Genomic DNA, 71354 nt, shown 5'->3' on the forward strand with positions numbered 1-71354 from the left:
ATAGAAATGTCAGCGTGGGTACCTCATTTTGGGATAAGATTTTGGAAGCCAGAATCAATAATTATGTAAATATACAAGGTAAATATCTCAATTATATATTAATTTAGAGGAGGTCGGGCCGTTTTCCCCGGAGGTCGGTCGTTTTTAGCGGCGGTTCAGTTTTTACGGAGAGCGCTCTACTAGAAATCCTCTCATTATTTACAACAACAAATCTCTCGATTTTTTCTGGCATTCTAAGGCATATTATCCATTTTATTAGCATTCTGCATTAAAATAATGATGAGAATTTGCGAGATTAACAGTTTTTTCATTTGTCGTGGATGGGACCCCTAAAATAAACGTAAAAACCGTCTAAAAACGACGCGTGACGTTTCAGGGTCAGAGGTCAATCCAGCCATCTAAGCAACGCGCCAGACTATTACTAGATTCTAGATCTAGATCAGGCTAGATCTAGAACTAGGTAAAACCTTAGTTTAGCGTCGGTTATTATTCCGGAATCGTATAGCAGTAAAAAACAGTAAAACAATGCCAAAGTCTGTCACACACTTCCGGAATTCACCGAAAGTACTGTAAACCATACTTTATTTCAAAATATTTGGCTTCATCTTTTATTTTTATACAGAATGTTTAAAATTTGGATAGATTTATTTTTGTAATCATTTTTACATTTTGTAATCATTTTTAGTATTTTCGTAAACTAGATTTTTTTAACTTGGCCTAGCAGCTAGATATCTAGCTAGATCTAGATCTAATTAATTAATGGTCACAAATCCGCTGCAAGCCAAAAACATTAAATTATTACATTTGACTACTACATTATTTATATTTATATTAATATATGTTTTCTTTTTATTTTTAGATCTACCAATTTAAATTAACTATTATATATATTCTTGTTTCCTTTTGTCGATTAAACTTAAAAAATTAAAACATAATTTACTACAATCGACTTTCAATTTATTTATATTTCAATGGTCAAATAAACCATGGTTTACCGTAACTCTAGTTACCGAAACTCAACAAACATTACCCGATAATTTCCGACGCTAAACTAAGGTTTTACCTAGAACTAGATCTACACGTCGGTTAAAAAATTGAAATTAGCGATATTTTTTATTTAGGCATATAGATATTTAATATTTGGTAAAACCTTAGTTTAGCGTAGGAAATTATCGGGTAATGTTTGTTGAGTTTGTTGTTTGTTGACAATTATTTCAAAATATAGCGTACCAGTTTATAGGCCTAATAAAGCTTTTTTCAATAGGCCCTGATTATTCTTGAAAAACAATTATAGCTATTCCCTTTAAAAAATGTTCTAAATTTAGGCTTTTAGAAACCTTTTGGAGCCAAAGATATAACAGTTGAATATATATAGAAAACATTAATAGTAAATAATGTCTATACTCCCATTTTGACTACGGTTGCAACATTTACATGGCTCATTATAACTGTTTAGAACTGTAAACATGAATTGAAAGTTACCACCCTGTCTGCAACCTAGTTTAAATAGAAGAGGTGAACCGGGTGAACATAAAATTAAATAATACAATTTTATTTCAATTGGTCTTGAACAGAAAGTATAACTAGAACTGTTCAAGGACTGTTCCATAAACCACTTTAAATTATTATGCAGTTGTTATAATGCTACCTAAAATAAATAAGATGGATTAGACAGAATTAAAACATAAGAATTCTTAAGATCTGGAATCTTGTAGTGGTGAGCGAATATTACTGATTGTTTGATTTACGCAGTTATCAAATAGACATTTTAAAAAGCAAGCTAAAAAGTCTAGAACGAAATACAAAAATCCCTTAAAAAATGTTGTAAAATTGAAGTGTATGCTTATATCTTTATTTCAATTGAAATTCACCCCTAATTTCTAAATATATTATTACACACTATACAAAAAATATTCTTCGACATACTAATATAAAAAGTGTCACTCACATTGCTTGCATGGTCAGCCACTCAACTCTCTTTTGCAAAAAGTTGAATTATAAACATATTTAAGGGGTCAGCGTGATCGAGTCAGTAAAGCTCATGGTTGCTAAACTGAAAAAAGTCAAGTTCAAACCCTCTGGGGAAGATGCGGCTCATTGGCTCTTTTTCTATCCCTAATTGTGTTTGAGGCGTGGTCAAGTCGGCAAAGCTCATGGTTGTTAAATTTGAATAAGTCTCGAGTTCAAACCCTCTGGCAGATAAGGCTCGATCCCTTCCAACACTAATTATTAAGAACAAAGAAGAAGAAACATATTTAATGAAAGTAGGTAATCCTAAATAAAAAAAGTAAAACGACTCACATTTCAACAACAGCAGGCACTTAATTCAAAACTTTACAGAGTTAAAAGATTTTATTTTCTTTTTAGCTTTAAAGAAATATTTATTTGTTATTTCTCATGCGTTCCAACAATTGTACCACTTTTATCTAACAATAAATATTAGATAAGTAAAGACTCAATTATTGTAAGAATTAGCCTTTGACACTGTTTCTAAGAAACACACTCGCCCAAAGGTTATTATCAAATTTTAGGCAATAAATCTTTTTAAGTTTGATTTAAAATAAATAGCTTAAAGTTAAAAGTAAATTTTAATTTTAAAATACTTAACCCTTTTTAAACTAGAGAAAATTATATGTTGCGTCCTATTAAACTAATTTCATCAATTTAAAAAAAATGATGAAGGGTAAAAAAATAATAACTTGATTGAGACAACAGCCAACTAAGCCCGCCCATTTAATAAAGCATTTGGGTTTGGGTTTTTGTTTGCATTGTGTTTGGGTTTTGGTTTAAGTTTGCGTTTGTTTTCTATTGTGTTTGTGTCTTCCGTTTTGTGTTTGCGTTAGTGTTTCTTTTGTATTTGTGTTTAGTTCTGTTCCCAAGTTGGTACATTTAAAAAAAAGATTCACTGTGGCAAAGCACGAGTATGCAGCTAGTATTACTATACTGCTACATGTTATTTTGCTCTTGAACAGTTTATTACTAGATATATATCGTGCAGTCGCTCTGTTACATTTTAACTGTCTTCACCAGCAGCTGCTAATTCTATTGTTTCCACTGACTAAATGTGATTGAAAATCATATGAGTCTGTCGTGTGTCTTGACCTCCACTGAACCCCTAAGACTGACTCACATAATCAAATCCAGGTTAAGAACCATTGCTCTAGCATTATCACACACTAATATAATTAAAAAAGCTTATTGGTGGGCTTAACCTGGTATGTTTACACGAGGAATGATCATTTCAAGTAGAATTGTCACCATTACAAGCTGTCACCATTACAAGCTGTCACCAATACAAACTGTTACCAATACAAACTGTCACCAATACAAACTGTCACCAATACAAACACCAATACAATACAAACTGTCACCAATTCAAACTGTCACCAATACAAACTGTCACCAATACAAGCTGTCACCAATACAAACTGTCACCAATACAAACACCAATACAATACAAACTGTCACCAATTCAAACTGTCACCAATACAAACTGTCACCAATACAAGCTGTCACCAATACAAACTGTCACCAATTCAAACTGTCACCAATACAAACTGTCACCAATACAGACACCAATACAAACTGTCACCAATACAAACTGTCACCAATACAAACTGTCACCAATACAAGCTGTCACCAATACAAACTGTCACCAATACAAACTGTCACCAATACAAGCTGTCACCAATACAATACAAACTGTCACCAATACAAACTGTCACCAATACAAACTGTCACCAATACAAACTGTCACCAATACAAACTGTCACCAATACAAGCTGTCACCAATACAAACTGTCACCAATACAAACTGTCACCAATTCAAACTGTCACCAATACAAACTGTCACCAATACAGGCACCAATACAAGCTGTCACCAATGCAAACTGTCACCAATACAATACAAACTGTCACCAATTCAAACTGTCACCAATACAAACTGTCACCAATACAAACTGTCACCAATACAAGCTGAAATTGTATTTTTGTACTTTAAAGGCTGCTTGGCATTTGAAGACGAGAGCTCTGACTGGCCAGGTGTATGTAGATGAGGTGGACGTAGATGAAGAAGGCATCGCTGAGATATTAATGGACGACAACATCATAGCCAGTGTCTCGCGGCCGGGTACATCACTCAGAGGGCCAACAGCTAATCATGGTGGGCCTAGTCAAGGAGTTAGGTAGGTCATCTTAGTGGGCCAACAGCTAATCTTAGGAGCAAACAGCTAATCTTAGTGGGCCAACAGGTAATCTTAGTGGGCCAATAGCTAATCATGGTGGGCCTAGTCAAGGAGTTAGGTAGGTCATCTTAGTGGGCCAACAGCTAATCTTAGTGGGCCAACAACTAATCTTAGTGGGCTTATAGCTAATCTTGATGGGCCAACAGATAATCTTAGTGGGCCAACAGATAATCTTAGTGGGCCAACAGATAATCTTAGTGGGCCAACATCTAATCATGGTGGGCCAGCAGATAATCTTAGTGGGCCAACATCTAATTTTGGTGGACCTAGTCAAGGAGTTAGGTAGGTCATCTTAGTGGGCCAACCGCTAATCTTAGTGGGCCACCAACAAATCATGGTGGGCCACCAACAAATCATGGTGGGTCAAGTCAAGGACATAAGTAATGAATTGGTTAGTGGCTAATATTGTTGGGTGTTGTCTGTTAATGATGTCTGCAAAAAGTTAATCATTTAAAAAAAGATGTAACAAGTGATGTCTGCAAAAAGTTAATTATTTAAAAAAAGATGTAACAAGTGATTATATAAACACTGTTGTTATTGCTTTAGACCAACAAGCCAAAGTGGTCGACCTCTGTCAGGATTTGTACGACCTGGAACTCAGTCAGGTCGACCTGGCACCATGGAGCAGGCCATGAGGACACCACGCACAGCACACACAGCCAGACCAGTCACCAGCGCCTCGGGCAGATTTGTTCGTCTTGGAACTGTGAGGGGGCACTCATGCTCATCTTTGTTTCTCTCTCTCTCATGCTCATCTTTGTTTCTCTCTCTCTCGTGCTCATCTTTGTTTCTCTCTCTCTCATGTTCATCTTTGTTTCTCTCTCTCTCATGTTCATCTTTGTTTCTCTCTCTCTCATGCTCATCTTTGTTTCTCTCTCATGCTCATCTTTGTTTCTCTCTCTCTCTCATGCTCATCTTTGTTTCTCTCTCTCATGCTCATCTTTGTTTCTCTCTCATGCTCATCTTTGTTTCTCTCTCTCATGCTCATCTTTGTTTCTCTCTCTCTCATGCTCATCTTTGTTTCTCTCTCATGCTCATCTTTGTTTCTCTCTCTCTCTCATGCTCATCTTTGTTTCTCTCTCATGCTCATCTTTGTTTCTCTCTCTCTCATGTTCATCTTTGTTTCTCTCATGCTCATCTTTGTTTCTCTCTCTCTCATGTTCATCTTTGTTTCTCTCTCTCATGCTCATCTTTGTTTCTCTCTCTCCCATGCTTATCTTTGTTTCTCTTGTCAAGGCTAACTTGTATTTCCATCCCTAAGGCTAATGTTTCTGTCACTAAGGCTAATGTTTCTGTCACTAAGGCTAATGTTTCTGTCACTAAGGCTAATGTTTCTGTCACTAAGGCTAATGTTTCTGTCACTAAGGCTAATGTTTATGTCACTAAGGCTAATGTTTATGTCACTAAGGCTAATGTTTATGTCACTAAGGCTAATGTTTCTGTCACTAAGGCTAATTTTTCTGTCACTAAGGCCAATGTTTATGTCACTATGGCTAATTTTAATGCCACTAAGGCTAATGTTTCTGTCACTAAGGCTAAAGTTTCTGTCACTAAGGCTAATGTTTCTGTCACTAAGGCTAATGTTTATGTCACTAAGGCTAATTTTAATGTCACTAAGGCTAATGTTTCTGTCACTAAGGCTAATGTTTCTGTCACTAAGGCTAATTTTAATGTCACTAAGGCTAATGTTTATATCACTAAGGCTAATGTTTCTGTCACTAAGGCTAATGTTTCTGTCACTAAGGCTAATGTTTCTGTCACTAAGGCTAATGTTTATGTCACTAAGGCTAATGTTTCTGTCACTAAGGCTAATGTTTCTGTCACTAAGGCTAATGTTTATGTCACTAAGGCTAATGTTTATGTCACTAAGGCTAATGTTTCTGTCACTAAGGCTAATGCTTCTGTCACTAAGGCTAATGTTTATGTCACTAAGGCTAATGTTTATGTCACTAAGGCTAATGTTTATGTCACTAAGGCTAATGTTTCTGTCACTAAGGCTAATGTTTATGTCACTAAGGCTAATGTTTCTGTCACTAAGGCTAATGTTTATGTCACTAAGGCTAATGCTTCTGTCACTAAGGCTAATGTTTATGTCACTAAGGCTAATGTTTATGTCACTAAGGCTAACATGTGTTTCTAGGCCTCTATGCTGTCCTCACCTGAGGGTCCTTTCATCAACTTGGCCCGACTGAACATGACAAAATATGCTGCACGGCCTAGCCTGGCTAAAGGTTTATTTGAGTACATTTTTCATCACGAGAATGATGTGAGGAATGTAAGTTCACTGTTATGTGTTGGTCAGTTTATAAGTCTGTCTACTGCCATGTCTGTCTGTACTTGTCTGTCTTTACTTGTCTGTCTGTACTTGTCTGTCTAATGCCATGTCTGTCTGTACTTGTCTGTCAATACTTGTCTGTCTGTACTTGTCTGTCTAATGCCATGTCTGTCTGTACTAGTCTGTCTGTCTGTCTACTGCCATGTCTGTCTGTACTTGTCTGTCTGTCTGTCTACTGCCATGTCTGTCTGTACTTGTCTGTCTGTCTGTCTTAGTGTCTACTGCCATGTCTGTCTGTACTTATCTGTCTGTACTTGTCTGTCTACTGCCATGTCTGTCTGTACTTGTCCGTCTGTCTGTCTACTGCCATGTCTGTCTGTACTTGTCTGTCTACTGCCATGTCTGTCTGTACTTGTCTGTCTACTGCCATGTTTGTCTGTACTTGTCTGTATTTCTGCAGGCACTTGAGCTTGCAGCACTGGCTACAGAGGCCTCACAGTTCAGTGACTGGTGGTGGAAAGTTGCTTTGGCTAAGTGCTACTACAGGTAGGTGGCTGGTGCTAAGTGCTACTACAGGTAGGTGGCTGGTGCTAAGTGCCACTACAGGTAGGTGGTTGGTGCTAAGTGCTACTACAGGTAGGTGGCTGGTGCTAAGTGCTACTACAGGTAGGTGGCTGGTGCTAAGTGCTACTACAGGTAGGTGGCTGGTGCTAAGTGTTACTACAGGTAGGTGGCTGGTGCTAAGTGCTACTACAGGTAGGTGGCTGGTGCTAAGTGCTACTACAGGTAGGTGGCTGGTGATGTATGACTAAAGTTGACTGCTGGTGTATGGCTGACTGCAGTTGTGTGGCTGGTGATGTATGACTAAAGTTGACTGCTGGTGTATGGCTGACTGCAGTTGACTTTGTGTGGCTGGTGATGTATGACTAAAGTTGACTGCTGGTGTATGGCTGACTAAAGTTGACTTTGTGTGGCTGGTGATGTATGACTAAAGTTGACTGCTGGTGTATGGCTGTTGACTTGTCTTGTAAAGGCTTGGCATGTACCGTGAAGCTGAGAAGCAGCTGAGGTCGGCCCTTAAAACAGATGAAGTGATAGATAGCTACCTGCACCTGGCCAGGGTCTACTGCAGACTGGACCAGCCCCTGGCTGCTCTAGAGGTTTACCAGCTGGCCCTCAAGCAGTTTCCCTGTGAGACCACCCTGCTGACGGGCATGGCTAGGATATATGAGGTAGGCAACCACTTTCAGTCCTCAGCAACTCTGTCATCTCAATGTATTTGAAGTCACTGTGATGACCTTTAACCCCAGGGTCTGACCAAGATGGAGGAGGCAGTCAAACTGTACAAGCAGGTCCTGACACATGACAGCATGCATGTGGAGGCCATCGCTTGTATCGCCACCCACCATTTCTACTCAGACCAGCCTGAACTGGCCCTCAAATTCTACAGGTTTGTGCATTCAAAATGGTTGAAACTGTCCATAGCTAACTTTTTATATAACTTTTTATCCTAAGATCAAAGGCATCAATTTTGTTAAGACAATGCTTTGTTAAGGCACCAGTTTAGTTAAGACAATGCTTTGTTAAGGCACCAGTTTAGTTAAGACAATGCTTTGTTAAGACACCAGTTTAGTTAAGATGCCAATTTTAAGACACCAATTTTATAAGACAACTCTTTTGTTAAGATACCAACAAAAAATTATCAGGGTCACTGAATAGTGGGGCATTTAAATATAAAAATATGGCGGGGCATTTAAAGATAAAAAATATGGTGGGGCATTTAAAGATAAAAAATATGGTGGGGCATTTAAATATAAAAATATGGCGGGGCATTTAAAGATAAAAAATATGGTGAGGCATTTAAATATAAAAATATGGCGGGGCATTTAAATATAAAAATATGGCGGGGCATTTAAAGATTAAAATATGGTCGTTCATTTAAAGGTAAAAATATGGTGAGGCATTTAAATATAAAAATATGGTGGGGCATTTAAAGATTAAAATATGGTCGTTCATTTAAAGGTAAAAATATGGTGGGGCATTTAAAGATTAAAAAAATATGGTGGGGCATTTAAAGATAAAAATTGAAAATATCTTTGTGTTAAATTGACTGTTAACATGTGGTGATGATTGATAAAAGATCAGCATGGCCAAGTGACTGTTAACATGTGGTGATGATTTGTTTCTTCCAGACGTCTGCTCCAGATGGGAGTGTACAATGGGGAACTGTTCAACAACCTTGGCCTTTGTTGCTACTTTTCCCAGCAGTATGATATGACCTTGACCTGCTTTGAGAGAGCCTTGGCGCTTGCAGAGAATGATATTGTTTTAGCAGACGTCTGGTTCAACATTGGCCATGTAGCAGTCGTAAGTATCAACACAATATTTGCCACACATCATTGGCCACACTACATTGGCCTCACAACATTTGCCGCACAACATTGGCCACACAACATTGGCCGCACAACATTGGCTGCACAACATTGGCCGCACTACATTGGCCACACAACATTGGCCGCACAACATTGGCCGCACAACATTGGCCACACAACATTGGCCGCACAACATTGGCAGCACAACATTGGCCACACAACATTGGCCACACTACATTGGCCACACAATATTATCCATATATTAAGTGTGCACACAACCAGGGCTTCTCAAATCATTGAATTGCGGCCATTGGATCTTTTCATCCCCATCAGATTGTGAGCAGAATGTGAGAAACCAAACTTCAAGAGATAACTTTTTCTTACTTTTGAGCCATCTAAAAAAGGGAGAACACTCCTACATAGGAAAATGTGCATGTTTAGCTCCCTTGCTAGTTAAGCTTTCCAGTCTGTATAAAGTAGCTAGTTGCACAAGTAAATAAAATTTGACGTCACAGGCTCTAAACCTTTCGTGCACAATAAAATCTAATTCAAATGTAGTCGTTCGCATTGCTATGTTAACCATTTAAAAAATGATAGAACGCGATTATGATTCCAGTCATATATGCACTCCTTATTAGCAGCGGTTATTGACCGTTACCGCCATATAATTTTTATTTCAACTTTTTACCTGTTTTTGTTAATCTCATATTGAGTTTAAAAGGTGAGTTTAAAAAAAATTTACATAAAATAGTAAAACATTGAGACTAACTCTGTTTTTAGTGGAATTATCTTCAATTTTTTTTTAATCTTTCTAAATAGCATATTTATTTTAGGTTTATCCATTTAGCAGACTATGCAAAATGTCTCACAAACTAGGTACCCTATTAGTGGTATCGATACCGCATTTTAATGTTCAATCATTTTATAGCAATTATGTCACCAATTTTTATACATTATTTTCTTAAAGAATTTTAATAATTAAACTAGTAAATTAGAGGATTCAAAGATAATAAATTAACCTTTTTAAAATAGTAAAAATTGTATGTTGCGGCCTGTACTATGTGCTACTAATGATTGTATTAGGTATATGATAACTCAACACAAAGTTGAAATTAAGTTATACATAGAATGATTTAAAACTAAAAATAATGATCCTAGGTTCGATTTGAGTAAGACTATACGATTTTTAATTTATTTTTTTGACTACGAAAATCATCTTTTTCGTAATGCATTATAGTAGAGGCTTAAATCTAAAAATCGAGAAAAACTGTATCGTAATGTTTTGTCGCTATATCCATTGGTATTTTGATCGATTAAAATAAGAAAACATTTAGACTTAATTTGAATTTAGTGTGAGTCGGTACATTTTTAATGTTATATTCACAAGTGTTTTTACTTTCTTCTTCAGACGTTCACAAGCTGTAAAACTCGACTAAGTATTAGCAATATCGATTTTACCTTTCTCCGCTTTTGTATTCCGTTATATTTGTTTTATATTATTAGGCCATAAGATCTATTTAAAATGTAAAATAGATCTATTTAAAATGTAAAATAAAGATGTATCTAAGCTGTCTTAAATATTATAAACCAAAGGTCGAAATTATTAATTGAATAGTGGTTCAATTTACCAAGTAGACTGTGTGGGATCCAAATCTTATTAATCTAAGAAATATTAGTTAAAACACAACATTTTATGAGTGTGTTCATTCTAAATTCTATTGTAACAAGCTGAATGTGTATACTGGTAGTCATCATTTACTTCATAACCCATTAGTTTATCTTGCTAAAGAATAAAACATACCCTTGTAAACAAATGCCTATATTTATTTGCTTGATACCCACTCACACTCAAATAACGATTGTATGAGGAGTGGGGTGGGGGGGGGGGAGACTTTCTGAGTTAAAGACCTTTGAGTCGGGTGCTAATTGAGTTAAGTTAGTGTGATTGATGTTTTCGAATACTACATCTAAAAATGAAGTTGAAAGTATCTAAAGTACTGTTGATAAGTTAGCTAGGTAGTAATGGGGTACCTTTTGCTTTTCTAAACGTGGTACGGTATTGAATCTGCCCTTCATCGTCCACAAATAAAGTCACTCTTTTTTACACACATTCCCCTCCCCATCCATAGCTTATCCTCATGGTTGCCAGACGTTTTTCCAGACCCCGTATTCCCAAGATTTTGTTAAATGTTATCACAACTGGACAGCGTGGTCTAGTATGTAGTAAGCCCGCTAACTAAACTGATAGTTCGGTACCCGACCTGGAGACCGTAGGTCATCCGACGACCAAGCTGTCCCTCACGTTCAAAACCAGGTGGCAAGATGTCATATTTAAAACTGGAGGCAAAGTCAGACAGAAACCCTCGTGTCTAGCGTCAGTCTATGTAGCTCTGTGAAATGCTCGATTCTTGATAACGTTGCTGCTTGTTTCGCGCCAGCTATGTTCAGTTATCTAACGACACCCAAAGATTATCTCTTAACTGACATGCTTCCAATAAGTCAAAAACACTCATATATGTTGCACTGTACTGAATGGTTTTTTTTTTTACTCAGCCAGTTTCTTTTATTTTTACTATTACTGTGACGTTTGAGTTAAAGTATTGAGTCTATCCAGTGGTATTATTTTATTTAAATGATTTTTAATAAACCACTTTTAAATTAAATAATACTTATTTGAAAATTTTATAATTGTGCGCCTACCCAGAGTTATTACCCATTTGCCTTTTTTCTCTACTTTCGGCATGACCAATTTTTGTTTTGATTTTCCATAGTCTTAGTTGTCCCCGTAATTTTTACACTAAAACCGTCATATCTAGAGAACCATTTATCCTATAAACATAAATTTGGTATCATTTTGCAACATTTAGTCCCCTTAATACAACCCGGTCATTATTTTGTCATTTTAATTATTTTAAAAAATGTGTGCAACTAGCTAAAAAAGTATAAAGTTTAATTCTGTATTTGGCGGACGGGCGGGTAGAAGGACCAATGGTAACAAAGAAAGTTTGCAAAAAAATTTGACTTAATCGCCATAGTTTAATATATCTAAAATTATCTAAATTAATGATTAAAAAAATTAATATTGAAGGCTTTTTAAAACAAAGTTCATTTCCCAAACTTATAGTGTTAATTGACGGCATGTGCATTAAACAAAATTAAAGAAAATATATCACCCTTCACAAAAATTCTAATTACCGGTAGGGTTCTGTTTGATGCCCTGGGCTATTCTGTGAGCGCTTTGGTGCATAATTTTGTTTTTAAACAGTGCGATAGACTATGGATAAGAAAGGTTACTATAGTCTTTAACTGAATTGAATTCAGACATCCCCTGGAGCTTCGACATGGGTGCTATTTGGCTTCCCGGGCCTTCCCGTGTTCACTATTGCGCCTACGTTTGTTTGAGTGCAAAAGACTATGAATAAGTTGGGGTACTATAGTCGTTTACTAAGTTGAATCAGGCGATGCAGCCGGTGCCCCAGCATGGTGCGATTTGGCACCCCCGGCTAGACTGTGAGCACTTTGCGTTTATGTTTGCGTTTGTGTTTTCTTTGTGTTTGGGTTGGGTTTGTGTTTGTTGTTGGGTTTGTGTTTAGATTTGGTTTGTTTTCATTTGCTTTTTTGCTTGCATTTGTGTTTATTTTCTTTGTGTTTAAATTTTGGTTGTGTTTATGTTTTTGTTTGTCATTGTTCAGTTTTTTTGTGTTTTGGTTTGTCATTGTTTAGTTTTTTTGTGTTTTGGTTTTGGTTGGTTGTGGTTAGGGTGGGCAATGCCAGGTATATGCTGATTACTAAACACACATGTCATGGTTCTTTACAGATAGGTTACAGATAGGTTTTTCACAGAGGCCAATGCAGGGCCTGGCCGGGACAGCTAGTATATGTATACATCTTAATTTTAAAATGTTAACAGCAATACGACAAATTTATGCGGCAAACATTTCTTACAATTATTACATAAGCCTATAAACAACATTAAATATAGTATACAAAACCAAATGACAGTCAGTAAAAATGTTCAAATGAACTAAAAACATCAATATACTATACAAATTTTGCTGTGAGATATTTTGTCTGGGATATTTTGTCTGAGATCATTTGTCCTGGTATATTTTGACCGTGAGATATTTTCTCTGGGATATTTTGTCTGAGATCATATGTCCTGAGAGCATTTGTCATGGAACCTTTTTTATATATAAATGTATATGTATATATATATATATATATATATATATATATATATATATATATATATATATATATATATATATATATATATATATATATATATATATATATATATATATATATATATATATATATATATATACACATACATACATACATATATATATATACATACATACATACATATATATATATATATATATATATATATATATATATATATATATATATATATATATATATATATATATATATATATATATATATACACATATATGGTTACTGAGAGTGAGTCCCTCCCGACCTGGTTGGCCCTAGGCCCCGATAGGATGATTGGCCCAAGGCCCCGCTAGGATGGTTGGCCCTAGGCCCCGATAGGATGGTTGGCCCTAGGCCCCGCTAGGATGTTGGCCCTAGGCCCCGCTAAGATGTTGGCCTTAGGCCCCGCTAGGATGTTGGCCCTAGGCCCCGATAGGATGGTTGGCCCTAGGCCTGCTAGGATGGTGTGCCATAGGGCCAGCATATTCCTAATGTTGGCTCTGTATATGATTGTGTGTATGTGTTTTAAACCTGAGGCTCAATAGCTGAGGATTGGAGTGGCACTTAAACCTGAGTATATAGCACTTAAGTAGATACTTTGAGTGCTTTATATTGCATATTATAAATAGGGTTGCGTCATGTGATAGTGTGAGGGTTGCGTCATGTGATAGTGTGAGGGTTGCCTCATGTGATAGTGTGAGGGTTGCCTCATGTGATAGTGTGAGGGTTGCCTCATGTGATAGTGTGAGGGCTGCCACATGTGATAGTGTGAGGGTTGCCTCATGTGGTAGTGTGAGGGTTGCCTCATGTGGTAGTGTGAGGGTTGCCTCATGTGATAGTGTGAGGGCTGCCACATGTGGTAGTGTGAGGGTTGCTGCATGTGGTAGTGTGAGGACCTACATGTGGTAGTGTGAGGACCTACATGTGGTAGTGTGAGGGTTGCCTCATGTGGTAGTGTGAGGGTTGCCTCATGTGGTAGTGTGAGGGTTGCCTCATGTGGTAGTGTGAGGGATGCCTCATGTGATAGTGTGAGGGCTGCCACATGTGGTAGTGTGAGGGTTGCCACATGTGGTAGTGTGAGGGTTGCCTCATGTGGTAGAGTGAGGGTTGCCTCATGTGGTAGTGTGAGGGTTGCCTCATGTGGTAGAGTGAGGGTTGCCACATGTGGTAGAGTGAGGGTTGCCACATGTGGTAGTGTGAGGGTTGCCTCATGTGGTAGTGTGAGGGTTGCCTCATGTGGTAGTGTGAGGGATGCCTCATGTGGTAGTGTGAGGGTTGCCGCATGTGGTAGTGTGAGGACCTACATGTGGTAGTGTGAGGGTTGCCTCATGTGGTAGTGTGAGGGTTGCCACATGTGGTAGTGTGAGGGTTGCCTCATGTGGTAGTGTGAGGGTTGCCTCATGTGGTAGTGTGAGGGTTGCCTCATGTGGTAGTGTGAGGGTTGCGTAATGTGATAGTGTGAGGGTTGCCTCATGTGGTAGTGTGAGGGTTGCCTCATGTGGTAGTGTGAGGGTTGCCGCATGTGGTAGTGTGAGGACCTACATGTGGTAGTGTGAGGGTTGCCTCATGTGGTAGTGTGAGGGTTGCCTCATGTGGTAGTGTGAGGGTTGCCTCATGTGGTAGTGTGAGGGTTGCCACATGTGGTAGTGTGAGGGTTGCTGCATGTGGTAGTGTGAGGACCTACATGTGGTAGTGTGAGGGTTGCCTCATGTGGTAGTGTGAGGGTTGCCTCATGTGGTAGTGTGAGGGTTGCCTCATGTGGTAGTGTGAGGGTTGCCACATGTGGTAGTGTGAGGGTTGCCACATGTGGTAGAGTGAGGGTTGCGTAATGTGATAGTTTGAGGGTTGCCTCATGTGGTAGTGTGAGGGTTGCCTCATGTGGTAGTGTGAGGGTTGCCACATGTGGTAGTGTGAGGGTTGCCTCATGTGGTAGAGTGAGGGTTGCGTAATGTGATAGTGTGAGGGTTGCCACATGTGGTTGCCTGGTGTGGTACTGTGAGGGTCTCCACATGTGGTTGCCACATGTGGTAGAGTGAGGGTTGCCACATGTGGTAGTGTGAGGGTTGCCTCATGTAGTAGTGTGAGGGTTGCCTCATGTGGTAGTGTGAGGGTTGCCACATGTGGTAGTGTGAGGGTTGCCACATGTGGTAGAGTGAGGGTTGCGTAATGTGATAGTGTGAGGGTTGCCTCATGTGGTAGTGTGAGGGTTGCCTCATGTGGTAGTGTGAGGGTTGCCACATGTGGTAGTGTGAGGGTTGCCACATGTGGTAGAGTGAGGGTTGCCACATGTGGTAGTGTGAGGGTCTCCACATGTGGTTGCCACATGTGGTAGAGTGAGGGTTGCCACATGTGGTAGTGTGAGGGTTGCCTCATGTAGTAGTGTGAGGGTTGCCTCATGTGGTAGTGTGAGGGTTGCCACATGTGGTAGTGTGAGGGTTGCCACATGTGGTAGAGTGAGGGTTGCGTAATGTGATAGTGTGAGGGTTGCCTCATGTGGTAGTGTGAGGGTTGCCTCATGTGGTAGTGTGAGGGTTGCCACATGTGGTAGTGTGAGGGTTGCCTCATGTGGTAGTGTGAGGGTTGCCACATGTGGTTGCCTGGTGTGGTACTGTGAGGGTCTCCACATGTGGTTGCCACATGTGGTAGAGTGAGGGTTGCCACATGTGGTAGTGTGAGGGTTGCCACATGTGGTAGTGTGAGGGTTGCCACATGTGGTAGTGTGAGGGTTGCCTCATGTGGTAGTGTGAGGGTTGCCACATGTGGTAGTGTGAGGGTTGCCACATGTGGTAGTGTGAGGGTTGCCTCATGTGGTAGTGTGAGGGTTGCCGCATGTGGTAGTGTGAGGGTTGCCTCATGTGGTCGTGTGAGGGTCTCATCATGTGGTAGTGTGAGGGTTACCTCATGTGGTAGTGTGAGGGTTGCCTCATGTGGTAGTGTGAGGGTTACCTCATGTGGTAGTGTGAGGGTCTCCTCATGTGGTAGTGTGAGGGTTGCCACATGTGGTAGTGTGAGGGTTGCCTCATGTGGTAGTGTGAGGTTTGCCTCATGTGGTAGTGTGAGGGTTTCCACATGTGGTAGTGTGAGGGCTGCCACATGTGGTAGTGTGAGGGTCTCCTCATGTGGTAGTGTGAGGGTTGCCACATGTGGTAGTGTGAGGGTTGCCTCATGTGGTAGTGTGAGGGCTGCCACATGTGGTAGTGTGAGGGTCTCCTCATGTGGTAGTGTGAGGGTTGCCACATGTGGTAGTGTGAGGGCCTCCTCATGTGGTAGTGTGAGGGCTGCCACATGTGGTAGTGTGAGGGTTGCCTCATGTGGTAGTGTGAGGGTTGCCACATGTGGTAGTGTGAGGGTCTCCTCATGTGGTAGTGTGAGGGTTGCCTCATGTGGAAGAGTGAGGGTCTCCACATGTGGTGGTGTGAGGGTTGCCACATGTGGTAGTGTGAGGGTTGCCGCATGTGGTAGAGTGAGGGTCTCCACATGTGGTAGTGTGAGGGTTGCCTCATGTGGTAGAGTGAGGGTTGCGTCATGTGATAGTGTGAGGGTTGCCTCATGTGATAGTGTGAGGGTTGCCACATGTGGTAGTGTGAGGGTTGCCGCATGTGGTAGAGTGAGGGTCTCCACATGTGGTAGCATGAGGGTTGCCTCATGTGGTAGCGTGAGGGTTGCCGCATGTGGTAGTGTGAGGACCTACATGTGGTAGTGTGAGGGTTGCCACATGTGGTAGTGTGAGGGTTGCCTCATGTGGTAGTGTGAGGGTTGCCTCATGTGGTAGCGTGAGGGTTGCCACATGTGGTAGTGTGAGGGTTGCCGCATGTGGTAGTGTGAGGACCTACATGTGGTAGTGTGAGGGTTGCCACATGTGGTAGTGTGAGGGTTGCCTCATGTGGTAGTGTGAGGGTTGCCTCATGTGGAAGCGTGAGGGTTGCCTCATGTAGTTGCCTGGTGTGGTACTGAGAGGGTCTCCACATGTGGTTGCCTCATGTGGTAGTGTGAGGGTTGCCATGTGTGGTAATGTGAGGGCTGCTGTGTGTGGCTGTTGTTTAAGGAGCACACATGTTAGTACATGTTTTAAGGTTGAGGATGGGAACACTCTAGGCCAGGAAGTTGAGCAGGAAATTTGCGGTCTGTGGATAGGAGGAACAAGAGTTGGGTAAAGCCTGACCCGGATGTTGAACAACTAGCCAAGTGTCACCACTATAGCAATATCACAAAAGACATGTGTCTCCATTCAAATAACAGACATGTGTCTCCATTAAAACAACAGACACGTGTCTCCATTAAAACAACAGACATGTGTCTCCATTAAAACAACAGACATGTGTCTCCATTAAAACAAAAGACATGTGTCTCCATTAAAACAAAAGACATGTGTCTCCATTAAAATAACAGACATGTGTCTCCATTAAAACAACAGACATGTGTCTCCATTAAAACAAGAGACATGTGTCTCCATTAAAACAACAGACATGTGTCTCCATTAAAACAACAGACATGTGTCTCCATTCAAACAAAAGACATGTGTCTCCATTAAAACAAGAGACATGTATCACTGTTGAAAACATGTCACCATTAGAACATAGACATGTATCACCATTAGAGTAACAAACATGTGTTACCATTAGAACAACAGACATGTGTCACCATGAGAGCATGTAATTGTTGAGTAGGGCTAACATGTCTGAATGTTCTGTGTGCAGTGACATCCATTTGCACAACTCATGTCTTGACATTCATTTAGGACCACCAGCTGTAACATTGCATTGTCCATGTTTCAGGGCATCTGTGATATTCTAATGTCCATGTTTCAGGGCATCTGTGATATTCTAATGTCCATGTTTCAGGGCATCTGTGATATTTTAATGTCCATGTTTCAGGGCATCTGTGATATTCTAATGTCCATGTTTCAGGACATCTGTGATATTCTAATGTCCATGTTTCAGGGCATCTGTGATATTCTAATGTCCATGTTTCAGGGCATCTGTGATATTCTAATGTCCATGTTTCAGGGCATCTGTGATATTCTAATGTCCATGTTTCAGGGCATCTGTGATATGAAGCTGGCCTTCCAGTGCTTCAGACTGGCACTGTCACACAACAACGACCATGCTGAGGCCTACAACAACCTGGGCGTGCTGGAGCTCAGGAGGAATCACCTGGATGCTGTAAGTCATCAGCTGGCTGACTTAAGTCATCCAGTGCACCTCACACCATCCTAAGTCATCAGCTGGCTGACTTAAGTCATCCAGTGCACCTCACACCATCCTAAGTCATCAGCTGGCTGACTTAAGTCATCCAGTGCACCTCACACCATCCTAAGTCAGCAGCTGGCTGACTTAAGTCATCCAGTGCACCTCACACCATCCTAAGTCATCAGCTGGCTGACTTAAGTCATCCAGTGCACCTCACACCATCCTAAGTCATCATCTGGCTGACTTAAGTCATCAATTGGCTGACTTAAGTCGTTTAGTTTACTACTATTTTGTGACTCAATCTACTGACTCTTGCATACATGACTGCTGACTGTTAGTTACCTGACTGCTGACTGTTAGCTACATGACTGCTGACTGTTAGCTACATGACTGCTGACTGTTAGCTACATGACTGCTGACTGTTAGCTACCTGACTGTTAGCTACATGACTGCTGACTGTTAGCTACATGACTGCTGACTGTTAGCTACCTGACTGTTGACTGTTAGCTACATGACTGCAGACTGTTAGTTGCCTGACTGCTGACTGTTAGCTACCTGACTGCTGCCACCTTGTTGTTAGGACTTGCTAGTGTACCATGAAATGTAGTGGGACATTGTTTACCACTTGGGTCTCTATAGTAGACAAATCTATTTTTAGCTTTGTTGGTAACATGAGAGGCTCTAGGCTGGCTGTACTTTAGTGCCCCCCCCCCCCCATCACCCTCACTCCCCCCCCCCATCACCCTCACTCCCCCCCCCATCACCCTCACTCCAAACCCCCATCACCCTCACTCCCCCCCCCATCACCCTCACTCCCCCCCCCCCCCTGTACCAACAGTATGTAGATGACAGCAGAGAGCTCATTTATTTCCCCATCTGTAAACTAGCTGACCTACATACTTGGACTGACACTGTCCCCAAAACCATCTGACATATCTGCCCGAATTCTTTCAAAGTGTAGACCATGTTTGTCACCCGTTTGGTGTGATGGCAGAGAGGGGCATCTGTGTTTGGTGGCAGAGAGGGGCATCTGTGTTTGGTGGCAGAGAGGGGCATCTGTGTTTGGTGGCAGAGAGGGACATCTGTGTTTGGTGGCAGAGAGGGGCATCTGTGTTCTCTAAAGCATTAAGCACTGCTAACTGTGCATGAACCTTGTGCTAAAGCCTTGAACCTTGTGCTAAAGCCTTGAACCTGGTGCTAAAGCCTTGAACCTGGTGCTAAAGCCTTGAACCTTGTGCTAAAGCCTTGAGCCTTGTGCTAAAGCCTTGAACTTTGTGCTAAAGCCTTGAACCTTGTGCTAAAGCCTTGAACCTTGTGCTAAAGCCTTGAACCTTGTGCTAAAGCCTTGAGCCTTGTGCTAAAGCCTTGAACTTTGTGCTAAAGCCTTGAACCTTGTGCTAAAGCCTTGAACTTTGTGCTAAAGCCTTGAACCTTGTGCTAAAGCCTTGAACCTTGTGCTAAAGCCTTGAACCTTGTGCTAAAGCCTTGAACCTTGTGCTAAAGCCTTGAACCTTGTGCTAAAGCCTTGAACCTTGTGCTAAAGCCTTGAACCTTGTGCTAAAGCCTGGAACCTTGTGCTAAAGCCTTGAACTTTGTGCTAAAGCCTTGAACCTTGTGCTAAAGCCTTGTACCTTGTGCTAAAGCCTTGAACCTTGTGCTAAAGCCTTGAACCTTGTGCTAAAGCCTTGAACCTTGTGCTAAAGCCATGAACCTTGTGCTAAACCTTGAACCTTGTGCTAAAGCCTTGAACCTTGTGCTAAAGTCTTGAACCTTGTGCTAAAGCCTTGAACCTTGTGCTAAAGCTTTGAACCTTGTGCTAAAGCCTTGAACCTTGTGCTAAAGCCTTGAACCTTGTGCTAAAGCCTTGAACCTTGTGCTAAAGCCTTGAACCTTGAGCTAAAGCCTTGAACCTTGTGCTAAAGCCTTGAACCTGGTGCTAAAGCCTTGAACCTTGTACTAAAGCCTTGAACCTTGTGCTAAAGCCTTGAACCTGGTGCTAAAGCCTTGAACCTTGTACTAAAGCCTTGAACCTTGTGCTAAAGCCTTGAACCTTGTGCTAAAGCCTTGAACCTTGTGCTAAAGCCTTGAACCTTGTGCTAAAGCCTTGAACCTTGTGCTAAAGCCTTGAACCTTGTGCTAAAGCCTTGAACCTTGTGCTAAAGCCTTGAGCCTTGTGCTAAAGCCTTGAACTTTGTGCTAAAGCCTTGAACCTTGTGCTAAAGCCTTGAACCTTGTGCTAAATCCTTGAACCTTGTGCTAAAGCCTTGAACCTTGTGCTAAAGCCTTGAACCTTGTGCTAAAACCTTGAACCTTGTGCTAAAGCCTTGAACCTTGTGATAAAGCCTTGAAACTTGTGCTAAAGCCTTGAACCTTGTGCTAAAGCCTTGAACTTTGTGCTAAAGCCTTGAACCTTGTGCTAAAGCCTTGAACCTTGTGCTAAAGCCTTGAACCTTGTGCTAAAGCCTTGAACCTTGTGCTAAAGCCTTGAACCTTGTGCTAAAGCCATGAACATTGTGCTAAAGCCTTGAACCTTGTGCTAAAGTCTTGAACCTTGTGCTAAAGCCTTGAACCTTGTGCTAAAGCTTTGAACCTTGTACTAAAGCCTTGAACCTTGTGCTAAAGCCTTGAACCTGGTGCTAAAGCATTGAACCTGGTGCTAAAGCCTTGAACCTTGTACTAAAGCCTTGAACCTGGTGCTAAAGCCTTGAACCTGGTGCTAAAGCCTTGAACCTTGTACTAAAGCCTTGAACCTTGTACTAAAGCCTTGAACCTTGTGCTAAAGCCTTGAACCTTGTGCTAAGGCCTTGAACCTGGTGCTAAAGCCTCGAACCTTGTGCTAAAGCCTTGAACCTGGTGCTAAAGCCTTGAACCTTGTACTAAAGCCTTGAACCTGGTGCTAAAGCCTTGAACCTGGTGCTAAAGCCTTGAACCTGGTGCTTAAGCCTTGAACCTGGTGCTAAAGCCTTGAACCTTGTACTAAAGCCTTGAACCTGGTGCTAAAGGCTTGAACCTGGTGCTAAAGTCTTGAACCTTGTACTAAAGCCTTGAACCTTGTGCTAAAGCCTTGAACCTTGTGCTAAAGCCTTGAACCTTGTGCTAAAGCCTTGAACCTTGTGCTAAAGCCTTGAACCTTGTGCTAAAGCCTTGAACCTTGTGCTAAAGCCTTGAACCTTGTGCTAAAGCCTTGAACCTGGTGCTAAAGCCTTGAACCTTGTACTAAAGCCTTGAACCTTGTGCTAAAGCCTTGAACCTGGTGCTAAAGCCTTGAACCTTGTACTAAAGCCTTCAACCTTGTGCTAAAGCCTTGAACCTGGTGCTAAAGCCTTGAACCTTGTACTAAAGCCTTGAACCTTGTGCTAAAGCCTTGAACCTTGTGCTAAAGCCTTGAACCTTGTGCTAAAGCCTTGAACCTTGTGCTAAAGCCTTGAACCTGTTGCTAAAGCCTTGAACCTGGTGCTAAAGCCTTGTACCTTGTACTAAAGCCTTGAACCTTGTGCTAAAGCCTTGAACCTGGTGCTAAAGCCTTGAACCTGGTGCTAAAGCCTTGAACCTTGTACTAAAGCCTTGAACCTTGTGCTAAAGCCTTGAACCTGGTGCTAAAGCCTTGAACCTTGTGCTAAAGCCTTGAACCTTGTGCTAAAGCCTTGAACCTTGTGCTAAAGCCTTGAACCTGGTGCTAAAGCCTTGAACCTTGTACTAAAGCCTTGAACCTGGTGCTAAAGGCTTGAACCTGGTGCTAAAGTCTTGAACCTTGTACTAAAGCCTTGAACCTTGTGCTAAAGCCTTGAACCTTGTGCTAAAGCCTTGAACCTTGTGCTAAAGCCTTGAACCTTGTGCTAAAGCCTTGAACCTTGAGCTAAAGCCTTGAACCTGGTGCTAAAGCCTTGAACCTTGTGCTAAAGCCTTGAACCTTGTGCTAAAGCCTTGAACCTGGTGCTAAAGCCTTGAACCTTGTACTAAAGCCTTGAACCTTGTGCTAAAGCCTTGAACCTTGTGCTAAAGCCTTGAACCTTGTGCTAAAGCCTTGAACCTTGTGCTAAAGCCTTGAACCTGTTGCTAAAGCCTTGAACCTGGTGCTAAAGCCTTGAACCTTGTACTAAAGCCTTCAACCTTGTGCTAAAGCCTAGAATCTGGTGCTAAAGCCTTGAACCTTGTACTAAAGCCTTGAACCTTGTGCTAAAGCCTTGAACCTTGTGCTAAAGCCTTGACCCTTGTGCTAAAGCCTTGAACCTTGTGCTAAAGCCTTGAACCTGTTGCTAAAGCCTTGAACCTGGTGCTAAAGCCTTGTACCTTGTACTAAAGCCTTGAACCTTGTGCTAAAGCCTTGAACCTGGTGCTAAAGCCTTGAACCTTGTACTAAAGCCTTGAACCTTGTGCTAAAGCCTTGAACCTTGTACTAAAGCCTTGAACCTTGTACTAAAGCCTTGAACATTGTGCTAAAGCCTTGTTGTGTTTTCAGGCCAGATCATTCTTCCAGGCGTCTTTTGTCATAGCTCCCCATCTGTATGAACCCCATTACAACTTTGCTGCGCTAGCCGATCAGGTGGGTAACACATCATTGGGTAACTAATTGGGTCACAAATCATTGGGTCACACATCATTGGGTCACACATCACTGGGTCACACATCATTAGGTCACACATCATAGGGTCACACATCATTGGGTCACATCACTGGGTAACACATCATAGGGTCACAAATCATTAGGTCACACATCACTAAGTCACACATCATTGGGTCACACATCACTGGGTCACACATCACTGGGTCACACATCATTAGGTCACACATCACTGGGTCACACATCATTGGGTCACACATCATAGGATCACACATCACTGGGTCACACATCATTGGGTCACACATCATTGGGTCACATATTTTATTGAATTACATATTACTGAGTAACATCACTATGTAAGACATCACTGTGTAAGACATCACTGTGTAACACATCACTGTGTAACACATCACTGGGTAACACATCACTGGGTAACACATCACTGGGTCACACATCACTGGGTAACACATCACTGGGTAAGACATCACTGGGTAAGACATCATTGAGGAACATATAATTGAATAACATATTACTAAATAAGCCATCACTGGGTAACATAAGTAGAAAATAAAACTAAAAAACAACTTTATAATAATAAGCTTCTAACTGCACTGAAAACAATAAATCATTAGAAGTATAATAAAAGCTGTGGCAGCATAAGGTAGCCTTTATCAAAGTAAGCTGTATTATTTTATAACTTTGAACATTCTCACTGCATATAACATTTTGTTATTATAAATGTTTTTTTTATATTTGTTTTACTTTCTCTATTTTTGCTTCAGTTGGTGACCTCTCTATTTTTGTTTCAGTTGGTGACCTCTCTATTTTTGTTTCAGTTGGTGATCTCTATATTTTTGTTTCAGTTGGTGACCTCTCTATTTTTGTTTCAGTCAACTTTGTGACCTCTCTATTTTTGTTTCAGTTGGTGACCTATTTTTGTTTCAATTGGTGACCTCTCTATTTTTGTTTCAGTTGGTGACCTCTCTATTTTTGTTTCAGTTGGTGACCTCTCTATTTTTGTTTCAGTTGGTGACCTCTCTATTTTTGTTTCAGTTGGTGACCTCTCTATTTTTGTTTCAGTTGGTGACCTCTCTATTTTTGTTTCAGTTGGTGACCTCTCTATTTTTGTTTCAGTTGGTGACCTCTCTATTTTTGTTTCAATTGGTGACCTATTTTTGTTTCAGTTGGTGACCTATTTTTGTTTCAGCTGGTGACCTCTCTATTTTTGTTTCAGTCAACTTTGTGACCTCTCTATTTTTGTTTCAGTTGGTGACCTATTTTTGTTTCAGTTGGTGACCTATTTTTGTTTCAGTTGGTGACCTATTTTTGTTTCAGTTGGTGACCTCTCTATTTTTGTTTCAGTCAACTTTGTGACCTCTCTATTTTTGTTTCAGTTGGTGACCTCTCTATTTTTGTTTCAGTTGGTGACCTCTCTATTTTTGTTTCAGTTGGTGACCTCTCTATTTTTGTTTCAGTTGGTGACCTCTTTATTTTTGTTTCAGTCAACTTTGTGACCTCTCTATTTTTGTTTCAGTTGGTGACCTCTCTATTTTTGTTTCAGTTGGTGATCTCTCTATTTTTGTTTCAATTGGTGACCTCTCTATTTTTGTTTCAGTCAACTTTGTGACCTCTCTATTTTTCAGTTGGGAGACCTACAGAGCAGCTTTGTGTCAGCCAAGCGTGCTGTTGAGTCCTTCCCTAGCCATGTGGATTCTCAAGAACTCTTGAAACAGCTCAAGCAACATTTCTCTCTCCTCTAAACCCTTATCTCTTCCAGACCCACCTTCCTTGTAGACCCCCCTCTCTAGACCCCCACTTTCTCTAGACCCACCTCTCTAGACCCCCACTTTCTCTAGACCCCCTCTCTATACCCCCACTTTCTCTAGACCCACCTCTCTATACCCCCACTTTTTCTAGATCCCTCTCTCTATACCCCCACTTTCTCTAGACCCCCCTGTCTATACCCCCATTTTCTCTAGACCCACCTCTCTATACCCCCACTTTCTCTAGATCCCCCTGTCTATACCCCCACTTTCTCTAGACCCCCCCTCTCTCTAGACCCCCCATGTCTAGACCCCCCTCTCTATACCCCCCTGTCTATACCCCCACTTTCTCTAGACCCCCCTGTCTATACCCCCACTTTCTCTAGACCCCCCTCTCTATACCCCCCTGTCTATACCCCCACTTTCTCTAGACCCCCCTCTCTATACCCCCACTTTCTCTAGACCCCCCTCTCTATACCCCCACTTTCTCTAGACCCCCCCTCTCTATACCCCCACTTTCTCTAGACCCCCCCCTCTCTATACCCCCACTTAGACCCATCCCTCCCCTACACCCAACTCCCTTCTAGTCTCCCTTATACACACCTCCCTTCCAGAGGCGTAGCGACCCTTTCCGGCGCCCGGGGACAAACTTTTCGATTTGCACCCCCCCCTCGAGATTTTGATTTGCACCCCCCCCCTTCAAACTTTTGATTTGCACCCGCCCCCCCCCCCCCCCCCCCTCGAGATTTTGATTTGCACCCCCCCTCAAACTTTCAATGTGCACCCCCCTCAACCTTCCAATTTATTTTTCCAACCCATTTTGGCGCCCCCTAAGCTCGGCACCCGGGGACATATGTCCCCCGCCCCGCCCCCCTCGCTACGCTACTGCTCCCTTCTAGACCCGCCTTTCTTCTGGACACATCTCTTTCCACTTCCTCTAGACCCACCTCTCCACTAGATACACCTTTTACAAGTCTCTTTAAGGCAAATTTGTTTATGGGGGACCACTCCGTCCATTCATTTTTTTCTTCTATATTTTATTGTACCTAGCCTGTTGTATTAAAACGGTTTTACAGACATCTGTTTACGTGTCGAGTATTTTCTGAAGTCAGTACTTAAGTTACTTTATCCCCGCTTTTTAAAAAGAATAGAGCATCAAACCCTAGTAAAAACTATTTGTTTTCTGACAGCAATACTAATACTAATAGTGACTTTCAGTTTTGTCTATCTCTAGATGCAGTAAGAATTTGACATTCCCCACTGGGATGTGTTGTAAACTATTTACAAATAATGACCCCGCCTAGAGGCGTATATCAGAGCAACCCTCAGCGCTTATATCTTAGTCATGCGCGATGCTCGTGTAGGTAGAAGCGTTTTAACACTCTGAGATAAAAATAGCTATCCCGTTTTATGCTAGCCTAACGTGCTCAACACTGCAACTCATCTGCTCCAGATACACGGGGTTTAACTCACTTCTCCCCCTCCTCATGACGTCACGTTTTAGGGAGCAGCCTAGAAAAAAATTCCGCATTCTTCAAACATGAAACGACCACTCTGATTGGTTAAGTGTGGTTTATCATCCACTGCATACACAGCGGTGTAAACCATATGCTACGTTCTTTAATATTTGCAACAACAGACACATTTAAAAAAAATAATATGATTAAAGAAAACATTCGGAATTACACTTTTAAAGTTTTCAAAGCATTTATTTTTAGATTCATAGTTGATAGTAGGTTTTCGACCAATGAAAACTTCCGTTATGCATGGTCTTGTTATTTGCATTTGGATTACACCTTTCCAAATAGGGGCATGTTGACTTAACGTGAATGGGAAACACCGTTAATTTGATCACTTTTTAGTGATCGGATAGATCAATACTTCTTTTTGGCGTAGTTTTATTATTTTCGCCGTATTCCTTGCTTAGCATGAGTGGGGTGTGGATGAATCGGAGAAGTAAACTTGCATTTCTCTTTTTCTCCACCATATTTCAGCCCTCTCTTGCATGACCTAGATCTAGATCTAGTCTAGTTCTTAGTGTGCCCGCTGTGTTGTAGGCCGACAAGCGCGCGCGTTGTTGTCATTGGATTCTTTTAGCCCATTTGGTGTACGATGACGTTTGCATCACAGATTTTACCACTGGAAATTTAATTCTCGACTAGAATCTAGATCTAAATCTAGATCAAGTGATATCAAAAACATTTCTTGTGTTATTATAGGATTACCAACAATTTGATCTTGCATGAAGTGGTTCAGTTGTTAAACTCGTTAGACATGTAGACTAGACTTAAAAGTGTGCATTTTCGTCCGACTGCTCTGTACTTCAGTGGAGATAATTTTTAATTATAATTAATAATTAAGCTTGTTGATTACGCATATTTCCCTTTTGGATTACTATTCTAGAATCTAGAGCGTAAATCTAGATTCTATAAATCTACATTAAAAACCATGTCGTCTGCGTACCATTATGTCGCCGACGGCGAGGTTGTGGATGGTTCATGGGAGCTGAATATTCTCGTCACGGATTTACAGCTGGAGAGAACTTTACGAGTAATGGGCGACACCCATATTGGAGGTGTTATGGTCAAACTGGTTCAGGCTTTAGGTACGTATGTATGTGGATATCTAGAGATCTAGAATCTAGTTGTAGGTAGATCTAGACCTCTTTTACTATTCTATAGGCCTATTTTACTGACAGGCCCTTTTGTTGGGAGGCTATAGGTACTAGTACTATAGACTACTATAGGACAGGGTCTATTGTATTTGTCACTGGCCTTTTTGATACAGCAAGTTTTATATTTCAATAGCATTAGCCATGGTAATAGTTGCATTTAAGAGGGAAAGATTCTCAAGTCAAAGAGTTCATTGTTCACATGTTGCCAATATGTAATAATATTGTTACATCTTGTGGGTAGGCCTACTACAAAATATTCTAACCTTTTTCACACTAAATAGCGGAGAAATTAACATAAAAAATATTAAAAATTGTATTTTGGTAAAATGTTTGAACATGAACATTCTTTTTTGAAAGTCAAGTACATCAGAAACTTTTTATGAATCATCAATGAGACAAGCATAACTATCATCATTTGGATTGCTTTCTGTTGAAAATTAAAGAAAATGACTTATTGTGGGAAATGATATTTGACGAGATTATAATAAATATATGATATTTTGCTAACGCACATAGCCACAAAATTAACATTGAGCATGTGTTCTTAAAAAACAAAACAATTGAGTAGTGTACTTAAAAGAGCTGGTGTGAAGAACATATTTGTTGTTGCTGCCACAATACTATATTATCCCTCCTATCTCCTCTCCACACATGCTCAGCATGCTGAGAGGTCGTCTTGTATTTCATAGCTAAATTTTCATGTGTTTTTACAGCACTTTAAAAATTAAAAAGAGGTGTGAATGATTTAACCTAAAGCAGTTCATTTGTTCCTGTTGTTTTGTGAACTTATTGAACTGGTTGTACTAAACTAAACCGGTTGGTAGTGTAACCATTAGTTATTTAACTTTTTAAAGAGCCACCAGGACTGGTGTGTTGACTTACTTAGAAATTTTGGTTTTTAGTTTTAATTCCCTAATGCTTTGAAATTCTACTGAAATATCGCACCACCATTTAAAAGATGCTTTTCGTTGTTTTCAGATATTGCACTTGATTGGTCAGATCATGCACTGTGGTGGCCAGAGAAAAATAAATGGCTTCACCGTGCCCGGTCCACTCTTGATCAATATAATGTCCAGGCAGATGCTAAGCTGCAGTTCACGCCAATGCACAAAAACCTGAAGGTCCAGTTGCCAGACCTCCAGGTGCTGGAGCTAAGTGTGGACTTCTCCATCAAGTGTTTCACTGCTGTGGTGCAGACATGTAAAGAATTAGGTCAGTACTCTTAAGCTAGCTGTGTGATTGTAAGACAAATAAAGTCACAGAACAAAATGCATAGGAAAAAGTCTCAAATGTGTATTTGCATGGAATTTATTAATACTTTCATGTATTAAATACTCAGAAAGTGCAAATCAACTGATGATAAATTAAATATAATGTATCATGCGTAGGTATACATATAGTAATATTTATAACCAAGTATGTAAAAATATTACGTAATTTAAGTATCTAGGCTTTTGATTCTGCGATACATATAATATTTAATAGGATTTAATAGAATGTTTAGACCTCCGTTTTCATAAATACTATTTTTAAATTGGCGTGAAATTGCATAAAGTAAGATGTAGTTAGTTTGACTTGAGGTCCTCAACTCATTGCAACAGTATTTCAACCACTTAAGTACTGCCCATATTTATCACGCTCATTACATATTTATTCATTTATTCAATTACGGTAACAATAGTAGGCACGGAAGCCTTTTTTTCACATTGGCCGTTTTAAATAAAAAAATAAAAACAACAATTTAATAACAGCATTTAAAAAAGCAAAAGCATAGTAACGACATAGCAGTAACATAGCACTAAAAATGTGGAATAAAGAAATAATATTACAAGATGAGATAAAATAAGAATATAATAGATGAATGAGAAATGTTTCAATGAGTCAGTTAGAGAGGTCATTAAATAATTGTTGTTTTAGTTTACTTTTGAATATATTTTCAGATCTAGATAGTTTTATTTTGTTAAGAAGATTGTTCCACAAATTAGAACCAGAGTAGGCGAAGCTATTTTTTGGAAAAAAGTTGTATATGGGATCGTAAATTAAGACAATTTAATTTTGTGTTAAAAGAAAATAGGTCTGATAAGTAAGAGGGGGCTGTTTCGTGGAATATTTTATGTAAGAAAATTGCTGTAGTATATATAATATTTTTATTTAATGGAAGTATATTAGTTGTAATAAAAGAATCAAGCCAGTAATCAGTTTTATAGCCCTTTTTGGTAGTGAAAGTAGAGGACACTACTTAGTTATAAAGCTGCCGCTCCACACTACAGAAGCATAATCCAACCTAGATTGAATAAAAGCTTCATATAAAACCAGCCTGCTCCTATAGTCCAGAAAGTTCGTTATCCTTGCTAGTTGAAAAGTTGTCTTTAATAGGGACATTTTTTTTAGAAGATTGATATGACCGGACCAAGTGAGGTTGTGATCTATAACAAATCCTAGGCATTTGTAACTGTTAACCTGTTCAATGTTTGTATTGTCTATAATAATACATTATGTGGTGGAAGGAAGACTAAGGCGTTTCTGAAGTCGTAATAATCATTGACTTGGTTTTATCGGGGTGATGTTTCATTTTGTTAAATTTTGTCCAAGTAGCAAGCTGATTGGCACATGTTTGAAGTTTGTAACTTAAACTAAGTGAGTCAGCATTGCCTGCAAAGACATGTAACGAAGTATCATCAGCGAACATCTCGCACTGACCTGCGTTGATGTGCAATGCAAGATCATTAATGTATAATGAAAAAAGTAAAGGACCTAAGATTGAGCCCTGTGGAACCCCTATATTAACATATTTCTGTGAAGAGATGGTATTAAGGTGAAATACGTTGAGATCTGTTAGATAAAAAGGAGTGAAGTAACCTAATTGTAAATTCGTGGAATTTGTAAGGAATTAGTTTTTTAAGAAGTATGGTGTGATCAATAGAATCAAAGGCTTTTCTGAAATCGACAGCAGAAAGCCGACTAGGTACTATTGCTGTCATTAACGCAAAACATAAACAACACACAATGTGGACAAACAAGGCCAACTGAGGAGAAGCCTACTGAGGTGCTTTTATTTGAGTTTGTGTTGTGTTTTGTTCTGTTCTGTTCCCAAGTTGGTTCATTTAAAAAAGATTTACTGTGGCGGAGCACTGGCATGCAGCTAGAGTGTATATATATATATATATATATATATATATATATATATATATATATATAACCTCTCTTCATACAAAGCAATATGTGTGTCTGTTTGTCTTTCATACATTACTACACCTTTCAACCACACGCCATGAAACCTTAGGAAGTTGTTGAGAATACTCCTGGATAGATATCTGGGAAATAAAAATCCAAAATAGTAGGGGTGGCGCCCTGGCAGGGCTCGATTTGATTCTTCTATAATATGACACCGTTCATCTGATCACCATGACTTTAGTTTTAAACAGTGCGATAGACAATGGATAAGATTGGGGTGTTATAGTTGTTAAGTAAAATGAATCAGGTGTTTGGCGTCTTGAGCTATCCATTTAGCACTATGGTTAGTTTTAAGGAGCACTGTACAATACTGACACTGTGACACACAACATACAATGATTAAACCTCGCCAAGGGCCGAACGTGGCGCCCCTGCTGTAGTGTAATCGAGGGCTTGTGGGAGTGCCCATGCTTTGCCACTGTGTGAACCTCCGCAATATTCTTTTTGGGTGATAGAAGAGAATTTTACTTGCCATAAAAGAACTATGAATTCTTGTGAAATAAACACTTATTTCTCAAAATCAGGTATTAAAAAACATTATGGAGAAAATTTTTAAAAAAAAAGCCACGTTCCAACCCACATGACACCATGATCCCCAAACTGGACCCCACACTCACCCTGCTTCCCCCTTACCAACATGACAAAAAACCCATTATACCACAAAGGGTAACCCAAAGCTCACTCAATCAACCCCACAATCCACACCCAGTCATTCATCCCACACCATTCACACGATTCATGATAACCAAAGCACACATACAAAAAGGCAACACTGTGTAGATCAAAACCCACACCACCTGACACAGTATGACACCATGAACAACACCCAGAACCAAACCTCAATAGCCCTGGTCCACATGTCACCACACTCTTTGAATGCCACCCAACAACTGAGAACCACAACATGGGGTCAGTTCGTTACTTATAATAAGACAATGTGATGCAAGTAATGCATGGCATGTATTGTTTACTTTTATGTTTCTAGATTCTATAGCGATGAGAGCTTATATTGTGTGTGTGTGCATGCTAAATTTAAAAAATATTTTGCATTGTTTCTTTTTTCCAGGAATTCGTCATCCAGAGGAGATGTCATTTATGAGAAAATGGGATAGGGATGACCTAAAGAAAGTGGCAAAGGAAGTCCACAAAAGAAAAAAGCGTGGTGACCCTGACCAGAATGGTCCACTCAGCTCCAATGGTACACATCATAACTCATCAGGGAGCATAGAAGGGGGAAAACTCAGCCCATATCCAAACAGAAGTCCCATGGGTCCATCACCAACTGTAAGTAAGCACAAGAGCTCTCTCCCTCACCCTAAACATCCAGTCCATATCTCACTGACCACCTCAGTCCATATCTCACTGACCACCTCAGTCCATATCTCACTGACCACCTCAGTCCATATCTTACTGACCACCTTTGCATATCTCACTGACCATCTTTGCATATCTCACTGACCACCTCTGTCCATATCTTACTGACCACCTCAGTACACATCTCACTGACCCACCTTTGCATATCTCACTGACCACCTCTGTCCATATCTCACTGACCACCTCTGTCCATATCTCACTGACCACCTCTGTCCATATCTCACTGACCACCTCAGTCCATATCTCACTGACCACCTCAGTCCATACCTCACTGACCACCTCTGTCCATATCTCACTGACCACCTTTGCATATCTCACTGACCACCTCTGTCCATATCTTACTGACCATCTCAGTCCATATCTCAATGACCCACCTTTGCATATCTCACTGACCACCTCTGTCCATATCTTACTGACCACCTCAGTACACATCTCACTGACCATCTCAGTCCATATCTCAATGACCCACCTTTGCATATCTCACTGACCACCTCTGTCCATATCTCACTGACCACCTCAGTCCATATCTCACTGACCACCTCAGTCAATAACTCACTGACCACCTCTGTCCATATCTTACTGACCACCTTTGCATATCTCACTGACCACCTCTGTCCATATCTCACTGACCACCTCAGTCCATATCTCACTGACCACCTCAGTCCATATCTCACTGACCACCTCAGTCCATATCTCACTGACCACCTCAGTCCATATCTCACTGACCACCTCAGTCCATATCTCACTGACCATCACTTTTGTCCTAACATCAGAGCACTTTGGCCAGGCCAGGGAACACTTCCTACATGTCCACATCCAGTTCAACCTACAACACTTTCAATGGGACCATGTCACCTGGCTCCATCAGTAATCTGGCCTTTGAAAATGTCTGGGAAAACTCATTAGCCAACTCACCCCATATGCCAACAAAGGATGCTAGCCAATACTTGTACAGGCCTAGAAACTTTGCAGAGAAGGCTAGAATCAATTGCGCGTAAGTTTTTATTTGATGACATTGATTGCAGTGTGGCTTATTTGTAGCTAACCAATTGTTTAAGATATGCTGAGAGTGGTTTGCCCTTGTTACAGGTGGCTTGACTCCTCCACCTCACTGATGGAACAAGGCATTAAAGAAAATGATTTCATTATGCTCAAGTTCAAGTTTTATAACTATTACGACCTCAACCCTAAGGTAATATTTGTATTTTTGATCTGGTCAGTCAGCAATAGGCATTTGACCACAATGATAGTTTACCATACTCTTCCACTCAGTGTTTGCACAGACTGTTATTGTATAGAATGAATACTTGAGTACTGTTTCAGTTTGTTGACAGAAAAATTTCATACATAAGATCTTATACTGGGAGAAATTTCAATTTTTGAAGGACCTCTGATATCCAGAAGTGGTACTTCACTCCATTTCAGGTTTATGAGCCGACCCGCGGCGTAATATACGCTGCTATTTAGTTTTTTTTCTACGTTTCAGTAATTCATAATTTGTGAATTCGACAGTACCAATGCTGCCACTGAAAATATTTGCTTTAAAACACTAAAACCCTCTCCTCCTTTCCCCCTTCCCCCCCCGCCCCCCCCCCCCCCCCCCGCAACAGCAGCTTGTTCTTAGTTACCTCCCTGAGTTTAAAATCGTTTCAAACTAAATTATCTGCCCCTAATAGCCGTCACTAAACCCGGCTCTACGATTTTAAACATTTAGCGTGAACCACAGCTCACCAGACCATATGGGGGTGGTAGCAATATGCCTAGAGAGAAAGAGAGGGGGCTACTAGGCGCGCTTACAGCTTAGCCTGGTGATTTCTATACCTCCAAGAAGAGAATTATATATATAGATGCTATTTTCAATTTCTTTCAAACTTTTCATGTAGGTCAGGGCCACATGACTAGGTATTGTGACATTAAATGAGACTTTATGTTTACTTATAATTTTAATAAAATAATCAATCTCTTTTACAAAGCACTAATTTTCCACACATATTTTTAGTTTATTTGGTGCAAAATTCTTTTTTTTAACATGATTCTACTCTATTTGTAAAAAAAATGTAACAATAAGAATTTTAGGGGGGGATCACTCCTTTTTTACTTTCTCACAAAGTATAGAGGAAGTATTGTAATCGTGGAAAAAATTGAAATCGGGATGTTCACAAATCTCAAGTCGGAAAGCATAGTTTTGCAAATTGTGTTTCTGTGAACACGATAACTTGAGTACCGTTACAGCTAGGTTGATGAAATTTCATATATAAGTATTATATCAAATTTGTAGTTCTTTACCAACTTTTCAGCGATTTCAGATAACCGGAAGTGGAAATTATTTTACTTTTGGTTTTTCAAAAGCCTTTAACTTGAGTACTGTTTAGATAGATAGATGAAATTTCACATTTAAGTAAAAGATTTAATTTTTGCCTTCTGTACAGTTTTGAGTAATTTCAGTTTTCCAGAGTAGTACTTCACGCTATTTCCTATTTCTCAAAAAATGCATATGAATTTATAAAGTATTATTAATCCGCACTATTATACACACATTGTTTGTTATTCACTTGGTGCACAATTCTTTTTTCTGAGATTCCAAATAAGTTGATTAAAAATCATGTCTATCCGAAGTTGCCATTCCCCCTATTGTTATATAAGTGTATATTCGAGAAAGTTTAGGGGAGATCACTGCTGCATTATTTATATTTTTAAAAGAAATTGTTACCTAAACATTAAATTTGTATTGAGTTTGATTACCATTTCAATAAGCACTATTAATTCTCCTTTTTGGATCTTGTAATTATATTTGCTGTTATTCATTATGTTATTTTTGTTTTAGTATGATGCCATAAGGATCAACCAGATTTATGAACAGGCCAAGTGGTCACTCATCTCTGAGGAAATAGATTGTACTGAGGAAGAGATGATGGTGTTTGCTGCTCTCCAGGTAAGCTCTCAAAGATGTGTGCTCATTTCATTAGCATCTTCAATAGATCAGATACCTTGACTAGCACTGTTGTAATCCCTCTTACATCAATGTGACATGGAAGTATTGTGTTGTGGCCTCTAATGTGACATGAAAGTATTGTGTTGTGGCCTCTAATGTGACATGAAAGTATTGTGTTGTGGCCTCTAATGTGACATGAAAGTATTGTGTTGTGGCCTCTAATGTGACATGAAAGTATTGTGTTGTGGCCTCTAATGTGACATGAAAGTATTGTGTTGTGGCCTCTAATGTAACATGAAAGTACTGTGGCCTCTAATGTGACATGAAAGTACTGTGGCCTCTAATGTGACATGAAAGTATTGTGGCCTCTAATGTAACATGTAAACTTTCAGTACCAAGTGAGAATACAGTCTGGCCAGCCCCAGCCTGACTTTGACCTGACCCAAAACAACCAATCAGAAGACGATGAAATTGATGCTGCTCTTAAAGACCTTCAGGAGTCTCTAGAGGGGTCGGCCATTTCCTCTCATGGTGACATAACTCACATACCTGAGTTATCAGACTACATCAGAGTTTTCAAGTGAGTGACACCGCTGTTGGCATCCTTAACTGACATACTTCATATCACTAGCAGGGATGTGACTTTTCCGAATTTTAGCGGAAATCCGATTTTTCCGTTTCAGTTGCGATTTTCCTCCGCTGATTTAATTTTCGCCGAATTTTTTCCGCCGACTTTCGATTTTTGTCGATTTTTTACGAAATTTTAAAAAAGTAGGAAAAAAAACGGAAATGTCTTCTACCGAAAGGGCCAACATGCTCATTCCACTTATTCGTATTTAAATTTAAATTGAGAACTACTGTACTATACTTAGGTCAAACGGACACTCGAATATGCGCATTTCTTTTCGATTGGTCAATTGCGCTAGGTCTGACAGTGCTAGATCAAGATTAAATGTAGATTAAGATTCGGAATTTCGGCGGACTTTCGAATTTTTCAAAGCACACTTTTTTTAGTCCAAATTTTCCGCTATTTTCAGTTTACTATTTATCAAAAACACGGGGAAAAGGTAATCTAAAATAATGCAGTTATTCAAATGAAACTGACATCTCTTAAGCCTGGTTATCTAGCTATCGATATAGCCTAATTTACCTATCGGTATTTTAACCCGCCTAAATCTAGAGTTTCTCTCTGATTCTATTTTATTTCGCAATCTCAAATTAATATTGAAATCCTTGCAAAATGACTAGACTAACCCGCCCCACCCCGTAGCAACGGTGGCTCTTGTGACCTCACCTTGACCCCCAAGTACGTGTTCGGTACTGCTTGTGGAAAAAAATGACGTCACAGTCAATTTCAAATAGCTGTTCCTGCAATACGTATGCTGCGTAGGCCTACAGATTAAAAAAAAAAAACTCAACGTGACTACGACCGTGTCTTGTTTGTGGAAGAAAAAATATGTTCAGAGGTCTTCCATAAATAACGTCACACTCGTAAGATAGTGTAACGTCATATTTTTGTATTTTAAAAAAGTAACGTTAGAAACAACTGCATTTTAGCCGCTATTAAAAAACTGTTGTAAAGCATTTTAATAGATTGAATAAAATACCCTTTGTTGGTCGACCTCAGACAATATTTTAGAAAAAAATCGATGTTTTAAAAAAAAATCAAATTAATTTCGAGGGGGGGGGAGCATTTGATGACTGAGATGTGACGTCATTATAGGGGGTGGGGGAGTCTGGTTTTTGTAGGAGAGAGGGGAGGTAAATATCGTCAAAAAAAACCGTGGATGACCTAACAATTTACATTTATTCCAAAAAAACATAAATATCCATATGGCTTGGCTATCAAAATGATTAACTTTGGTTCACACGTCAGACCCTTTCTAATTTTAGCTGGTCCATCTCATTTTTCATCACATGAACCTAAAACTTTCAAATTATAACTAATCTTAATCTAGGCTCTTTACAGTTGAAGACAAATATTTTTACCAATCCAATCTTTAAAAGAATATAAGGCATTAGGCCCCCTATTTAAAATTGATAACAGGAGTACATCTAGAATGTACACTGGATTAGTACAGTTTAAATTAGCTTAATGATAAAATAAAACTTAATTGCTACTTTTTTTCCATTGTAATTTTTAAAAAGTTGTTTATAAGGGGTAACATAAACTTCTTGTATTAAAAATATTAACTTCATTAAACAATTAATTAGTACAGTAACAGTATGAAGCTGCTTAACTGCGGTATGAAGCTGCTTAACCGTGTTAAAAAGTAGATAAAACATATTGAGTTATTATCCGAACAAAATTTCCTAATTTTTTTTCCTGATCTGGTCACATCTCTGTACTAGGATAAGCTATCTCTATCTATACAATATATATAAAAGAAAGTATGTTTGTCCTTTATGCATTACTACACCGTTCACCCGATCACCATGAAACTTTGGGAAGTTGATGAGAGTACTCCTGGAAGGGTTTCTACTGGGAGATTTTTACATTTTTTTGCAAGGGTGGCATTCCAGCAGGGCGTGATTCAATTATTCTCTATATGTGGTATATATTTTTAAAAAGTCAATTGTTTGTTAACTTGACACTTGGTTTAGCTGACATTGACTCTTTAGATTTCCTTACTAATTTTGATTTAAAATCTTTTTATAAATCTCTACAGACCAAAAAAGTTAACACTAAAAAGTTACAAGAGGTACTTTGCTACATTCAAAGACACTTTCATAGCATTCTATCGCAGTAAGGAGGAGTCTCATGGTCCTCCGGTCATGGCAAAGATTGATGTTAGGGGTAAGTCTTGGTGTTGTAAGTCTGTTGATGTGAGTGGTGAGACGTGCTGAAATATATGTGTTTAGGTTGTATATGTTGTAATTCCCACCTTTAGAATGTTTAGGTTATGTATGTTGTAATCCCCCACCATTTGAATATATAGATTGTGTATGTTGTAATCCCCACCATTTGAATGTTTAGGTTGTGTATGTTGTAATCCCCACTATTTGAATGTTTAGGTTGTAAATGTTGTAATCCCCACCATTTGAATATATAGATTGTGTATGTTGTAATCCCCACTATTTGAATGTTTAGGTTGTGTATGTTGTAATCCCTACTATTTGAATGTTTAGGTTGTGTATGTTGTAATCCCCACTATTTGAATGTTTAGGTTGTGTATGTTGTAATCCCCACCATTTGAATATATAGATTGTGTATGTTGTAATCCCCACCATTTAAATATATAGATTGTGTATGTTGTAATCCCCAAAATTTGAATGTTTAGGTTGTGTATGTTGTAATCCCCACCATTTGAATATATAGATTGTGTATGTTGTAATCCCCACCATTTAAATATATAGATTGTGTATGTTGTAATCCCCAAAATTTGAATGTTTAGGTTGTGTATGTTGTAATCCCCACCATTTGAATATATAGATTGTGTATGTTGTAATCCCCACCATTTAAATATATAGATTGTGTATGTTGTAATCCCCAAAATTTGAATGTTTAGGTTGTGTATGTTGTAATCCCCACCATTTGAATATATAGATTGTGTATGTTGTAATCCCCACCATTTAAATATATAGATTGTGTATGTTGTAATCCCCAAAATTTGAATGTTTAGGTTGTGTATGTTGTAATCCCCACCATTTGAATATATAGATTGTGTATGTTGTAATCCCCACCATTTGAATGTTTAGGTTGTGAAGCCCAGCCAGATGTCAACTTGTCCTCTCACAAATATGGCATCAAGTTGTTTGTTCCTGAGCCAGATGGCATGAGTGAGATTTGTCTGAGATTTGACATGGTAAGTCATTTAGTACATGTAAACATGGTCTTCATCAGTGCTAGCTATTTCAGGTTTAATTAAATGTACAAAGAAATTTTAACAATGTCATATGACCTATTCATTAGTTCACTATCCATACATTAGAAATGTGTTTAAGAATGATCTTACTACCTTATTAATTATAAATTCCAAAAATGTGCTAAGAACTGAGCTGATCAATTACAGGAAGATCATTATTGTCGCTGGATGGCTGCCTGTAAACTGGCCTCCAAGGGTAAAACAATGGCTGACAGCTCTTACGAAGCTGAGGTCCAGGCTCTGCAGTCTTTCCTTGGCCTTCAGCACACGGCCGTCTCACCCTCCTCCCAGTCTTCTCAGGGCTCTACAGCCATTGAGATACAGCCAGAGGACTACATCGCAGCTAGATTTTTCAAAAAGCTCAAAGGCAAACCTGTAAGGTTCATTTCTCTCATAATGTCTGTTTTCTATCAGTCTGTGTTGTCCTGATGTCTGTCAATGTCTCAGCAGAGATATTAATTTTTCCGCTTTTTTTTTTTTTTTTGGAAAGCCACCTTTTCAATTTAAGAAAATGTTTTTGGCTAAAAGCATCAGAAATATTCTGCTGGGGAAAAAAATTGACTTTTTGCCTGACATTTTTCAAAAAACATTGTTAATCTTTTCCGCGATTTATTTTTTCCATTTTGTCAGAAATAAAGAAGCTAATTTATTTGGTCTATTTATATAAACAAGCTCGTGTCAGGTTTTGAAAAATGTCAGAAACTTAATTTTAGAAGTAAATCTTTTCTACGATGTCTATATTTTCCTACTAACAAAAACACCTCTTAAGTGATTTTACTTAATTTTTTCCCCAACGCAAGCACAATTACACGGGTCTACACTTACACAGGTCTACAATTGCTCAATTTTACCCATTATTTTTCATAAAGCTAGTTAGACATCGCATGACAAAAACAAATGGGCGGCTGTTGACAACTATTTTATGACATTTGTGGTGCGACTGTTAATGACAATATGGGTTGGTGAGTAAACTTGGGCTTTTAACATGTCTTGATCGATAGTCAGGCGCTTGGCTGCGCAATATAGGCCACATCACTTATTTCTGTTTTTACGGAGCAGGTTTTTTTTCCAATTTAGAAAAATTGTCAGCCAAAAACAAAAACAATATATTTCTGCTAATCATTGGTTTCCAAATAAATAAAAAAAACTAAGGTGGAAAGTTTTGCGCCAATCTATTTTGTATAGCCAAAAAGAAAAGGCAAATCAATTTGAAGGACTATTATAAATGTGAAACAGAAATTGTAGAGAAATGCACTGTTCACATAATATTACTTTTACTTAACTTTACTGACACTTTCTGCACCACGTGACTCCATAACACACACCACACTCATCAATTTCCTGGGAGACTGACATTTTCCCAAAAAACACTTGCCCGAATGCCAATTGCCTGAAGGTTGATTTCAGGCATTTGTCGCATTCAGGCAAGTGTCCATTCTGGCATTTGTCGCATTTGGGCAAGTGCCCATTCGGGAAATTGGCCTTCGGTCAAACGGCTTTTGGGCAAGTGTCTTTCAGGAATTCATCCTGATGTTGTCCTGATGTTGTCTGTCAATGTCTGTTGTCCTGATGTTGTCTGTCAATGTCTGTTGTCCTGATGTTGTCTGTCAATGTCTGTTGTCCTGATGTTGTCTGTCAATGTCTGTTGTCTGTCAATGTCTGTTGTCCTGATGTTGTCTGTCAATGTCTGTTGTCCTGATGTTGTCTGTCAATGTCTGTTGTCCTGATGTTGTCTGTCAATGTCTGTTGTCCTGATGTTGTCTGTCAATGTCTGTTGTCTGTCAATGTCTGTTGTCCTGATGTTGTCTGTCAATGTCTGTTGTCCTGATGTTGTCTGTCAATGTCTGTTGTCCTGATGTTGTCTGTCAATGTCTGTTGTCTGTCAATGTCTGTTGTCCTGATGATGTCTGTCAATGTCTGTTGTCCTGATGTTGTCTGTCAATGTCTGTTGTCCTGATGATGTCTGTTGTCCTGATGTTGTCTGTCAATGTCTGTTGTCCTGATGATGTCTGTCAATGTCTGTTGTCCTGATGTTGTCTGTCAATGTCTGTTGTCCTGATGTTGTCTGTCAATGTTGATATTGTCCTCTTGTTCCAGCTTGTCAGTAGAATAATGGAAGCCCATGCCAGTGTCCAGGACATGTCTTTGATTGAATCAAAACTAGCCTACATCAAAGCTTGGCAGTCTTTACCTGAGTATGGCATCACCTACTTTAGAATTAAAATGACCAATAGCAAAAAAGAAGTAAGTACCAGTTTCTTACTATATTGACTGGACCAACCAAACTAATGTAACCAATTGACTGGACCAACCAAACTAAAGTAACCAATTGACTGGACCAACCAAACTAATGTAACCAATTGACTGGACCAACCAAACTAATGTAACCAATTGACTGGACCAACCAAACTAATGTAACCAATTGACTGGACCAACCAAACTAATGTAACCAATTGACTGGACCAACCAAACTAATGTAACCAATTGACTGGACCAACCAAACTGTTTCCTCCAGGAGTTGATGGGTGTGGCTTGTAACCGAATCATCCGTATGGAGCTGAGCAGTGGGGACTCCCTCAAGACTTGGCGCTACAACACCCTGCAGTCCTGGCATGTCAACTGGGAGGTGGAGAATGTCATTCTGGACTTTGACACAGAGAAAGTCATGTTTGCCTCCATGGAGTGCTCTTGTAAAACAATTCATGAATTTATTGGCGGCTACATCTTCCTCTCAATGAGGTCGACAGATAAGAACCAATCGTTGAATGAAGAAATGTTCCACAAATTGACAGGAGGCTGGCATGAGTGACCTGGGCCGTGAGTGACCTGGGCCGTGAGTGACCTGGGCCGTGAGTGACCTGGGCCGTGAGTGACCTGGGCCGTGTTTGCTTTCACCTGTCAGGGCTGGCAGGAGCCAGAGCTTAAGTAGCAGCTTAGCTGTGAGTTAAGGTGTCCTCATACCCAGGCTAACAGGCTGTGTACACTTGTAGCCAGACTTGACACAGAGCACCCTTACACAGATAGCTGTAACAAGAAAAACTTCTATGTTTCTAATGTTTCTTTGTATGCCAGTAGAGGCTTGTCCCATTCAGTCAAACTTGTGTTTATGTCCTGGTGCTATTATTAAGAGCCAATGGAAAATCACTTTACATTTAATGGTAGTAGAGTCTGATGGTTGCTAAGTATTCTTATTGCCTATGCCACTAAATAATTATGCATAATTTTCTTTCACTTACAAACATTTTAATATGCAAATTGCCTTACATTTTTTGTTTTAAATTGATTTACAAAAATGAAGCAATTCTATTATGTTATGCCTAACCTGTTATATTAGTCCCTTCTGGTAACATGGGTTGGTGTGTGGGTCAGTACACATGGGTCAGTGTGTAGATCCTGTGTATGGGTCAGTACACATGGATCAGTGTGTAGATCCAGTGTATGGGTCAGTACACATGGGTCAGTGTGTAGATCCTGTGTATGGGTCAGTACACATGGGTCAGTGTGTAGACCCTGTGTATGGGTCACTTGTTGGCCGTGTCATATTGTTTTCTATGTTTATCAGCAATGTATCACCCAGTGAATGATATCAATGCTCTTATTTCACCTTCTGTGATATGACCTTTAACCTGGCCTGTAGATCAAACTTGTACCTACAGTGGAACCAGCACAGCAGTTTTGTTTACTTTGCTACAGTAGCTGTACACAGAGAGATGACATGTGAGTTAGGGCTAGTCCACAAATATACTTCTTCAACATTTTACTCTATAGACCAAATGTTGCTCCTAAAAAACCAATGTGTTCTGGGAGAAAAAATATTGGCTGGATGGCATTATTTGAGCCTCCAGCAGCCTGCCATGTAGCACATCATCAGCCTAGGTGTCATGCCATACCAGAAAGATTGTATTTGACTCACTGAAGCTTTAATTATGGTGACCAAACTAGAAGAGATACAATGTTGTCATGTGACACTTAGAAGTTTCTTGGTTGAGAGTTAGTCAAGGACATGACTTGTTTAAATAGCAGTCATGTGACTGGTGGTAGTCATGTGACAACTTTAGACTGGTGCTACTAGTTGATTGTAATAGAAATTATCCCCAATTAGAGGAGATATAAGTTGACTGTAATTTTATGTAATTTATTCTTATAATGTGTACAGTTATTTATTTATTCTTATGATTGAACTGGGCATGTAGCTTAGCCAGCTGATGTGTAGCTAGCAACCTGCCTTAGGATTAAGGTAAGCTGAGAGTCTGGCTTAGGATTATGGTTATCTGACAGCCTGGCTAATGTGTTGACTTGTAAATTATTGTAACCACTGTCAGTAATGAGTTTATGAGAGATGAATTGACTGCATTTCTCTATTGCATGTGTTAGACTGTATCTAGTTTTCTTTAGCAACCACGGACCATGCATACAGATGTCAAATTGTATTCAGCTATTATTACTATTCTATCCATTTATTTTACAGCTATACAGCAGATTAAATCATGCTTACAACACAATCAGTTTGATATATTATTTGGCCACATTGTTGTATTATATAACTTAATCCTTAGATAGTCATGAAATATCTAGAGATATCTGTCAACACCCTAGAATGTGGAGGAAATAATCAATCACTTGGTTAGAGCACAACATTATGTGTGACACCACTTTAGTAGTCTGACAATCCACTCTGTGACACTCCACTCTATGAGCTCTGTGACACTCCACTATACAAGGTTTGTGACACTCCACTATACAAGGTCTGTGTCACTCCATTCTGTGACACTCCACTCTACAAGGGTCTGCGACACTCCATCATACTATATAATTTGGTCCTCTGCCACACAGCTGTGACAAGTGACCCACCTCCACACTGTCATGTGACAAGTGACCCACCTCCACACTGTCATGTGACAAGTGACCCACCTCCACACTGTCATTTGACAAGTGACCCACCTCCACACTGTCATGTGACTTAAGGACCTCAGAGAATGAACTAATAAAAAAAGTTCAATCTGCTACACTAGTTAGATAGAGGTGACTGACTGCAGTCTGTATATCAATATTTTGTTTAAAAATTACAGAAGTTTCCTTGGACGCTGTTCAGTAAATGAAACCATCATTGAAGGAATGAACAAAAATAATTCATTGGCTATCACGCTGTCTAGGCCACCAAGTCACTTCTTGTTTAAGCTAGAAACACATTTTCCTAGTGCTTCTTTTACATTCTTATCCACAAGAATTTTGAAAAGGCTGTTCTAACCATAAAGTAAAATGAAACCAGATTTCTTATGAAATTATATCCTAAATGACTCAAGGATTGAAGTGAAAGATTTAAGACCTGATTTTTCTCACAGCTTAGCTCTAGTTATCAGTAGGCCAAAATAAATTCATTAGATCTGTTAACCACATCCTATTGATAATATTGTTGGAACCTACTAGAAATAATAAACAGATGTATAAAGCTTTAGATTGCATTGAACTCTTCAATCAGCTGCATGTCTTCTCATGTTGTGGAATTAAATGTGTCTTTTACATTAAATGTCTTTTAACTTAATTACCGTCTATAAATAAAAATGTTACATTCATTTTAAACAGAATAATGTTTTCTATATAGTAGGTATGCAATTTTAAACTACACATACTGCAGATTTTCTTATCTTGAGACTTTGACAATATTATATATATATATATATATATATATATATGCACTAGGGTCAACTTGAGTTGAATACAGCGGACCTAGAATAATCAGTTTGCCAATGAGGCTACAAATCTGTAGTTGTAGATTAAAAACAACACACACGAGTCACTCCACACAATCTGCAATCAGAAACTGTTTTTGGCAAATCTTGATCAATAAATGTTCCCTTAACATCCCAACAGTTCCTGGCACAACAAAAATATCCCTAAACTAGCGCAAATGAAGAAAATTTCTCTTATGAATGTAATCAGAAAACAACTGCCAGTACCGGGCTGAAAATCTCGTCTGCAGTGATTGGTTGTCTTTTAATAGCTTTAGCACTGGAGTTTCAACACCATCCACCAGGTCATAGGAGGAAAAATTCCTGGGAAAGGGCACACAACTCTTGTTAGTTTTAATAGCATCTTTAGAGTCAGTTTGATAGAAGGAAAAAGTTTGATTACAAGTAATTAAAACAGTTGAACTAACTTAAACCCCTGATGTTGCCAAATTAAGCTTTTTAATTTTGTGTCATTGCAATGCTTTATAGACATTTACTACAATACAACAGTTATTTTTAGCTATCAAAATACCTCATGGGTTAAGTTTAAGAGAATTTAGTAAAACATGTCAAAATGTTGACATTATTGCTCTAGTAACATCACTTGTGGATTTTCTTCGTTCTTAATTTTTAGTGTTGGAAGGGATCGAGCCTTATCTGCCAGAGGGTTTGAACTTGAGACTTTCGAATTTATCAACCATGAGCTTTTTGCTGACTCGACCACGCCTCCATCACAATTAAGGATACGTGTCAACTGGTTATGCGCCATTGAGGCCATTGACTCTGATTTCAGCCGAGGGTTCGAACTCTAGACTTTTCGGTTTAGCAACCATGAGCTTTACCGACCCGACTTGTGGATCAAAATGTTAGCATTTTGGCATCAGTTTTGTATTTTTATATGGATGCCCCTGGACCAAGTTAAAAATAAAATGGTAACCAAAAAAAAAATTTATATTCTACTAAACGGGTTGTCAACTTAAGTTACATTGCAAAAACATATACAACTATACATATTTAAAGAGTACCACCCCATGCCCTAGGATTAGCATAATGATAATACATGATGGGGTTTAAAAGATTAACTGAATGAACTAAAACCATATGACAAAGATGAACTAAAAAAAAACATCAGACAGACATGAATGAACTAAAACTATCAGACAGACATAAATGAACTCGAACCATATGACAGACATGAATGAACTCGAACCATCAGACAGACATAAATGAACTAGAACCATCAGACAGACATAAATGAACTAGAACCATCAGACAGACATAAATGAACTAGAACCATCAGACAGACATAAATGAACTAGAACCATCAGACAGACATAAATGAACTAGAACCATCAGACAGACATAAATGAACTAGAACCATCAGACAGACATAAATGAACTAGAACCATCAGACAGACATAAATGAACTAGAACCATCAGACAGACATAAATGAACTAGAACCATCAGACAGACATAAATGAACTAGAACCATCAGACAGACATAAATGAACTAGAACCATCAGACAGACATAAATGAACTAGAACCATCAGACAGACATAAATGAACTAGAACCATCAGACAGAAGGGATCGAGCCTTATCTGCCAGAGGGTTTGAACTTGAGACTTTCGAATTTATCAACCATGAGCTTTTTGCTGACTCGACCACGCCTCCATCACAATTAAGGATACGTGTCAACTGGTTATGCGCCATTGAGGCCATTGACTCCGATTTCAGCCGAGGGTTCGAACTCTAGACTTTTCGGTTTAGCAACCATGAGCTTTACCGACCCGACTTGTGGATCAAAATGTTAGCATTTTGGCATCAGTTTTGTATTTTTATATGGATGCCCCTGGACCAAGTTAAAAATAAAATGGTAACCAAAAAAAAATTTATATTCTACTAAACGGGTTGTCAACTTAAGTTACATTGCAAAAACATATACAACTATACATATTTAAAGAGTACCACCCCATGCCCTAGGATTAGCATAATGATAATACATGATGGGGTTTAAAAGATTAACTGAATGAACTAAAACCATATGACAAAGATGAACTAAAAAAAAAACATCAGACAGACATGAATGAACTAAAACTATCAGACAGACATAAATGAACTCGAACCATATGACAGACATGAATGAACTCGAACCATCAGACAGACATAAATGAACTAGAACCATCAGACAGACATAAATGAACTAGAACCATCAGACAGACATAAATGAACTAGAACCATCAGACAGACATAAATGAACTAGAACCATCAGACAGACATAAATGAACTAGAACCATCAGACAGACATAAATGAACTAGAACCATCAGACAGACATAAATGAACTAGAACCATCAGACAGACATAAATGAACTAGAACCATCAGACAGACATAAATGAACTAGAACCATCAGACAGACATAAATGAACTAGAACCATCAGACAGACATAAATGAACTAGAACCATCAGACAGACATAAATGAACTAGAACCATCAGACAGACATAAATGAACTAGAACCATCAGACAGACATAAATGAACTAGAACCATCAGACAGACATAAATGAACTAGAACCATCAGACAGACATAAATGAACTAGAACCATCAGACAGACATAAATGAACTAGAACCATCAGACAGACATAAATGAACTAGAACCATCAGACAGACATAAATGAACTAGAACCATCAGACAGACATAAATGAACTAGAACCATCAGACAGACATAAATGAACTAGAACCATCAGACAGACATAAATGAACTAGAACCATCAGACAGACATAAATGAACTAGAACCATCAGACAGACATAAATGAACTAGAACCATCAGACAGACATAAATGAACTAGAACCATCAGACAGACCTGGCTATGTTTTTCCTACTTTCCCAAAGACCAAAATCTCTAGCTGTCAGCATGGGTTGGCTCTCACCAAACACTGCTTGACTGACGACACTCAAGGTCTCGCTAGTTGAAAGGTCAACCTGCAGGCAGATGTTGACCACAGACAGTATCAACACTTCCATCAGCTTCTCATTGCTTCTCAGTAGTGCACCTAGATTTTATACATCAAACTTTCATCATTTGATGATGGCCAGCCCACTAACATCAAACTTTAGTCCAGTAACATCAAATTTTCATCATTTGATGATGGCCAGCCCACTAACATCAAACTTTAGTCCAGTAACATCAAATTTTCATCATTTGATCATGGCCAGCCCACTAACATCAAACTTAAGTCCAGTAACATCAAATTTTCATCATTTGATCATGGCCAGCCCACTAACATCAAACTTAAGTCCAGTAACATCAAATTTTCATCATTTGATGATGGCCAGCCCACTAAAGAAAGTCTTACCTTCAGCTGCCACAGCATAAGGACAAGTTCTTAAAACAGTTTGCTGGTCATCAAGTGAATGGCTGACACTTCCCTGGCCTGCCCATTTGAAAGACCTGCTGTCCACAACATCTGACCACTCAAAGTTTGGACAAATGATGTTGGACGTTTCCAATAGCTGTCGCAGTCGTCTGGCCGGCAGGCCTGCACACAGGGAGATAAGAATGGAGGAGGCTGGAATTTGGCCGCTTACTTCTGCCGCAACGCTGGCCACTTGGGATGGTAACACACACAAAACAATGACATCCGCAACAGCAACCAGTTTTTTATTATCAAAATAGCAGGCGACCCCTTGCTGTTTGAGATGATCTAAAAATAACAGTACATCAGTCAACTCTATGCAAATTCTTCATGGACAGATTTAAAAAAAAGGTGTCACACAGAATTTTTTGTAGCAAATTTCTCAGGAATAGTCACTACATTAATAATGCTACAATGGAATAAAATAATGTAATAAAAAATATGTCAATAACAATTATTATAACAAATATTGTCATGAAAGAATTTGAACCTAGCTAGAAAATCTTGTAGCAATGGTTTTCTGTCAGCTACTACTGGAAATCAGTTGTAATTTAAAATACTCATTGACTGACCAAGTAGTTCAGGTCTCCTGGTGGATATCTGGACACAGTCTGTGTCAAGCCTCCCATTGGTTAAGAGTGTAGTGGTCAGTTGGAAGCCAAGTCTGCCACATCCAATAAGGCCTACAATTAATTTTTTCCTTGTCTCTTGTGTTTCAATGGTGGGTGTTTTTCTTTCTGGTTGTGTTTCAATGGTTGGTGTTTTTCTTTCTGGTTTAGGAAAATCTTGAATTAATGATCTGTAGATTGGTTTGACACAAAAATTCTAGATTCAATATTCTATTGATTTATAGATTAACAAAAATTCTGGAGTTGCTAAGAATCAATGATTAGTTGACAAAAAAATTCTTCATGAAAAGAAAGGAAGAAAGTGTCTGTGTGTGTGTGTGTGGGAGAGGGGGGGAGGTCAGGGTAGAGATAAGACCATTGACAAAATAGCTTTAAACAAGTATGACACTTGAAATATATTACATTTTTTCTTAACTGTTTATCAATCATGGTAGCTAAGAGCCAGTTTTAGCTAATATATTCATTTTTTTAAATGTCCTTTTGCTTCTATCAAGTTATAGAAATGAAATAAAAACAATATAGGCCTAAGCCAGAATTTTAATATTAAATGCAAAAAATATGGCGATAAACTGTACTACTTGCCATGTAGTTTTTTTTACAATGAATTGAATGGGATGACTGAAGATACTGATGTCCAATAATAGACTCTTCCAAAAATAGGCTGTTAGTAATATTGCAATCTCGACTAGTTTTATGGTTAGAAATTAGAGTTAGGCATGTGGTAGGACTAGGGTTATTTATAATGTTTTTTACCTGTTCTAATTAAAACACATTCACAAAAATAAATTAAAAAATAAGTAGATCTAGATTTCTAGATCTAATCCTTATGTTTTCCTAACTTTTTTGATTTTGTGTTTCCGTTGTGTTTATATTAGTTTATAATAAAATATGCTCAACCAGAGGTGAAGTTTAAGCTGCAAATAAAATACGCTAAATGGCGTTTTACCCAGATTGATTCAATGATTTAATATTAAAATTAATTTAATAATAATAGTAGGCCTAATAATTATTAATAGTGATAAGAATAGGCAATATTGCCAAATGGCAAATAGGCATAGGCGGTAAACCTCCATTTCAGCGTATTTTATTCTCCGTTGCTTGTTTACCTCCAGTTGAGCGTATTTTATTATAACAACCGAAACACACCAAAACATTAGGAAAACACGATTTATTTTTTGTATTGTATTTCTGTTTTCACAAATGAATAAAATGAATGTTTAAAAAACACGACTTATTTATTTGTATTGTATTTTTGTTTTAATAAATGAATAAAAAACAACAAAGAGACTGACTGAAGTGATTTGTTTGTTGGTTACAAAAATAGAGATGCACACTTTGTACAATTAAGTGTTCCAATTTCAACTAAACTGAATAAAAGTATTAAAAGGCACAATGATGCTGCCGAAAGTGGGCCGAGGGGGGGGGGGGGGGTGGAATTTGGTGAGGGATTGCTTGGAGTGTTAGAGAAAGTGTGACAACTCACGTTGTCATTTAAAAAAAAAATAATGTTAGAGGTCGTCCATAAATGACGTCACACTCGTAGGGGGGGGGGGGGTCTTGCTTTTTGTGACGACACGCTTTTTTTACGAGTTTTACCTCCCCCCTCCCCTCCGTTACACGTCGTCACAAAAAGTCAGACCCCCCCTAAAATGACGTCACACCATCTGAAACCCCCACCCCCTCATCACCAGTGTTTCTTCCAGACTTTTTTCTCCGGGGGGGCACTTGAAATTTTCGGGGGGGGCGGTAAACTTTCTTCGGGGGGGCGGACACTGTTAAAAGTATATATTTTCTATATAAATTATATAAATTTCATTTCGTTCGGGGGGGCGGTAAAAATTTTTCGGGGGGGCTTCGCCCCCCCGAAGAGATGCCTGGAAGAAACTCTGCTCATCACACACCGTCACAAAATTGCTGACCCCCCCCTCTCCCTTACGAGTGTGACGTCATTTATGGACGACCCCACATCAATTTTTTTTTTTTAAAGTCAGAAATTTACTCATACAAAAAAAGGAAGGATGGTAGATTTACTATGAATTTAAATAACATACAACTCTATAGTAAAATATTTTTTTCAGTTTTAGCAAAACTGTCAAATTAAAAAACACAGAGTTTGTACATTTATTGCATAAATACAAAAATATAAAACAGAATGATTAACAGTGTATCAGTTTCACCATGAGACAAATGCCTTTTTTTAAAGTACAATACAAATAAACAAGTCGTGTTTTTTAAATATTCATTTTTATTCATTTGCTAAAACAAAAATACAATACAAAAAATAAATCGTGTTTTCCTAATGTTTTGGTGTGTTTCGGTTGTTATAATAAAATACGCTCAACTGGAGGTAAACAAGCAACGGAGAATAAAATACGCTGAAATGGAGTTTTACCGGCATAGGCTACCTACTTCGCTTTTCGTAATATATCGATCATTACGGAAACAGCAGCACATTGTGTAACAACAATAGCATGGCTTTTCTTTCGTAACGGCAAAAAGTCGGAACCCTTTTCATCTACTGCACTCTCAAATCTCAGTGAAGGTAGGTTACATGTAATATCGTTGTCTCTTAAAATATCATTACATGAAATAGTTGATAACGCCATTTTGTTTCTAAGGATCAGGTACGACAACTCTATTCACATAGAGTAATCGGGTCCGTCTAAACTCAAAAACTCATGTCTGCTTAACCGGAAAGTCCTAAGTTCGAACCCCCAGGTAGATTAGGTTCGATTGCTTGGGATAGCAACTCCACCTAGGAGAGAAAATTCCAAAATTCCAAAATCAAACATCTGATGCTAACCAGGCATCACTAGGCTTGATTAAAATGCTTTATGTTGACAGAGTTCAAATAAGATTTTAAAAAAATAATAAAATATCGTATTTAAGGAAAAAATTCAACAGCAATTTTGAGGGGGGTAGGTTGAGGTGTGATGTCATTTTAGGGGGGTGGTGGTCTGGCTTTTTGTGACGATGTGTGACAGAGGGGAGGGGGTGGAATCGTCAAAAAAGCGTGACGTCATTTATGGACAACCACTATCCGTAAAAAAATATTATTGACGTTAAAAACCACTGTACTAACTTTTTTCAAGATGTTGGGTGGGGGGGGGGGGGGGGGGGCACTTTTTCGCCAACTAAAATCGCAAGGATTTATCACTTAGAAAAGAAACCAATTAGACTAAAAATTATTGTACTATTGTGTAACATTAATACACCGGGAGTGACCTCCCCTAAACTTTCTCAAATATTCTTATATAAAACTCCGGGGGATGGCAACTCTGGATATGGCCATAAGTTTTAATTCATTTTTAATTACTTAAACTGTAATAGATTGAGATAATTGTGAGGTCAAGGGAACTCACTCTTCTGTATTAGTATTATATTTATATTGTTATCTTGAGTGATGTCCCTTGTGCATTTGTACTTCCTTCCTCTGGCTGGTACCATCATGTAGTTAGACCCAATAAACGTTTTATATACAACCACATGCTTCTATCGTCAATCTATTATATCTGACGACGAGGATAAAAATCTACTAGAAAGAGCACCTACTTACGCAAAAAAGAGGTTTGCTAGAGCTTATTGGCTAAGTATTTCTAGAATAATGGCGCTGTATGGCCAAATAAAAGAATTTGATTCGAATGATGAAATCATTCAAGATTACCTAGATAGGTTAAGCTTTTACCTTGAAGCAAACAACGTGACGATAGAAGCCAAAAAGAGAGCTGTTTTGTTAACAGTCATAGGGCCTCAACAATTTAGGCTACTAAAGGACTTATGCGCACCAGCTAGTCTAACTACCAAGAGCTTTAACGAGCTGAGCAAATTGCTAACAGACCACCATGCGCCTACCCCATCAAAGTTTCTATGTAGAGCTAGATTTGACGGTAGGACTCGTCAACCAAACGAGTCAATATCAGAATATGTTGCTGCTTTACGTCATTTAAGTGAATTTTGTGAATTCGGCGATACGCTGTCTGACAGACTATGTGAAAAGTTTGTGACAGGTGTAAACAGCCCTGATATTCAAAGAAAGTTGCTGCTCGAGTCAGATCTAACATTAGAAAAAGCAATACAACTCGCAACTTCAATCCAGCAGTCATCTGATGCGGCGAGATCTTTAGCACCTTCAGAGATCCATGCAGTAAACAGCAGGTTAGTCAATAAACACCAACACCATCAGAGCATTTCAACTTATGCTAAACAGCCTGCTCGTTCAAATCCTAGATCTAAATCTAGTAATAATTATCAAAAATGTCATCGATGCAAAGGTCCCCATGCATCTCATCGGGGCAAGTTCAAGTCTGCAACTTGTTATAAGTGCAGTAAGCAAGGTCACATGGCCAAGGCCTGCTTTGCAAAGTCTTCGTCTGTTGCTAAATCTAGCCAGTCAAGACAGTACCGCAACCAAAGGCAGCACTATGTTAACTCTCACCAAGACTACCTAACCCAACCAATGAACCACTCTACCTGTGAAAATGCTCAAACTGATTCGCAGCCGGATTTCAACCTGTTCTCTGTGAAATCAATAAGTCATGCTCCCATCAATGTACTAGTTAATATCAACGGTAAGAGCATCAGCTTCCAACTTGACACTGGAGCATCTCTAACAGTCATAACAAAGAAAGATTTTGACGCTGTCACAGGAGGATCAGTGTCTCTACAACCATGTCACAAGTGTCTAACAACATACACTGGTGACAATGTTCCGGTAATAGGAGAGTGTATGGTTCATGTAAATTATAATGGTCAAAGTGTTAAACTTCCTCTTATTGTGGTTGAAGGAAATGGACTACCATTACTAGGTAGGAACTAGTTAAGTGATCTTAAGTTGAATTGGGAGAGTATTTGTTCAGTGAAGAATGTAAAAGAATCTAGTCTTACTTCACTAGATAAAGTAATATCTGAAAATAAATGTGTTTTTGGTAATCATGGATTACTAAATGATAGAACAGTGAAGTTAAGCATTAAAGACACAAATCCGAGATACTGCAAAGCTAGAGTTCCACCTTATGCAATGAGGAATAAAATTGAAAATGAGCTAAGTAGATTGGAATCTAATGGCATCATAAAGAAGGTAGACTATTCCGATTGGGCAACGCCCATTGTGCCAGTGTTAAAGAAGGATGGTTCTATAAGAATTTGTGGAGATTATAAAACTACACTGAATAAGCAAATAGAGCTAAATAGGTACCCTATTCCTAACATTGAGGAAATTTCTTTGAATTTGGCAGGAGGAGACAAATTCACTGAATTAGACTTTAGTCATGCTTACACTCAACTAGAACTGCATCCAGATTCAAAAGTCTATACGACAATAAACACACATAAAGGACTCTACCAATATGAAAGACTATGTTTTGGCATATCATCTAGCCCTGGAATTTTCCAAGCTGTCATGGACAGTATTTTTAAGGATATTCCAAATGTTTGTGTGTACTTTGACAATGTGTACATAACTGGTAAGAATGACACTGAACATCTTAAAACACTTGATAAAGTATTGAAAATTGTTGGTGAAAAAGGTTTAAAGATAAACAAAGATAAATGTCAATTCATGTTGACAGAAATTAGTTTTCTTGGTTATATATTAAGCAAACAAGGCATCAGACCTCAACCTGAGAAAACAAAAGCCATTAAAGAAGCACCCAAACCTGAAAATACCCAACAACTAAGAGCTTTTTTGGGCTTAATAAATTACTATGCAAAGTTCATAGGAAATCTGTCTGGTAAACTATCACCACTGTACAAGCTGCTACAGAAAAATGCAACTTGGCACTGGGGTAAACAACAAGATACTGCTTTTAATACAGCAAAAGAGGCTTTGTCTTCTGACACCTTACTAACTCACTATGACCCAGGGAAAAGACTTATATTAACATGTGATGCTTCACCAGATGGTGTAGGAGCAGTCTTGTCCCACATGGATGAGAAGGGTGACAGACCCATTGCTTTTGCCAGTAGATCTTTGAACCAGGCTGAGAAAAATTATTCTCAGTTAGATAGGGAAGGCTTAGGCATCATTTTTGGTGTTAAGAAATTTCATAAGTTTCTGTTTGGTAGGAAGTTCACAATCTTTACAGATCATAAACCATTGCTAGGTTTATTTGGAGAAAACAAAACCCTACCTGAGCATGCCTCACCAAGAATTCAAAGATGGGCTATCACACTAACTGCATACAATTATGAATTGAAATACAAACCTGGATCTGAGAATAGTGCAGATAGTCTTAGTAGATTACCTTTAAAAAACCAAAGCCTGAGCTATGTACCAGAAGATGTATTTGTTCTCTTCACTATCATGGATAACTCCAATATAAATGTGAATGATATTAAAAGAGAAACACAAAAAGATGAGTGCTTAATAAAAGTATATGAGTACTGTAAGAATGGTTGGCCTGAAGAGTCAGTGAATGAGGACTTAAAGCCATATAAAATAAGAAAAACAGAGTTAAGTCTAGAAGATGGATGTATACTATGGGGGTCAAGAGTAATTATCCCCAAAATGTTACAAAAAGAAGTTTTAAGAACTTTACATGATACTCATCTTGGTTCTTCCAAAATGAAGAGTCTAGCAAGATCATGGTTCTGGTGGCCACATATGGATGCTGATATTGAAAAATATGTAAAGCTTTGTTCAAGCTGTGCACAACATTCAAAGCAACCAGCTACAGCACCCTTGCAAAACTGGGACTGGCCAATCGAACCATGGAAACGTATACATATAGATTTCGCAGGACCTTTCATGAACAAAATGTTCTTAATTGTTATTGATTCACATTCTAAATGGTTAGAAGTTAAAATCATGAACACAATCACTGCAAATGATACCATTATAGAACTGAAGGAAATATTTTCAACTCATGGATTACCAGATCAAATTGTTTCAGATAATGGGCCTAGTTTCACAGCTCATGAGTTTAAACTGTTTTGTGTGGCAAATGGTATTGAGCATATAACCACATCCCCCTATCATCCTGCTGGGAATGGTTTGGCTGAAAGAGCGGTATGCATATTCAAAACCGCTATGGTAAAAATGAATACCGGTAACAAGTTTTCTCTTAGAGAAAGAGTAAACAGGTTCTTAACCAAATACCGCACAACTCCTCATATAACAACAGGTGTTGCACCATGTGAATTGCTATGTGGTAGGAAAATTAAAACTCATCTTGACCTACTACATCCAACTGTTCAAAGGTCTGTTTCCCAACATCAACATACACAAAAAGTAAATCATGACAAATCATCCATTGAAAGAGAATTTGCAGTTAATGATAATGTGTATCTGAGAAATTATGGGAGAAGGGAAAAATGGATACCAGGTCAAATTGTTCAATGTACAGGACCTGTGTCTTATAAAGTAAAAACAAATGATGGACTTATTGTCCGTAGACATGCAGACCAGTTGAAAATAACTTGTGCAGATAATAAGTGTGAATCTGCCAATCCCACCAAATCTAATCAGTTCACACCAACTCAGTTTGTTCCACAACCAAGTTCTGTTGATATGAGTGAACCAAGTTGTCTGGAGTCAGAAAATGTAAATTCTGGAGTTAATGATTTAAATCCTAGACCTCCTGAGATAGAGAATCCAGATGGTCAGAATCTTGAGTCACCAAATCAAAAACCACTGAGAAGGTCAAACAGGACAATCAAAGTCCCAAATAAGTTAGACCTATGATTTTAAAGGTCAAAAGGACTTTGACATCATTGTTTTGTATCTTGATTATGTTGTAGCATATTGTGCATTGTTTGTAAGGATGTAATCTACCATAGTGTTCATGTTACAATATAATTGGTGATTTTAGGATACTATCAATTGTTCTATTGAGAGATGTGTTATTGTGTTCTAAGGGTAAAGGGATGTAATAGATTGAGATAATTGTGAGGTCAAGGGAACTCACTCTTCTGTATTAGTATTATATTTATATTGTTATCTTGAGTGATGTCCCTTGTGCATTGTACTTCCTCTTTGCATCATGGCTGTCTGTAAATAAAGGCTGTTAACACCAATGTGGCTCCTCGTCAATCTATCACATAAACTTTTTAAAAATAGAATAGAATCTCGTAGAAAAAAGAATTGCGCATCGAATGAACGCCAAACAATCTGTGTATAATAGTGAGAAATATTGTTAGTACTTTATAAATTCACATGCGTTTCTTGAGAAATCCGAAATAGCGTAAAGTATTACTTCCGGTCAACGGAAATCACTCAAAATTTGATAGAGAGCAGATATTTAGATATTTTACTTTCATGGGAAATTTTATTTATCTATCTGAAATAGTACTCAAGTTAGATCTATATGCTTTTAAAAAATTGAAAGTAGAAAAAGTCCCACTTCCAATTATCGGAAATCGCTGAAAAGTTGATACAGAACTACAAATTTGATATAATATATATGAAATTTCATCAACCTAGCTGTAACGGTACTCAAGTTATCGTGTTTATACACACACGCACGCACACGCACACACACACAGACATACGGACATTATTGCAAAACTATGTTTCTCTGACTCAGGGAGGTGTAAAACGTCGAGATTTGTAAACATCTCTCTTTTTTTTTTTTTTTTTTTTTGCACGATTACAATAATTCCTCTATACTTCGTGTACGAGAAAGTAAAAATTCATAAAAAACGTTTTAATAACAAACTTTTATGTAATGATGCACTAAAATGTAGAAAATAAATGATACACTACTATTTAAATAAACATAAAGAAAAGCTTGGGTCTCGTCCTAAATATTATTAAAGGGAGTAAAGTGACCCACGCTTTTCTTTATCCATCTATATACTACTAAAACTCAAGTTTGTTTACATGTTTGAATATTTATTTGTTTGTCCGCTTTGTTACAGGAGAGATTCTGCACTATGTGTAGAGCTGTAAAATAGTATTTAGGTATTGAACAATTTTCTCTTTAAACAGACTGTTAATCACAAATTTAAAGACGTTAATTAATTTATTGATATATTCATTGGTAGATTAACCATACTAATTATAAAATTTCAGAACAATGACTTTACTTATAGTGAATAGTGACGTCACATGATTTATTCACTTTTTACAACAATAACGGCGGCTTTCATCGAAGATTTTGTTGCCCATTCAAAAGAATAACGCATTATATAGCTAATTTTCTGTCGGCTATAGCTTTAACGATACTTCCTTTTGCTATTTTTATTACGTTCTAACACATATCAATTTTCAACAGTCCTTTTCATTAGTAAAAGTTATAGTAAAGTTTCCCTTTCAAACCTGACTGTCTATGGGGCAAGTGAAGTAGAGTTCACTTGTTTCTGTGACCTCGGCATATGAAGAGATAGTGTGGTCAGCACTATGCCCAGCCGCCTTTACTTTCCCTAACGAGTTGGGTGGACTCAGGGACGGTCTACTGACTTGAACCCCGATTCGAGCTCGAGACTTACGGGTTAGCAGTCCTATCTCTACCACTAGACCACTCCGTCCCCTCACTTTTCATTAAGTATACAATAAATTTCTCAAGATCTATAATATAAAGATCAGATGTCGAAGGAAGTTATTTGTCGATCTAGAGTCAAGGTCAAACCAATATTAAATTAGTTAAAAATAAAAGACAATTTTAAACTCAGAATACATTTATTATTTTTATTAAACTATTTTAGTCCTTAAATATTTGATAAAAGTCTTTGCTTTTTAGCTTCACGGATCATCTAATTCATGAATACAAGTGATTTATCTATCTAGGTTCTAGATCTAGCAAGAGTTACGGCAAAAACTAGACTTAACCAAACAGTCGTAGACCCACGTGCCAAGTTTGAAAAAAATAGGTTAGTTTGAAGTGCTCGAAGTTTTGTTTGGGAGTTTCCATCTATGAAAGAAGACAGACAGAAAGACAAACGGAAGTAAATAAAAAAACTTGAAAAAACTTAATTTTCAAAGAGTTAATTTATCATCTACTTATGTCACAATACATTGACTATAGGTCTTGACCTACATGAAAAGTTAAAAATCACTCGGTCCGGTAGAAGTGTTCGAAATTTTGTTCGCTATTTTCCGACTGTGACGGCAGATACACAGAGGAAACAGGTTAAAAAAAATTATATGCGTTTATTTTATTTTATTTTTTGACGTACTACTTACGGTCACCGGAAATTACTCAAAATTTCACAGAAAACAGATAATTAGATCTTTAACCTCCACTTCCGGTTACCGGAAATAGCCGAATACAGAACTATAAATTTGATATAATACTTATATATGAAATTGCATCCACTTATATAGCTGTAACATTACATTAAGTTATCGTATTCAAAATACACAGACAGACACACATACTCACATACAGACATTCGGACAATATTGCCAAGCTAAGTTTACTGTCGGAATTTGTGAAAAATCGCCATTTCGATTTTTTGCACGATTACATTTACATTGAATGTGAAAATAGAAACATGGTCAAAGGGGAACAAACGTGAGATTATTTTATTTCGTAGTTAAAATTATAATATAAATGATTATATTATTGCTATTCCTCAACATACTTGTGGTCAAAGGGGAACAAACATGAGAATTATTATTCCTCCTAGTTTAGCCGAGGTTGTCATGCTTTTTGATTTAAATATTTAAGTATTTTGAAAATCACTGTTAGGCTAGTTTTTTCCCCACATTAATGTTAATATTACTTTTGTTAAAAAATTATGTAAAAATTATTAATTTTAATTATTATTCATGTTTCATTTTTTCTTTTATTTTTTTTTTTCAAGTGTTCATTCGGTTATTCGTTTATTTATTTAGTAATTTGGCAACTAATTTCTTCATTTTTTATTTTTCAAATTCGCTATTATTAATAATAAATATTAATTAATTAGTAATTTTTAAAATAATAATATTATTTATATTGAAGAAGAAATATCTAACTTATTAATAATAGTGTTAAGTGCTTCTTTAAATTTAAATATTTAAAAGCAAGATAACCTCGGATGAACTACGAAGAGTTACAATTTCATGTTTGTTCCCCCTTGACCAATAGATTTTAAAAGGTAGTTATGAAACAAGAAATATATAGTTATATTCATGGACTAATTATAATTCCATGAAGATTTACCAGAAGATCTCCCCTAAACGTTCTCGTATATTCTAATATATCACTCAGGGAGCTGGAGCTTCCATTGCAATCGGCATATAGATTTTTTTTTCACGCGTAAATACGTGTAGGCAAATAACAGCGCGGAAATTTAGTACTTTATTAAGGAAATTTTGATTAATTTAAAGCAAATATTTTAAACATCTAATTAATTAATATTTTATGTTCAATGTCATCGAATATTTACACGAAAAGCTTAAAACAAATCGGTCAACAATTTTGTCAACATAACTAAAACAGCACTCAACTTCACAGACACGCAGACATATTAGACACTTCAAACCAAGTTTTCTCCGTTCCGCAAGGTTGTGAAACGTCTAATTTTGTCAAAATCTCTACTTGGATTGTTTTGCACGATTATAATGCATCTTTTATGTTCCGCATATGCTAAAGTAGGGAGGTGTAAAACTGGTGAAACAGGTGTCAAAATAATTAGTCATTTAGTACGATTATTAACTTAATTGTAAATCATACGGCACGATTACATTTCCTCTTCTCTACTCTGGATACGAGGAAGTAAACAATTAAGTTGATGACGATACTTTTAGATAAAAAAAGGTTAATGTATACCTAAATTTCAAACTATATTATACAAACTAGTCTATATTTGGGCCTAGGGTTATTCTTTAGTTTAGGGCTTAGGGGGACTGTGTGTGTTAGTGTTTAGATTTTCTTAACTTCTACTGTGTATGATGGTTCAGTAATGCATCTTTTGGGACTAATCTAGACTCGCGTTCAAGGCATGTACCCCACCCCCCCCCCCTTTTTAACTTCGCTACTTCGAATGGTAAATTTAGAAATATTACTAAATATTAGAGTTTGAAAACCGCTGATTTAAAGTTTTCAATTTATGGCAATAAATGTGACATTTTAAACTGGCATATTGTTTATGTTTATTTTAATTTTTTTTCAAAAAGAGCACCCAATGTTGATAGGCCTAAATCTAGATCTATCTATCTAAATACTATATAATAATATATTGCATATTGTATTATAATATAGATTCTATATCTTCTTAGAATCTTATTACTGGACGTCTATAGTCAATAACCTACTCTATCATTCTCTATGAGTCTATGAGTATTTTTAATTAAGTCTAACTACTGTAACTAGGCCTAATAGTAATAATTAAAGTTTAAAGTAAGTTAGCCAGTCAAAACATCCCTTGGCTTATCAATCAAGTCAATCAAGTTATTACTATTAGTTAATGTTAATATTTAATATTTGTTATGAAGATGATGTATAATGTATCATGTTATCATCTTACGTTTAAGTTGAATAAGTTCTTAAGTCTTAACCTTGACTTAAACTCTTAACTTATAAACTACTTTTGAACTCTTACTTTTTAAGTCTTAAACTTACTCGGTAATCTATCGCTTATAGGTACGTAAAATCGCCCGCGACTAGTAATGTAAAAAACAGGTGACTCCTTACATTTTAATAATTATTTCACATTTTGAGGAGGATTTATGTTTTGAAAAATATAATTTTTTTTCCTTGTTTCATGGATGTATCTGTTTTTAAACAATTGAATTAAAACTTTTCAGTAATAAATGAAGACTAGCGATGTTTCCAACAGATGCATCCAAGCTCATTTACTATAGCAGCCATCTTGTTGAAGTTTTATTTTTGTAAACTTATAGCACGAGATTCAGGGGAAGCCACTCTATTTTACAAATGGCTGCTGTTTGTATAGCAAATCTTGCTCGCAAACACTGCTGTTTAAAGTTAATTTCTTGCCTATATTTATATATTTAGCCATTGATTTTGGTTTATTATTCAGTTATCTATATATATAATTCTCTTCTGGGAGCCGCTAGAAAACAAGCTGCAAACGCGCCTAGAAAACAAGCTGTAAACGCGCTCCCTCCCTCCCCACCCCTACATGGTTTTAGTGAGCTGTGTTCACTCTAAATGTTTACAAGCAGAGCCAACGATTTTAAACGTAGGGGGGGGGGGGGGGTTTATGGTCCTTAACGAGCTACTTATAGTATTTTAAAGAAATATTTTCAGTGGCAGCGTTGATACTGTCGAATTCACAAATTTTGAATTACTGAAAAGTAGAAAAAACAACTAAATAGCGGCGTATGATATGCCGCGGGCCGGCTCGTCTATAATATTTGACACAAATATATCACAATATACTTCTATTAAAGCCTTCACAATGAGGTAACTTTTTCGTACTTACTAGCAGCGGACGATTTTACATACCTAAAGCGATAGATTACCACTTACTCTTAACTTTAAACTCTTAAACTACAAACATAGAAATTAGAATCTACATCTACATATTTTACATAATGCAGGCAAGTGAGTTGAGGAGAATCCTTCCATCATGATGTTGACATGGAATAAAAACCTGCTTTGTTAGATTTAGACCGTAAAAATAATAAAAACTTAAGCCTAAAATTAATTTAGAAATTTTAGGGCCTAGGCCTATATTTTTATAATAATAAATGCTTTAAAACTTGCAAATCCAGAGAACTTGAAAATAATTTGTTGAGTTTAAGGCTACATTAAACATTTCTATTTATTTTCATCAAGCTTAAGTTATAACTGGATGTTTCACTTTTGTAAGACACGTATTGATTGGCTGTACAGGAACTCCGTGATCGATAATTATTTGTTAACAAAAACTTTGCAGATAAAGTTTTTAAATAACAATGCAAATTTAAACCCCATGACCTAGTTTTTCTTTTTTTAGCTTACAATGTGCACAATACAATTTATGGCAGCCTATTGTTTATGTCGCCATTACACGTGAAAACCAAATTGCTTTTTTTTTTTAATTCAGTTACCGGAAATATTAAAAACATCATGATTTTAAAATAATTGATTAATGGGCCTCTCGAATACTTGCTCGCTCGCGTTCATTTCTGCAGGTGATCCTGCAGGTATGTCTTGCAATGTCACATTTCACGTCTCTCAATTTCCCAACACCCCCTAATTTCCTGTCCCTAATCCTAACCTCAACCCTAGTTTTACCATATGCCTAACACTAATTTCTAACCATAAAATTTGTTGAGATTACAATACTACTAACAACCCAACACATCTATTTTATGGAAGAGTCTATTATCAGACATCGGTATCTTAAAATAAAAAATACATAATTCATACAATTCATAGTAATAGTTACTTGGTGTTGAAGTTAAGCTTACACTTTACATGCATACTAGATTAAATTTTAAAGTATCTAATATGTTACTAGCTTAATTAGAAGCTGAGAAATCATTTTTTTGTTGGTTTTTTATGTGGCCAATATTGTTAATGGGAGATAACACAAAAGGAAACAAAACAAAAACAACAACTCATTTATTGTGTGTAGAAGCATGGCCCACTGTAAAGTATAAACTTATTTATTGTGTGTAGAAGCATGGCCCACTGTAAAGTATAAACTCATCTATTGTGTGTAGAAGCATGGCCCACTGTAAAGTATAAACTTATTTATTGTGTGTAGAAGCATGGCCCACTGTAAAGTATAAACTTATTTATTGTGTGTAGAAGAATGGCCCACTGTAAAGTATAAACTTATTTATTGTGTGTAGAAGCATGGCCCACTGTAAAGTATAAACTTATTTATTGTGTGTAGAAGAATGGCCCACTAAAAGTATAAACTTATTTATTGTGTGTAGAAGCATGGCCCACTGTAAAGTATAAACTTATCTATTGTGTGTAGAAGAATGGCCCACTATAAAGGAGCTGCAAAGGAAGCGGGGAGAGCTGCCACTCTACTGAAGAAAAGAGCTCGTGAACAGGAAGAGGCTGAAGCTAAAAAGAAAAAGATTGAAGAAGAACTTGCTATTGGCAACATCCATAATAAATTTGCCACACATTATGATGCTATTGAACAGTCCCTAAAGTCAAGCACAATTGGTAATTTGTTTTTGTATTTAGATAAGATTTATTTACATTCTTTGTCATCTTTTGAGTGGACTAGTTCCATTTACATACATTGTCAGCTTTTGAGTGGACTAGTTCCATTTACATACATTGTCAGCTTTTGAGTGGACTAGTTCCATTTACATACATTGTCAGCTTTTGAGTGGACTAGTTCCATTTACATACATTGTCATCTTTTGAGTGGACTAGTTCCATTTACATACATTGTCAGCTTTTGAGTGGACTAGTTCCATTTACATACATTGTCAGCTTTTGAGTGGACTAGTTCCATTTCCATGCGTGATCTTGTGATCAGACTATTCTATAAAACAGATCTCCTTTATGACACCAGAGCTAATGTACTGAGTCAATTTGACCCCTAGGTCTGGTCACCTTGACTGAGATGAAAGCAAGACAAGAGAATGTCATTAAAGAACGGGAGAGACAACTTGCAAAGAAAAATGCAGAGGCTCGGCTGATTGCAAAAGCAAAAGAAGATAAAAAGAAGAAGGATCAGAGGAAGGTAAATTTAGCTGTTGCCACGGATAAATGCTGTCATTTATCTGTTCTATGACTTGCCACAGATAACAATGCTGTCATTTATCTGTTCTATGACTTGCCACAGATAACAATGCTGTCATTTATCTGTTCTATGACTTGCCACAGATAACAATGCTGTCATTTATCTGTTCTATGACTTGCCACAGATAACAATGCTCTCATTTATCTGTTCTATGACTTGCCACAGATAACAATGCTGTCATTTATCTGTTCTATGACTTGCCACATATAACAATGCTGTCATTTATCTGTTCTATGACTTGCCACAGATAACAATGCTGTCATTTGATCTGGAACAAGAAGCAGAAGATGATGATGATGATGACAAGGAGGAAGAGGCCAGGCCTTCAGATGATACTGATGATACAATGGCAGAAACAGAACTGTCAGAAGAACTCCGTGATTTGGCAGAAGAAAAGAGAGAGCAGAAAAGAAGAAAAAGGCTGGGTATTTATCATCTATTGTGTCATCACAGTTACATCACTAAATCACCATTCTATCACTACCACTAATTTATAATTAAAATTGTATCATCCACAATGTATTACCACTGTATCACCATTCTATTTCCTATCTTTGTATCACCACTTTGCCACTTATACTGTAGCATCATTGTACCCCCTCTGTATCACCACAAGCATTGCTCTGGTTGAACAAGAGATTGTCTAAACACTTGGTGTTCCAGGTATGAACCCACATGTTGACACCAGCTTTCTACCTGATAGAGACAGAGACGAGGAGGAAAACAAACTAAGGTAACTCATTCTACTGGAGGTCTTATACAGGCCCCCCCCCCCTAAATAGATCACACAGGCCTTACAATACTTACATAGATCATACAGACTCCCCCCCCATATCTAGATCATACAGGCCCTACTTAGCTAAAATCATACAGGCCCTCCATAGATTGTACAGGTCGTCCAGTCAGGTCAAACTTAAAAGATCATATAAACCCTTTATAATGTTTTAGTTCCTCTATGGTAAGATTATAGTGTCTATTATTACATTTAAATCGTATATTGCCTAAAGAACTTTTCAAACATTACAGAGAAGTTTTGCGCCAAGAATGGGTGGCTACACAAGAAAGAATTAAAAATGAGGAAATCACAATTACCTACAGTTATTGGGATGGCTCTGGACATAGGCGACAGGTAGGTCACAGGTCGGGACATGGGTGACAGGTAGGTCACAGGTCGGGACATGGGTGACAGGTAGGTCATAGGTCGGGACATGGGTGACAGGTAGGTCACAGGTCGGGACATGGGCGACAGGTAGGTCACAGGTCGGGACATGGGTGACAGGTAGGTCACAGGTTGGGACATGGGTGACAGGTAGGTCACAGGTCGGGACATGGGTGACAGGTAGGTCATAGGTCGGGACATGGGTGACAGGTAGGTCACAGGTTGGGACATGGGTGACAGGTAGGTCACAGGTCGGGACATGGGGCGACAGGTAGGTCACAGGTCGGGACATGGGCGACAGGTAGGTCACAGGTCGGGACATGGGTGACAGGTAGGTCACAGGTTGGGACATGGGTGACAGGTAGGTCACAGGTCGGGACATGGGTGACAGGTAGGTCATAGGTCGGGACATGGGTGACAGGTAGGTCACAGGTCGGGACATGGGCGACAGGTAGGTCACAGGTCGGGACATGGGTGACAGGTAGGTCACAGGTTGGGACATGGGTGACAGGTAGGTCACAGGTCGGGACATGGGTGACAGGTAGGTCACAGGTTGGGACATGGGTGACAGGTAGGTCACAGGTCGGGACATGGGTGACAGGTAGGTCATAGGTCGGGACATGGGTGACAGGTAGGTCACAGGTCGGGACATGGGCGACAGGTAGGTCACAGGTCGGGACATGGGTGACAGGTAGGTCACAGGTTGGGACATGGGTGACAGGTAGGTCACAGGTCGGGACATGGGTGACAGGTAGGTCACAGGTCGGGACATGGGTGACAGGTAGGTCACAGGTCGGGACATGGGTGACAGGTAGGTCACAGGTTGGGACATGGGTGACAGGTAGGTCACAGGTCGGGACATGGGTGACAGGTAGGTCACAGGTCGGGACATGGGTGACAGGTAGGTCACAGGTCGGGACATGGGTGACAGGTAGGTCACAGGTTGGGACATGGGTGACAGGTAGGTCACAGGTTGGGACATGGGTGACAGGTAGGTCACAGGTTGGGACATGGGTGACAGGTAGGTCACAGGTTGGGACATGGGTGACAGGTAGGTCATAGGTCGGGACATGGGTGACAGGTAGGTCACAGGTCGGGACATGGGCGACAGGTAGGTCACAGGTCGGGACATGGGTGACAGGTAGGTCACAGGTTGGGACATGGGTGACAGGTAGGTCACAGGTCGGGACATGGGTGACAGGTAGGTCATAGGTCGGGACATGGGTGACAGGTAGGTCACAGGTCGGGACATGGGCGACAGGTAGGTCACAGGTCGGGACATGGGTGACAGGTAGGTCACAGGTTGGGACATGGGTGACAGGTAGGTCACAGGTCGGGACATGGGTGACAGGTAGGTCACAGGTTGGGACATGGGTGACAGGTAGGTCACAGGTCGGGACATGGGTGACAGGTAGGTCATAGGTCGGGACATGGGTGACAGGTAGGTCACAGGTCGGGACATGGGCGACAGGTAGGTCACAGGTCGGGACATGGGTGACAGGTAGGTCACAGGTTGGGACATGGGTGACAGGTAGGTCACAGGTCGGGACATGGGTGACAGGTAGGTCACAGGTCGGGACATGGGTGACAGGTAGGTCACAGGTCGGGACATGGGTGACAGGTAGGTCACAGGTTGGGACATGGGTGACAGGTAGGTCACAGGTCGGGACATGGGTGACAGGTAGGTCACAGGTCGGGACATGGGTGACAGGTAGGTCACAGGTCGGGACATGGGTGACAGGTAGGTCACAGGTTGGGACATGGGTGACAGGTAGGTCACAGGTTGGGACATGGGTGACAGGTAGGTCACAGGTTGGGACATGGGTGACAGGTAGGTCACAGGTTGGGACATGGGTGACAGGTAGGTCACAGGTCGGGACATGGGTGACAGGTAGGTCATAGGTCGGGACATGGGTGACAGGTAGGTCACAGGTCGGGACATGGGTGACAGGTAGGTCACAGGTCGGGACATGGGTGACAGGTAGGTCATAGGTCGGGACATGGGTGACAGGTAGGTCATAGGTCAGGACATGGGTGACAGGTAGGTCATAGGTCGGGACATGGGTGACAGGTAGGTCACAGGTCGGGACATGGGTGACAGGTAGGTCACAGGTTGGGACATGGGTGACAGGTAGGTCACAGGTCGGGACATGGGTGACAGGTAGGTCATAGGTCGGGACATGGGTGACAGGTAGGTCACAGGTCGGGACATGGGTGACAGGTAGGTCACAGGTCGGGACATGGGTGACAGGTAGGTCATAGGTCGGGACATGGGTGACAGGTAGGTCATAGGTCGGGACATGGGTGACAGGTAGGTCACAAGTCGGGACATGGGTGACACTATCGAGTTTCTATACCTATATATGGATGGTGTAACACACACAAACTTGTCTTTACTCACTCATAGTAGTCCTTACATATTGGTCTTCCCTTGCTTTACTTTCATATATTTACCCATATGTTCTTCTTAAAGTCTTTTTACCCACAAATACTGTCCTTGCTTAATTTCAACACATTGGTATTTGCAATAGGGCTTGTAAGTAGGTCACCAACCAGTTCTACGGCTCAATAAAACCTGCAAGAGCCATAGAAATGGTTGGTGACCTACTTACCAGCCCTATTTATAACTTTTTGTATTTCCATTTAAACAATCAGTATATACAATTTTTCAGACCAAGATGAAAAAAGGAAACACAATCCAACAATTTTTACAGAAGTCTCTTGAGAACTTACGTAAAGAATTTAATGACCTAGTTCCAGTATCCGTGGACCAGTTGATGTATGTGAAGGAAGATCTGATCATACCCCACCATTACTCCTTCTATGACTTCATAGTAACCAAGGCGCGAGGTAAGAGTGGACCCCTATTCAACTTTGATGCTCATGATGACATAAGAATTGTCAATGATGCTAAGATAGAGAAGAGTGAATCCCACGCTGGCAAGGTCTGTTTGAGGAGCTGGTATGAAAGAAACAAGCACATATTTCCTGCAAGTCGCTGGGAGCCCTATGACCCTGAGAAAAGCTGGGACAATTACACAATCTCTGACAAAAATGCTGTCAAAATTACTGTTAAGTAACTGAATATTTTAAAATGCTCTGTCAAGTAAATTATTACATTGTGTTTTTAATTATTAAATATGCTACCATTAATACAACCTTTGAATAACATAATAAAAAACAAGCAACTATTGCAAATGCTCTTTAATATTTGTTTAAATGGAGGACAAAAAATGTCACAAAGATAGCAACTAGTAGATGTCCACCCACAACATAAGCTCTAACATCATCTACCACACACAACTTGAATATTGCACCACTGCACCTGCTCTACAGTACTTGCAGTGTCAACAAAAGCCATAGGTAAGACTGTTTGGGAAGGATTTCTTGAATGTATTCAAACAATTACATTATCTTATTTAACAATAAAACCAGCCAATAAACAACAGAATTACAGATGTCACTGAATATATAACAGCAAACATAAAGTGGTTTACAAATAGTTCCAACCTTTTGTTCAGAAGCAATCATTTATTACATCAAGCTACCCAACAATCTCTATTTACTTGTCACAAGGCACCCCAAAATAAGTGTAGCAATCAGCCACCAAACTGGGCCAGGGATGGCAGCCACTGATAGGGCCAGGAAGACTGGTAGCAAAGATTTGATTTACGCAAGTCTTGTTTTGTTCCTTTCAATAAAAAGATTTAAAAAAAAAAAAAAAAACTGAGGAAGAGAATGTTTTAAAGCACTCAATTTGGAATGTGATTAAAAAGTTTTTGATTATCAAAGATGAGTATTTATGTAGAGAGAATCTTCCCATCATTAGTTGTGCACCAAGTGGTCAACATGATGGGAAGCAGCTTAGATGTTGAAGACAATAATGTCTGAACACACTAAGGTTTAGTAGTCATTTACACAAGAGAATATAATGTCCTTACACATATAGTTGTCACTGCAAAGACAATGCACTTGTAAAAGGTTTGTCATCATAATTTTAGGTTGGGGTATTTACTTTAGGCAGGTGTCCATTTGGAGCAAGAAAATTTGAATGAATAGATTTACATTAGTTCATTTTGGTAAGGTAGGCTCCTAGGTACAATATTACAACATTAGAGTCAAGGTATTGCTTTTTAAAGCACAGATGAGAGAATAAGTGCATGCTGGCAAAATGTTGACAGACATATTCCCTACTGTGTGCAAGCTTCACACACTGAAAACCTGTGGTGATACAATAGCTGCTTTATAGTTGTCACTGCTTGACTGAAATAAGCAATCTGAATGCCATCATCAAATGTGTTACAAAGCTGTTTGCTAAATCAGCAAGCTGGGTTTTAATTCTGGCCTTCAGTTTAAAACAATGTAGTACTCAACTGATTGCACTTGGCTCAATAGAAAAAAATATTTACAGACTTTATAAATCAAATGTACACATGGCAATATTTAAAAAATTTGATCCACAAGTAGTTGCTGGCAACACGTTTCTTGCAGCCAATTAAATAGAGAATTTAACAACAGCACACTGTCATGCATGTATAATCACAATCAAATGAAACACTTAGCAGTTTCTGGACAATCAGCAATAACTAACATCTAATTGAAACAAAAAGCAATGATTTTAATGTTTGGCTTTAAATTAAAAAATATCATTGTAAATTGAGTTAAAAGCTAAAATATTTACAACTAATTTTCAGTGCAGATGAGACTGAAGAATCTAGTGAAAACTTGTTTCAGTATATGCTTCCTACAGAACTGCTTCTCCTAATGACTACAACTGAAGGTATCTGGGTTGGAGGAAGCCTCTGACTAGAAGATGCAGGATGTGCCTGACTTATCACAGTCTAGAACCATGCCAGGCCCCACATGAACACAACTGGTAGGGTGCAACAAGTCTCTACAAATCTAATGAGCCAAACACAGCCACTGGGAAGTTTTTCACATGTGTCTGCCACTGTGAAGATAGCTGAAAAAATTTCACACCACTCCATTCCACACCGTCCACAAGAACTGAAAAACAAAAGATGTACACTGATATTGATGGGACAATGTCTACAACTACAATAATCAAGGTTGTTCATGTCTACAATAATCAAGGTTGTTCATGTCTACAATAATCAAGGTTGTTCATGTCTACAATAATCAAGGTTGTTCATGTCTACAATAATCAAGGTTGTTCATGTCTACAATAATCAAGGTTGTTCATGTCTACAATAATCAAGGTTGTTCATGTCTACAATAATCAAGGTTGTTCATGTCTACAATAATCAAGGTTGTTCATGTCTACAATAATCAAGGTTGTTCATGTCTACAATAATCAAGGTTGTTCATGTGTAATAGTACACATCATAGTACATAATCAAGGTTAACAGACCATGACAGAACTAACCTCGAAGTTTGACATTTTGACTCTTAGATGTGCACACCATACGGCTGACTCCTTCTATAGCTTGACTTTTTGATTCCAATTCTTTACCTTTTTTACCAATTCTCATAACTGGAGTAGTACAAGAAGAACAGATAAAATACCTAAAGTTTCACAAGCCAGAGGTGTAAACAAATGAGAATGTCCTTACTTTTTTGTTTTTTCTCTTTTGTCACCACCATCAAGGAAAATGTAGCTGACTGAATGCCACCAGAGTGTGGAAGACGATTGGCATATAAAGCCCTGAAGGCTGTCTTTAGAGAACACTTATTCATATCTTTCTTTTCTTTCTTGTCCAAGCTGTCAGACTTGGGAGGGGAAATAACCCAGTAGTCGACCTGTAGATCCATGAACTCAGCCGGGGAAGAAAGAGTAGCAAGCCCTGTCCCAGAGTTACTTGAAAGATTGAAACAAAAAGTTACGCTTGAGCTATTTATCATGGACTAACCACACTGGTTTATCTGCGTCAAACTGTCCATGTCAGACCACAATTTAGAATACATACCTAGTAGGAGGAGACATGACAGATGCTCCTATGTTTGGAGAGCTGGGTGGTGTGTGGCCATCTTTTGTTTTTTCAAGGACTGGGGTGGATGCAGGTGGAGAACTAGACAAGCCAACTGGAGGAAGACTATCTTCATATTCGACTGCAGAAACATTTGAAGAGTTTAGTAACACAATGGAGAAACACTAATTACAG

The 71354-nt window shown here is 38.8% G+C and overlaps 5 protein-coding genes across 16 annotated transcripts in view; 3 read left to right on the forward strand and 2 right to left on the reverse strand.

Annotated features, from left to right (window-relative positions):
- LOC131943944 (tetratricopeptide repeat protein 8) overlaps nucleotides 1-24987 on the forward strand; it is a 26532-nt gene extending 1545 nt beyond the window's left edge. The window contains exons 2-11 of one of the 3 annotated variants that reach the window (XM_059304335.1): nucleotides 4003-4184; nucleotides 4791-4950; nucleotides 6385-6519; nucleotides 6980-7065; nucleotides 7553-7751; nucleotides 7830-7969; nucleotides 8712-8886; nucleotides 18155-18277; nucleotides 22764-22847; nucleotides 24509-24987. In XM_059304335.1, coding sequence (XP_059160318.1) covers nucleotides 4003-4184; nucleotides 4791-4950; nucleotides 6385-6519; nucleotides 6980-7065; nucleotides 7553-7751; nucleotides 7830-7969; nucleotides 8712-8886; nucleotides 18155-18277; nucleotides 22764-22847; nucleotides 24509-24625 — 1401 coding nt within the window. In that variant the 3' untranslated portion in view covers nucleotides 24626-24987. Of the gene's footprint in view, nucleotides 1-4002; nucleotides 4185-4261; nucleotides 4303-4515; nucleotides 4527-4790; nucleotides 4951-6384; nucleotides 6520-6979; nucleotides 7066-7552; nucleotides 7752-7829; nucleotides 7970-8711; nucleotides 8887-18154; nucleotides 18278-22763; nucleotides 22848-24508 lie in introns of those variants that run through there. The other 2 variants (XM_059304333.1, XM_059304334.1) reach the window with 2 other exon arrangements.
- Nucleotides 24988-26239: 1252 nt separating this feature from the next.
- On the forward strand, nucleotides 26240-44274 carry LOC131943895 (fermitin family homolog 2). Of its 3 annotated transcripts, none has more exons than XM_059304207.1 (13): nucleotides 26240-26360; nucleotides 26848-27233; nucleotides 28281-28514; nucleotides 31603-31820; nucleotides 32684-32904; nucleotides 33000-33102; nucleotides 34735-34842; nucleotides 35235-35422; nucleotides 37512-37639; nucleotides 38542-38648; nucleotides 38856-39083; nucleotides 40806-40952; nucleotides 41224-44274. In XM_059304207.1, the coding sequence occupies exons 2-13, from the start codon at nucleotides 27077-27079 to the stop codon at nucleotides 41515-41517; spliced, it is 2133 nt and encodes a 710-aa protein (XP_059160190.1). In that variant the 5' UTR covers nucleotides 26240-26360; nucleotides 26848-27076; the 3' UTR covers nucleotides 41518-44274. The 3 variants fall into 3 exon arrangements, with proteins under 3 accessions (XP_059160190.1, XP_059160189.1, XP_059160188.1); XM_059304206.1 differs by lacking the exon at nucleotides 26240-26360 and adding an exon at nucleotides 26401-26584; XM_059304205.1 differs by lacking the exon at nucleotides 26240-26360 and having other exon boundaries at nucleotides 26597-27233.
- Nucleotides 44275-44399: 125 nt separating this feature from the next.
- On the reverse strand, nucleotides 44400-51113 carry LOC131943896 (NADP-dependent oxidoreductase domain-containing protein 1). Of its 2 annotated transcripts, none has more exons than XM_059304209.1 (5): nucleotides 50895-51113; nucleotides 48429-48655; nucleotides 47797-47979; nucleotides 47304-47493; nucleotides 44400-44761 (listed from the first exon to the last, which is right to left on the reverse strand). In XM_059304209.1, exons 1-5 carry the CDS (start codon nucleotides 51089-51091, stop codon nucleotides 44608-44610), a joined length of 951 nt encoding a protein of 316 aa, XP_059160192.1. In that variant the 5' UTR covers nucleotides 51092-51113; the 3' UTR covers nucleotides 44400-44607. The 2 variants fall into 2 exon arrangements, with proteins under 2 accessions (XP_059160192.1, XP_059160191.1); XM_059304208.1 differs by having other exon boundaries at nucleotides 47797-48144.
- Nucleotides 51114-60125: 9012 nt separating this feature from the next.
- LOC131943928 (protein FAM50A-A) lies at nucleotides 60126-68424 on the forward strand. Of its 4 annotated transcripts, XM_059304296.1 has the most exons (8): nucleotides 60517-60748; nucleotides 62403-62502; nucleotides 63288-63484; nucleotides 63874-64013; nucleotides 64321-64498; nucleotides 64737-64806; nucleotides 65100-65202; nucleotides 67905-68424. In XM_059304296.1, exons 3-8 carry the CDS (start codon nucleotides 63292-63294, stop codon nucleotides 68310-68312), a joined length of 1092 nt encoding a protein of 363 aa, XP_059160279.1. In that variant the 5' UTR covers nucleotides 60517-60748; nucleotides 62403-62502; nucleotides 63288-63291; the 3' UTR covers nucleotides 68313-68424. The 4 variants fall into 4 exon arrangements, with proteins under 4 accessions (XP_059160276.1, XP_059160279.1, XP_059160278.1 ...); XM_059304293.1 differs by lacking the exons at nucleotides 60517-60748; nucleotides 62403-62502 and adding an exon at nucleotides 60126-60166; XM_059304295.1 differs by lacking the exon at nucleotides 62403-62502.
- LOC131943925 (phosphofurin acidic cluster sorting protein 2) overlaps nucleotides 68420-71354 on the reverse strand; it is a 33121-nt gene continuing 30186 nt past the window's right edge. For all 4 annotated transcript variants that reach the window (XM_059304290.1, XM_059304292.1, XM_059304289.1 and 1 more), the window contains 4 exons: nucleotides 71160-71301; nucleotides 70806-71050; nucleotides 70619-70726; nucleotides 68420-70239 (listed from right to left, as the gene is read on the reverse strand). In XM_059304290.1, the coding sequence (XP_059160273.1) occupies nucleotides 70127-70239; nucleotides 70619-70726; nucleotides 70806-71050; nucleotides 71160-71301 (608 nt within the window). In that variant the 3' untranslated portion in view covers nucleotides 68420-70126. The remainder of the gene's footprint in view (nucleotides 70240-70618; nucleotides 70727-70805; nucleotides 71051-71159; nucleotides 71302-71354) is intronic.

Source organism: Physella acuta, unplaced genomic scaffold (assembly GCF_028476545.2).
Source record: "Physella acuta isolate Inbredline_101_S28 unplaced genomic scaffold, ASM2847654v3 ptg000473l, whole genome shotgun sequence".
NCBI classification, from domain to species: domain Eukaryota; kingdom Metazoa; phylum Mollusca; class Gastropoda; family Physidae; genus Physella; species Physella acuta.

Coding starts and splice junctions, on each gene's coding strand:
- LOC131943895 (XM_059304207.1), top strand. CDS start 27,077: ATGTCGTCTGCGTACCATTATGTCGCCGACGGCGAGGTTGTGGATGGT. Junction 28,515..31,602: donor GCAGACATGTAAAGAATTAG/GTCAGTACTCTT, acceptor TCTTTTTTCCAG/GAATTCGTCATCCAGAGGAG. Junction 34,843..35,234: donor TGGTGTTTGCTGCTCTCCAG/GTAAGCTCTCAA, acceptor GTAAACTTTCAG/TACCAAGTGAGAATACAGTC.
- LOC131943896 (XM_059304208.1), bottom strand. CDS start 51,091: ATGGCGTTATCAACTATTTCATGTAATGATATTTTAAGAGACAACGAT. Junction 48,145..48,428: donor CAGGAGACCTGAACTACTTG/GTCAGTCAATGA, acceptor TGTTATTTTTAG/ATCATCTCAAACAGCAAGGG. Junction 44,762..47,303: donor AGTAGGAAAAACATAGCCAG/GTCTGTCTGATG, acceptor GCCCTTTCCCAG/GAATTTTTCCTCCTATGACC.
- LOC131943928 (XM_059304293.1), top strand. CDS start 60,141: ATGACGATACTTTTAGATAAAAAAAG. Junction 63,485..63,873: donor CCTAAAGTCAAGCACAATTG/GTAATTTGTTTT, acceptor TTTGACCCCTAG/GTCTGGTCACCTTGACTGAG. Junction 64,499..64,736: donor GAAAAGAAGAAAAAGGCTGG/GTATTTATCATC, acceptor TTGGTGTTCCAG/GTATGAACCCACATGTTGAC.